Source organism: Castanea sativa, chromosome 1 (genome assembly GCF_040712315.1).
Source record: "Castanea sativa cultivar Marrone di Chiusa Pesio chromosome 1, ASM4071231v1".
In the NCBI taxonomy this organism is placed as follows: Eukaryota; Viridiplantae; Streptophyta; class Magnoliopsida; order Fagales; family Fagaceae; genus Castanea; species Castanea sativa.
The window spans coordinates 46,900,764-46,961,711 of record NC_134013.1 but is presented as its reverse complement, the minus strand read 5'-3'; the positions used below and the strand labels follow the sequence as shown (position 1 = coordinate 46,961,711).

Below are 60,948 nucleotides of genomic sequence, written 5' to 3'. Positions count from 1 at the left end.
CCTCATTAATTCACTTCTCCCTCCTATCACCTCCTCCCACCACCATCTTATCAGGCTTGCCTACCAGAAAAACTCCCACCTTAGCACCTGTGAGACTCCGATTCCCCTCCATCTTCTCCCCTCCTAAATGTGTCTTCTTCCCCTTGACAATGGAACCTACCTGCTTTGGCTGCTTTCTATCCTCTACTCTTCCATGACTGCCTTGCATAACTTCAGCAAAAGTTTTAGAGTGTTGAGTCTCCAAATATTACCTATGCACCTGAGGAATAAAAGTTGGAAGACCAGTTCCACCCACTGCATATTGGGAGGGAAACAACATCTTTCTTAGTTCAAGGCCAAAAGCCCTCCAACCATATCTCTCTTTGCCTTCAGGGATAATGATCGACCTCCTACAGCTTTTAGTTCAGTCAGAAGTAAAAACTGACCAAAAGAGTTAGTGCTACGCTGGAGAGTATAAGCAGTGTCACCGTCCCTGAAAGTAAAGAACTGTTTGGAGCTTGCCCCAACAACAGTGTCTTCAATATTCTTCATCAGCCATTGTGCTGCATTCTTACCCATGAAGACTGATCTCATAGAAAATTTGCCCCTCTCATAAATCTGTAACAAGAAATAACGTCCCCCTTCCTCTACAACTAATTGAAAAAACTTGGATTCAATGACAAAACTGTGAAAACCCCCCATCACAGTCAGCTAAGAAAGAAATCTTAAAAAAGTTTCGGAAAATTTTCACTCAGTTATTCACTACCAACGAGTCTCAATTAGTTAGGTCCTTCGATTGCTAGTTCTTCTTGGCGTTCTTCTTCCTAATCACTCCCAAATTTGATAATTGTTCTTTTTAGAGGTAGCAAACTATCATAATAGAGACAAATCCTATGGCGCCAACAATACTAGTTAAAACATCTGCATTTAAAGAGTGTAATTAAGAGCTATCAATTATAAATATGGCAAAACTTAAGCACAGTTTCTTAAGTTCGGTAGATGCAATGTATTAGATTCTCTAACTAAATTCAAACACATGGTTGCATTGACCAATAAAACAAAAATAGTATTATCTTTTTAAAGGACAATCAAACTCAACCCAACTATGTGTATAAATTTAATTGGGAAACCTAATCTGTTGTAAGTACCCAAGTTTTATTGTATAAATAACTCAAACAAAATATAGAAAAGATATTGGCTTCCCATTAAAGGATTCCTGGATCATCTACCTATTAGAATTTTAAATTGTCGATTCCACTCAGGGGAGTCTAAAAAACCAGCAAAATCTTAATGTCAGTTATTGTTAGGGATACAACATAAACAGATTTTCAAGCCACAAGACATGACCAAGAAAGCAAAGGAAGATAAAGAAAGAAACAAAAGTCAGATTTAAGCGTAATTTGTTATATGGAAGGAAAAAAAAATCCTAAGTTGAGATATAATTCATTATGAAACTTTTCAAAAGAATAACGAGGAAGATACCAAAAGGGTATTGAGGGACCAGCTTGCCTTTATTAAAGCTGTTTACTCATTTAGGTTACATATTTAAAGGTCAAATGAAAGCAAAAAAACCCTCCTCTTGGTACTTTTTGGCCCTCTATATTGCTTTAAAATTACTGTATCACCCATTTCATTTTCCTCCAAAAAACTTTCATGTCAGCACCAAGAACAGATTTCGAACTACCAAGGAAATAGAAGTTTCTTTTGGAGGGATTAAGAGAAATCTGTGTACGAATTTTGGTGTGGGCTTTAGGCCTAGGGATTACAAAACGATGTCGTTCAGGGATTACGTAAGGAATGAGGTTTGGAAAAGAAGATTTGGTATTTTTGAGGTTATTTCAAGGGCTTGTTTGGCGGGTTACAGTATGGAAAGTCAGAAGTTTATGGGCTCAAAATATTAAGCAGAAAGGTTGAGTACTTAAAATCAAAGGGTTGCAAGGAAGAAGAATCTTCAAAGCTGCGAACAGTACCGTGAACAATAAGATAAACAGTAACCAAGAAAAAGAGAAAAAATCACACTAAAGTACACAATACACATGCTTTCTATTAACCAAAATACTTAATTCTCATTAACAAATCTCTAATTGTTTGATTACAATAACACATGTATAGACTCTTGACTCTTGAACTTTCCAAATAAGACAAACACATACTTTGACCAGCTAAAAAACTCTTAATCGAACTGAACCAAACTCCACACATAACAATCAATAAACTAAATAGAGTCACCCATCAGTTCTTGGACCAAAATAGCTTTCTGCTTGGTTTCGCATCAGTCCTTGCCTTCCAAAGAAGATAGTCCTTCTCTAGCCACGTATTAATTACACCATGAAAGACTGATTTCATCTATATTTACATTCCAAATTTTATATACAACTCTATACAACTAAGCTCTGCAGAGCTACATGAGTCCTCCATTATATATCTCTACTCAACTAAGCCTTGCAGGATAAGCTACATTAGTCCTTTTACATGCTTGGGACTGGCTGAGGAAAAGAAACGAAAAAGAAAAATACTTAAGGATGACGTGCAAAAAGATATCAAAGTTATTGCACAACCATAGCTTGGTTAAATAAAGGATATCCTCTTTTGAATCCTAAGGTAAAGGCATAACCCAAGAATAAGTGTACATGATAATTAAATAAGTTTTTTTATAATTTTTTATATTTCATTTGGTTATTCTAGAGTTAAGGGTATCTTACTAATTCTATAATTGTTGGGTGTAGGCCATAGTTATGGACCATGGATTTTCTTTCATTAATAAGTAAGTCTTATTTAGTTTATAGATCATTATGACTTCTCCCAGACCCTGGAAAAAGTGGGAGCATTATGCCCCTTTTTTTTTTTTGGTAGAAGTCCTAGTTCTAATAAGAGAAGTTAAGACTAGGATCTATAAAAGTGTCTTATTGTGCTCAAACAAGCTAAACTTGATTTTTGAGTATTAAGGCAAGTTGGTCTTAGGGTTCTCTTTCCTCTATTTCTATTCTTTCTTTCATCCTTTCTTCAATTTTTCTTTCTCTTGGGTACTGTTCAGAAATACTGTTCATCGATACTCTTGAACAATAAATCAAATTTTCTCTTTCAAAAATACTCAAAATTAAAAAATCATTGATTCTTTTTTTTTTCTTCACTATCAACAATAAATCATTTTTTTTTCTCTCTTGAACCCTGATTTTTCTTCTAAAAAGGTTCTAAACCCCAAAATCTACAAGACCTCCTAAACCAGAGTCAACCATAACCACACGTAGTTTAATTCCCACAATTTTTCCATTGAAAATTTGGTTTCAAAGTCCAAATCCTACCACAAATCCATTGTTAGAATCTTCGTCTACCAACCCCTAGACAAAATTTCTCATCCAAGATAATGGTGACTAATGTGGAATTAGAATCCAATTTTAAGGCTTTTTCTCAAGATTACAAAGAAAACTTTAAACTAGTTATATGAGAAGGTGAATTGAATAGAAGAAAAGCTCAAAGAATTACCCGCCATGAAAGGAGCTTTCGATAGGCTGTCAGCAGTCGTTCTTGGCAAAATTTCTACTGAAACCACCATGATCAAGTCCCCAAATCCTTTAAATTAGGTCCAGGTGTAGCCCCTATACTTCCCTTAGGTTCAATAAATTTTTCTTCCATAAATTCCCATGCACCAAGTATTAGCCAGATGCCCCCACAGAAAACACAATCTCCATTGTGTTCAAAAATCAAGGTCTTGTTTTATGGAAGGAAATCAACCTTAGCATCCATCATTGGTGCTAAACTACAGCACAATCCAGAGGCATCCATTGATTAGTTGCACAGTATAGAAAGCTGTTTTAAATGGTATAGCTTAAGCAAAAAGCGAAAACTATTTTTTGCAGAGGCCAAATTCAAGGGGACAACTACAATTTGAAAGGAGAGTATTATCAAACTCATTATGTAGCCATTCAATTTTTGGAGGACATGTGTACTGCTTTGACTCATGACTTTGTACCTCCTAATTACAAGCAACGAGCTCACCTGCAATTTACACAGTTGGTGTAAGGGAGTTATTCGGTAACCAACAAGTTTTATAGTTTGGCTATGAGTTCAAATTTTTTTCTATGGAATAAAAATGTGATGATTTTTATGTATCGCCAAGAACTGAATCCTAATAGTTCTTCAGGTTTGCCTGCAAGTAGGCTTTATACTATGCTCGATCGAATTCAAGTTGCATATGAAATGGAAGATGAGACTAAAAAAAAAGCCTTAATGAGAGATCAAGTGTGAAGCAATATTAGAAGTGAGAGAAAAATTGTGGATGGTGCTTGGGAGAAGTGTGTTGATAAGTCTCAAGGTAATTCTTATCCTCCAAAAAAAATGTTTGTTCTAATACTTCTTCATCACAGAGAAGCAGTAGTTCAAATTCTAGACTAAAGTGTCATACTTTTCATGGATTTGCCCATATTTATTTTCAATGTCCTTCAAAACCAGTTGCTATGCTTGAAAAGGATAGTCCTAAAAGAAATCAAGAGGCAATCAAGGGATCTGAAAAACTTGAACTTGAAGAAAAGATTTGTGAACCCCTCAATGCTAACTTGAAGGTGAACTTTGATGACCTAGATCTAGATGATGAGGGTATGATAAGTGAACATTCGTTCGCTTTTCACAGCAATTAAACAAGAAGTTCAAGTGACTAAAGACCGCTATCATAGGGAAAATATTTTTCAAACTTGAGTTAGTTGCAAGGGACAAATGTGTTCCTTGGTAATTGACACTCGGAGTTGTACCAATGCAATATCTGAGGAAGCAGTGAATAATTGGGATTGAATGTAGAGTCCAATCTGGATCCTAATATTTTTTTTATATAAGTAAATAATTATTTTATCAATAAAGAATACTTCATTTAAATAATTAAACCCAAAGAAATCTAAAGAATTACAAAAATTATGTACAAAAGGATAGAGATTCCAAGAAATCAGCAATGGAGTTACTATTAGTAGTAGAAAACCCCTGCCGGAGACAAATCAAATAACAGTCCAACAAATAGTTCTATTAATTGTGCCCATCTTTTCATATCATCAAATGTGTGACTATTACATTCCTCCCATAATGTCTAGGAAAGATAATAGCACCCACTCAAAAATAATGGCCAGCTAGAAAAGATAATAGCACCCACTCAAAAATAATGCAGCAAGCTTGAGGGTGCACATGATGTGATATTGGAAGCTAATAAATCTACTTTTGATCAACCTTCCATGGTGCATGAAGACAAACAGTTTGCTAAAGTGGAGAAAGTGGATAATGTAGTGCCTCCAATGGTTCAAGATAAGATTGTGTTGATTCCACACATCGATTTTGCTATTCTAGAAGAGTTTGACATGGTGGAATTCAAGGTTTTTCTTTTCTCTATGCTCCCTAAGATGATTCCAGACTGGAAGCAAGTGTTACTTGTCAGCATTCTAACCCTTCAATGCTTTAGAACTTGAGGTCAAGTTTTCTCCAACCAGAGGAGAATGATGCGGGAGACGCAAGAAGATTATTATTAAGTATTATTTATGTTTACAAATCAATTGTATTTTTATGTTTTAGGTCCTAGTAGTTTATTGGGCTATTAGTATTTTAATTTGGAAGTAAGGTTATTTTTGTAATAAGACAATTAGGGTTTCCTAGCCAATTAGAACCAGGGTTTAGCAATCCTTTATAAGCAACTTATTGTACTCCTTGAAAGATAATTGATATTTTGATGAATGAAAAAAAAAAAATGGCCTTTTGGTCTCTTTTTGATTTGGTGCTGACTCCTAGTGGTTTCCCTGCTTGGTACTGACTCCAAGCCAAGCCTAGGTACTAACTCCTAAGTCATATTCCTTTATTTTCCTGTTGTTTTCATTTTGTTCTAATTGTCCTGTGTCAGGTAATAGAAGCTGGAATTTACAATTCCGTCAATATTTTCACGAGGGGGGTAGAGAGAGCATGTTCTCTGCTTAAGCAGCTTTACTCCAATATGCCAAGGTGTGAGGGAGATAATACTTTGACCTAGAAGTTATATCGTTCTAGTGTCTTTGATGTTCACTCTTATTATAATTTGTTAGCTTTTCCAGATGGCTCTCCTTCTATCTCTTTCCCCTCAAAGAGTATTTGGAATATAAAGGTACCTAAAAGGGTGTCTTTCTTTTTATGGATAGCAGTTAGGGGTAGTATTCTTACCATTGATAATCTGGTTCTTAGACATCTACCTCTGGTTAAATGGTGTTACATGTGCCGGTGTAAAGAGGAAACTGTGGATCATCTTCTACTCAATTGTAAGCAATTGTAAGTTTGCTTATGTCTTGTGGAGTGAAGTTTTTTTGATATTTGAGATCCAGTGAGTGATGCCAAGGACAGTAGCCTTTTTTGGTTGGTGGAATTGGTCGGGGAAGCATTCCTCAAATATTTGGATTATGGTTCCAGCTTGTTTGATGTGGTTAATTTGGCAAAAGCGTAATAATCGTACTTCTGAAGATATTGTGAGATCAGAAGATCTTTTGAATTTGGGGTTTTACACCATGTAATTCCATTTTTGAATTTCTTCATTCTGTTTGTATCTCTTCTTGAGTTACTTGTATTTGTTTTAAGTTCAAAGTGTTCACCATCATGAACATGATGTCCTTTTTTATGCAATAAATCTTTGATTACCTATCAAAAAAAATAAAATAAAGGCATGCCAACCATGAAGTTGAAGAAGAGTTCCTTTCTTATTTGGAAAATGTGCCCTTCAGATTGCATTCTTGGTCCAACTCTAACCTAACAGAGTCAAGTTCTTCTCAGAAGCCCAAGAATGAGTGTCCATGGTAGTTAATTAAGTTTTATATTTTATTTAGTTATTATAGAGTCAAAGATATTTAGTAATAATTCTACAATTGCTGGGTATGGGTCATAGTTATGGGCCATGTGTTTTCTTTTATTAATAAATAATTCTTGTTAAGCTTATGGGTCTTTATTTATAGGCTTTGGTCTAATTCAATTAGGGTTTGGCTAATTGGAAATCTTAGTACCACTGTTCTACTAGAAGAAGTTAAGAGAATAGTCTATATAATTGTCTTATTGTACTCAAATAAGTTAAAGGTTATTAATATAATTATTGAGTGTTTTGATTATTGAGGCACGTTGGCCTTAGGGTTCTTTTTCCTCCCTTTCTCTTTCTTTCTTTCCTCTTTTCTTCTTCTTTTCTTTCTCTCAGGTACCGTTCATCGATGCTTTGCACAACGCTGTTCATCAGCATTGCTCACCGCACTATTCACATTTAAATTTTTTTTTTTTTAAAAAAAAACCAAATTAAACTAAAAAAAAATCAATTTCTTTTTTTTCCCCTCTTTCAACCACGAATCAATATTATTCTCACTTGAACCCTAACCCTTCTTCTAAAGAGGTTTATACCCCAAATCCTCTCTCATTTCTTTTTTTTTCTTTTTTTTTTCCTCTTTCAACCACAAATCAATATTTTTCTCACTTAAACCCTAACCCTTCTTCTAAAGAGGTTTTATACCCAAAATCCTCCCAAACCTTAACCCATCACAACCACAAGGCATAAGTAGACAAATTCCCCCGATTTTCCTATGTTAAAAACTAAAGATATTAATAATATTATCATTTCAAATTTAATGATATTTGTACAAACAAAAATTCTGTTTTATGTACTAAAATTCCAAAAGACATTGTCCAAGAAAGCCATAATCCCTTTTCCTCTTTAAGAAGAATTTATCTCTGTCTCAATAATGCCACATAATTATGAAGCATTTTTATTTGACATAGGGAAATGATGCAAGTCGGGTATCCCTAGATGGAAAGAAACCAGTGCTAAGATATTAAAAAGGATAAATACAGACTGATATTATCTATGGAGATAATTATGGAAAGCACGACAGAACTGCACGACAGAACTGCAGTTCCATGGACACCAAGGAACAGAAAATCTCATTAAAATATAGAAAGAAGAAGATTTTTGGCACATTCTTATACGATTCAGTACCAGGATCAAAAGTAAAACTCTACAACTCCATGTGCTAACAAGGATACAAAATATGATATCAAATGACAAGGTGACGTACATGACATCCCTTGTATAACAGGTATCAAAAAAATTTCTTGCCAAAAGAAAAATTATAAAACCCAATGAGAGATCGATGTTCTAGACATACCAATGTAAACAAGCTTGTTCTAGCAAATACGATAAGAATCTAAACCAGATGATTGAGTGCAGAGCTTCATTCAGTTTCTGGATTCTAATGAAAGCAATAAAACGAGTGAAAGGACTACTTATGCACAAAGGTAGGTATACCCTAAATTGCACAGGTACGGGGTACATCAATTAATTAATTTATAAATATTTTTTTTAGGTATATTTTTAAATATTGCTTGACATGATATGTTTATTTTAGGTTTTAAAATTGAGTAACAACAATAAAATTCTTGAAAACATATCTAAAATTAATTTAAAGGCAATAATAAGTAGCAAAGAAGTACAATGACACCCATAAATGTTGTCTAAAGTACAAACCAAGAGTTCAAATAAACTAAACACCTAAGTTGCAAGGGTACCCACACAGGTACGGATACTTGACCGTGTTCATGCAACATAGGGTATATCAACAAGCTCTAGTTCAAATGGCACCTCCTCCCCTAGTAAGAACAAGTTAACGGATCAAGATCTATTTTTAACTAATCACGAATACTATAATAAATAGAAGTTTGATTTTTCAATATATGGGAATCAGAAAAATATCTCTATATGCCAGAATTTGACCACTCACTAAGACAGCCCCACTTACACCCCATGAAATTAAGCGGAGTAGTAGGATATTCAAATTAGTTCAAGTATACACTCTAAATCACTATATACATCCTTAGACACAAAGTCATGACTTATGACTAGTGTGTTAACCTGCATTAATCTTCACCTGCCGCCTAAGTACTACAAAAATTCTGTACTCAACTAAAATTTTGACATTTACAACAAAACAATATATACAATAGTTATGGGTTAATTATCAATAAATAAAAAATTATATAAACAATGTCCTACTCAAAAACCTAATAAAATTACTGCTCCTGGAAATACATATCCATCCTAAAAATCATTCACAGCCAAATAAAAAAAAGGCAATTTTCACAGGGGAAAAGGCTCGAATACCTGGCGTGCGACAAGGCTGAATGCCACAATCACTATAATTCACGTTGAAGCCTTCCATCAAAGCCTCCCTAAGCGTAATTCGGTTGCCGTTTGAAGGATCTTGAGTCTAACTCCGACGCTGCAGGTAGCAATATTCAGAATAGGACCGGTCAAGTAAGAGGCGGTGCTCGATGTCCCATTAACGCTACAATTAAACAGATTAGAAGGTTTCAACGTAAAGTTAGAGGCCAGAGGGACCGTAAAAGATAGTGAGATCCTCATTGTCGGGACTGTAATTGAGAAGAGTGGAGCTTACTAGAAGTGGTATTAGTGAATTCCGTAAGGCAAGTAGTACGTGTTGTTCCGATCCAGAGGTCTGAACGGGCAAGGGTCATGGTTCGGTCGGTCTGGCTGAGTCGGAACTCGAGTGGGCCGCAGTAGGATTCGGAGGTGAAGGGGTGAGAGAGAGGTGCTTGAAGGGCCCACAGTCAAAGGGCTGATGATCACAGTTGGTATCATTGGAGGCAAACGACGTCGTGGCGACGGAGAAGAGTAAAGCGGAGAGGAAGATTTATCAGTCGGAGAGAAAGTGATTTGGTACATTGGCATTGGGGGTGGAGTAAGGAGGGATGAAGATTGAAGAGTGAGATGTATAAAAGATTTCCTCCGCCTCCGCTCCTCCTATTTAATAAATCTTCTGATTTTAAGCCCAATGTAATTAATGTAAAATAAGACCCCTTTACAATTTTTGATCTTTTTGTCACTTGAACGTAATTGGCTATCCTACATTCCTAGAATTATTGTTTGCCGTCGCACTTTGAGACTCTGTTTCACACCTTTCTTTCCCGTTAGCAGTGTAAAAATAAAAATAAAAATAAAAAATTGGCGGGCTTTGACTTGCGCAAATGACTGAAATACCCAAAAAATAATAATAAGTAATGGTTCAACGAAAAATCAATGAAAATTTGCTAATTCAACAACTGTAAAAAAATAAAATAAAAAAGATGTATATTTATGTATAGAGAGAAGGAGAGAGAATGTGTAAGTACACCACCTATTTGGGTACTCTTCATTGCATGACATGGGCTTCTAAGATAGAAAAAAAAAAAAAAAAAATCCCTAACCCACCAAAAATTCCACATTCGCTTTAGCTTAGAGCATTTGTAGCAGTGGAGCTAAATAGCTATATAGCTATTTTATCTCCACTCAAATCCAAAAAACCCTCCTGCAGCAGTGGAGGCAAAGCTAAAAAATTTTAGCTTTGTGCTACAGTGCTCATGTATCAATACATGAGCACTGTAGCTGAGAGCTATAAAAAAAAAAAGATTTTTTTATTCAAGTTTGGGATTAAAAAATAATAGGCGCTCTCTTTTTCACGCTCCCCTCTCTCTTTCACGCTCACAGTCACTGATCAGAACTCTCAAGTCTCTTTCTCTCTCACAGTTCACTCTCTCAACCCTCTCAAAGCTCTCAACTCTCTCAAGCTCACCGCCGATCAAGCCTCAGCCCATGCCGTCCAAGCTCTCAACTCTCTCAAAACTCTCTCAAGCTCACCCCCGGTCAAGCCTCAGCCCATGTCGTCCAAGCTCTCAACTCTCTCAAAACTCTCTCAAGCTCACCGCCGCCGGCCCTCTCCGCTCAGACCCACGCCGATCAACCCTCTCAACTCAGACCCACCGCTGATTAACTCAAACCCACCTCTCTGTTTCACTTCAGGTCAGTTGTCTCTGTATTTGTATTGACAGAATGTATTTGTATTGGACAGAATGTATTGGGAATTTTCTGTGTGCAGGAAACTTTACATTTCTTTTTGGCTTTTGATTCAGACCATCCATGAATGGACTGAATGTATTTGCGATGGAATGTATTGGGATTTTTCTGTTTGCAGGAATTTGTTGTGTGGTTTTCTTTATCAGTGGGATTAAGCTACTGTCAAATTAAGCATTTATGTTCTATTGTTATAATTCTAAGTATTTTAAGTTTTGATATAAATATTAGATTGGGAATTTTCTGTGTGCAGGGAACTTTACATTTTTTTTTGGCTTTTGATTCAGAGCATCCATGAATGGACAAAATATATTTGTATTGGAATGTAGTGGGATTTTTCTGTTTGCGGGAATTTGTGGTGTGGTTTTCTTTATCAGTGGGATTAAGCTACTGTCAAATTAAGTATTTATGCATAATCATGTTCTATTGTTATGATTCTAAGTATTTTAAGTTTTGATATAAATATTCGATTGGGAAATTTCTGTGTGTAGGGAACTTTACAATTTTTTTTTTGTCTAATTTTATGTAGTCACGTAGAGACATGGAGTCATGTAGGGACCTACCATATTACACGGGTATCATGAATGGGGATATAGAAATTGACTCACAAATTTTAGGAACATCTCAAAATACTCCTGTGTCAGTTTCTGATTCTCCACCTGAAGTTGAGAATGCCTCTTCTACAAAAGGAAAATGGGGCGCTAACTTTAGTGTAGAGGAAGATCAACTCCTAGTGTCAGCATGGCTTAATACTAGTGTTGATCCCATAAACAGTAATGAACAAACACAAGCTACATTTCGTCAAAAAGTTCGGGAATACTTCACGCAGTACAATAAATCCGGTAGCACACGTACTATTACCTCCTTGTTAAGTCGTTGGGGATTGATCAGTGAAAGGACAAATAAGTTTGCAGGGTGCATGGCTAAAGTTAACGCACTTCATAAAAGTGGTATAACCGAACAAGATCAGGTATAAATTATATTGCATTAGTGTTAACATACCCATTTATCAATATTTTGAAGATTCTAATCATGTTATTTTTTTTTTTTTTAGATTACCAATGCGAAGGCTTTGTTTTTGGAGATACACCAAAAACCCTTTCTTCTTGAGCATTGTTGGCTCATGTTAAAGGACCAACCAAAGTTTGCCAATCTTAATGGAAGATCAAGAGCATCCGTGCCTCCAACTCCAGAGTCAACATCTATTGGCGAAGGGGGCGAAGGGGATTGTGGGTCCGAACTTGGTGACGATTGCAATCTTGAGAGGCCAATTGGTAAGAAGGCCGAAAAAGCCAACCGAAAGAACAAATCCACCGGAAAAGATGTAGGGTAATATTTGACCAAGAAAATGAAATTTATTGAGGAGGTAACTCGATTGGAAGAGGAAAAAATGTTTATTGAGAAGGAAAAACTTACAATTGAGAAGGAAAGAAGTGAAGAAAAACTTAAGATTGAGAAGGAAAAAGTCATGATTGAGAAGAAAAAATTTGAGATGCAATATATGATAGAGGAGGAGAGAATCATGATGAAAGATACAAGCGGCTTGACCGGAACACAAAAAGCTTTTTATGAACAACTCCAAGAGGAAATCATGGCAAAATGAAGTTCACATAATTAATGGGTTTGATTGTATTTTGGATGTAGCTTAGGCCTTTATGTATTTTGTAGTGGCTTATGTAAGCCTTTAAGTATTTTGGTTGTAGGCCTTTAAGTATTTTGGTAGTAAACTTTTAAATTTATGGTATTTTGGTAGTATTTTGTAGTGCCTTAAAATTTATAGTATAAACCTTTAAATTTATTGTTTATCTTGTTTGTGTTGTTTTGCTTTGATAGAAATGAGAGCAAGTTGTTGTTGTTTTGCTGAGTTGTTGTTGTTGTTGCTGATGCTTTGATAGAAATTAGAGCAAGTAAAATTTAAAGTATTTTATAGTATTTTGGTTATATTCAATTTGTTGTGGCTTATGCATAAATTGGTTATATTCAATTTGTTGTGGCTTATGTCACTTGACTTTAATCTTGCATCTATAGTAATAATTGTTTTCCAATTGTCTTGAAGGTTGCATCCATGAATCGCTCTTTGTTGTACAAGTTGCTTCTTGATGACTCAGATGAGGATGAGATAATCGAAGAACTTGTTATGGAAACATCACAACCTAAACGTCGTCTCTCTATTTGACGTAATCATTTGGCAGGCCATGAGAGGCTTTTTCTTGATTACTTTGCTCCCACGCCAATATATCCACCCGCTTTATTTCGTAGGAGATTTCGGATGAAGCGTTCTCTTTTTCTCCGTATTCAATCTAAGGTAGAAGTTCATGGCTCTTACTTTGTCCAAAAAAGAAATAGTGCCAACAAACTTGGTTTATCTTCATTACAAAAGATAACTGCTGCACTTAGAATGCTTGCGTATGGAGTATTGGGGTATTTGCTAGATGAATATGTGCGGATTGGAGAAACTACTGCATTAGAAAGTTTGAAAAAAATTGTTACTGCGGTAATTGATGTTTTCTCTGAGGAATACTTGAGAAAGCCAAACAATGAAGACATTGCTAGACTGTTAGCTCATGGCGAACGCCGAGGTTTTCTAGGTATGTTAGGTTCAATTGATTGCATGCATTGGAAGTGGAAAAATTGTCCATCTGCATGGAAAGGTCAATATTGTGGTCATATTCGTGAGCCTACTATCATTTTGGAGGCAGTAGCATCCTTTGATCTTTGGATATGGCATGCATTTTTTGGGTTACCTGGGTCAAATAATGATATTAATGTGTTAGAGCAGTCTCATGTATTTAATAAACTTGCTGAAGGACGTGGTCTTGCAGTACATTACTTAATCAATGGTCATGACTACACAATGAGATATTACCTTGCTGATGGTATATATCCAAAGTGGGCAACATTTGTGAAAACAATCCCATCTCCACAAGGACCTAAGCGAAAATTATTTGCAGCAACCCAAGAGGCGTATAGGAAGGATGTTGAGCGTGCATTTGGAGTGCTTCAAGCACGTTTCGCAATTGTCCGTGGACCTGCACGCTTTTTCCATCTTGAAACACTCCAAAAGATCATGAAAGCGTGCATAATTCTCCATAACATGATTGTTGAAGATGAGCGGGATGATAATGAAGTGGTAAACTTGGATTATGAACAAATTGATGGAGTGGATAATCCTCCTATGCAAGTGTTACATGAACAAAATGATGAATTTTTGTCATACATTGAGAGGTATGGACACATTAGAGACCGAGACATTCATTTTCAACTCTAGAAGGACCTTGTTGAACATTTATGGCAATTGCATGGCGAGTCGTAGGAACTTGTGCAAGTGTGTGAGTTTTATTGTAATTTAGTTTGAGTTATGTATGTGAGTAATCTATGGACTACATTGTTCCAGCTATAATATGTGTTTTATTTTATATGTTTTCTTATAAAGTTCCTTTATTTCATAATTTAGTTTGAGTTTTGTATATATATAATTTGGAGTTAAAATAAAATATTATTGTTACGCTATCATGATGATTGAGAAATTGTTTTAGTAAAAAAATATATATATAAGTATAATTTGGCTGGTGGTGGAAGAGTTGGTGGCGGCAGCAGCCGCGGTGGTGGAAGAATCGGTGGTGGTGGTAGTGGTGGCGGTGGCTACAGCGGTAGTGGCGGCGGTAGTGACTGCGGTGGCGGTGGTGGAAGAGTTGGTGGCGGTGGCAGTCACGGTGGTGGAAGAATCGGCGGCGGCAGCGGTGGCGGCGGCGGCGGTGGCGGTGGTGGCAGCGGTAGCGGTGGTGGTAGCGATTGCGGTGGCGGTGGAAGAATCGATGGTAGCGGTTGCGGGTAGTTCTGATTGTTGTTTATTGTAATGGATATATTATTTTATTGTAGTGGATATATTATTTTATTGTGATGTTTATATTATTTTATTGTGTTGAAAGCTAAAATAGATCCACTGCTGCAGCATGTTTTGTAAAGTGAGTAGGTAAAATAGATAAAGTAACTTTTTGTAGAGCTAAAAAGCTAAATTTTTAGCTCCACTGTTGTGGATGCTCTTACATAGAACTTTTTCACTCACCTTCCGCAGTAATACAAATGTAAAGGAATTCCAATAAAAAAAAAATGTAAAGGAGTTTGACTAATTAGTGTGTGTTTCATTCTAAATTAAAAAGCTAGCTTATTTTACTATTTAGTTTATTATTGCAACTATTTATGTGTCTCACTGCACTTTTTAGTACTATTCATGGGTCCTACTATACTATTTCAACTAATTTTTACCTTTATCTAAAGTACTTTAAAAAAAAAAAAATCAATTTCAGCAAAATAAGCAAATCTCAAACAGACCTTTAACGTACGCTCCGTTTGTTTCAATGGAAAACCTTGTGTAAAGATAGTTTTCTTTATTTTCCAATGTTTAGTAGCATAAAAAAATATGAGTCAAAGGAAAACTATCTTTGGTCAATATAAAAAGTATGGTTTATTTTTAGAGATTGTTTTCTATTAAATTTTTTTGGAAAACAACTCTATCTCACAGCAAGCTAAATAAGGGAAGTTAAGAGGTTGTTTTTCAACTTATTTAAAGTTGCTACCAAATATTGGAAAATGAGATAGTTTTATAGAAAATGCTTTTTAGAAAATGACTCATTTTCTAGAAAATATCATTATTGAAACAAACAGAGCGTACATGTGGACGCAGTCTCCTCCGCGTAAAAAAAAAAGTAAAATACTATTTTTTTTTTCTTTGCTTTTCCTTTCCTTTTGGTACTGGTGTAAAAAAGAAGTTAGCTCTAAGTTAAGAGCATTCACATTGATAGAGCCATAAATTTAGCAATTTGGCTCCACAAAAAGCTACTTTATCTATTTTACCACTTCACTTTACAAAACACCCAACATTAGTGATTTTATTTTAGTTTTCAACACAATAAAATAAAATAAATAACACAATAAAATAATATATCTACTATAATAAATAATTCATTTATTTTTTATTATTATTTTATCTATTCTTCTCTATCTCTCTTTTTTCCTCTTTTCAATCCCCAACCAATCCTCACATCAGATTGGAAAACACTACCCACAACAACCACAAACACAAGTATTGGATACATATGATTACTTAGCCATAATAGACACAACAACCACAAACACTGCCCACAACAGCTACAACCACTAAGCACAAGAACAGAGGAAGCATAATCAGTGGGCTTGACAAACAAAATCTAATGGGGAACTAAAATTAAGACCATCTCCAGTTCGTCCATAAGAGTCATCCGTAGCCAAAGGTGGCCCGAGATGATATGCTCATCCATGGACGTAATAAGGTCGTCCATAGACATAAGGGTCATCCAAGGAAAAACACCTAGATGACCCCCAATACTTGTGATATTTCCCAAAATTGGCCTATCGACAAAAGTTTGTAACTCAAACTACATGCTATCAAATCTTTGATCATCGTTATTAAATACTTAACTTCCAACGACAGTTGTAGAGGATGAGTTGAATGTTCTAACTGCAGTAATGGTTGTAGAGGTTAAGTCTGAACCTTCAAACTTCCACAAATATTAGGGAAGTTACCATGCAAGTAACCACTCCAAAAACTCACTATATAAAGACTCATCAACATCAAACAAAAAGTAAGTTTTTACTACTCCAACAAAAATTGGAATTCTTGAGTTTTAGAAAAAAACTAACTTAAGCATCAGAGGGTTCTTGGCCGGTTCACCCCGGTCTCCTTTGATTCTTGTGTCTTTTTCTTTTCAGGCCTTCCAAGCATTCACAAGCCCATTGAAGTCTGGAGCATTCAGTTTATTGATTTTCTATGCATCATTAGTTGGCGCCGTCTGCAAGAAGATAAGTTTGTGTTTTGCAATTTATTTTTCTCCATCAAAAGGCTACATGGTTCGGACAAGATCAATGACCACTAGTCCAAGCCACCAGGAGAGTGGGAATGCTTCTAGTAATCCCCACCGTGATCACCAGTCAACACCTGTCATGCAATCGCCTTCCATCCAACATATATAGTCCATGGCAGCCGCCATAGCGAAATTAACCTGTCAAACCCACGAGTTGACTAGGGAGATTGGTTTAAGGAGGCAACGCCATGAAAAATACGTGGAAGGACAAGCCCAGAGTCAAGAAGTTAGAGAATGAGAAAATGCTGAACCCGAGAACTAGTCAAAGGGTACCGCTTCACGAAGGGTGCCATACTCGGAGAGGGAGATGGATCAGATAAGGAAAGCCATGGACGAGATGAGAGAGAATATGAGAAGATAATCCTATAGATGACTTAGTTCATCAAACTGACTCACCCTTCATAGCTTCCATCAACAGGCATCCCTTGTCTCCAACGTTCAAGATGCCTTCCTTGGACTCATATGATGGAATGCACGACCCGTGTGATCATATCGCCACCTTCAAGACTACCATGCACCTTCAAGGGGTTCCGGACGAGATTATGTGTAGGGCTTTCCTTACCACCCTTAAGGGGCTAGCGCGAGTATGGTTCAGCAAGATACCTCCAAACACTGTAGGCTCATTCGAAGAATTGAGTAAGTTGTTCATCAACAACATTATCGGAGGACAAAGGCACAAGCGTTCCTCATTCAACCTGTTAACCATAAAGCAAGGGGAAAATGAAAGCTTGCGATCCTTCATTACCTAGTTCAACAGGGAAGCCTTGACGGTGGACAAGATGAACGACAAGTTGTTATTGGCAGCCTTCCATAATGGAGTTAATTCCGATTTATTCATCCATAAGCTTTATGAGCAAGAGCCACAAACCATGGCTGAACTCGTTCATTCAGCCCAAAGCTTTATGAATGCGGATGATGCAATCATAGCCAAGAAGAGGAAGAGAGCCGAGTTTATGGAAGCAGATCTCCCGCGCCATCCTGAGCAGGGTCCTCATCCAAAGAAGGCCCGGGCAGTTTAGAAGAAAGACAGAGATAACAAAAAGGCAAGTTCTTCAGCAAGGAGTCAGCAATATACGCTCTTGAACATGCCACTTGAACAAGTGTTTATGCAAATTAAGGACGACCTATCCTTAAAGTGGCCGGAAAAAATGAAAGGAGATCCCAACAAGCACAATAGGAACAAGTATTGTCGCTTCCATAGAGACCATAGGCATGACACAGATGAGTGTTTTGATTTGAAGCAACAGATAAATAACCTCATCAGGCAAGGAAAATTGAGAAATTTTCTTGGACGAGACCACAAGGATGAGAAGTTGAAGGGAAAGGTAGAAGAGTCGTCATGACCCCCACTTGGAGAAATAAGAGTTATTATCGGAGGAACCTCAACAGGGCAGTCTTCCAAGTCAAGGAAGACGTACCTAAAGGTAGTGTAAAATGTTTAACTTTCTGGACGATCTCTAAGGACGAGAGGAGCAGACGAGCAAATCATTATGTTCATAGACGAGGATGCTAAAAGGGTTCACCACCCACATGATGACGTGATCATCATCACCTTGCTCATTGCTGATTATACAACTAGAAGGGTGTTGGTAGACAATGGAAGTTCGGCGAACATCTTATATTACCCTGCCTTCCAACAAATAACACTTGGATGAGATCAATTTCGTCCAGTAAACTCACCCTTGGTAGGATTTGGAGGGATGAAAGTGCAACCCATAGGTACCATTACGTTACATGTGGTGGTAGGAGCATATCTGTAACAGATAACCAAAGAAGTAAACTTCCTTGTTGTTGACTGTTCATTGTCATACAATGATATCATTGGAAGATCGACTTTAAACAGTTGGAAGGCGGTAACGTCTACCTACCATTTGTCTATTAAGTTCCCAACAAAATATGGAGTAGTTCAGGTGCAAGGAGACCAATTAACCACCAGAGAATGATATCTAGCCATGTTGGCTATGGACGAGCATATGCAGACAATAAGCATGGATGAGAGAAGGGTTACTGTGGAGCCCACAGATGTGCTAGAAGACGTTCCTTTGGACGAGCTAACCCTGAAAAGTTTACAAGAATTAGAGCAAGCATGGAAAAGAAGACAAAGCAAGACCTTGTCCAATTTTTAAAGAAGAGAATTGATGTGTTCGCATGGAGTCATGAGGACATGCCAAGTATTGACCCAAGCGTCAATACCCATCGCTTGAACGTATATCCTTTTTCCACCCCGTACGTTAGAAGAAAATAATTTTTTCTTCTAAACGAGACAATGCCATTAAAGATGAAGTCCAAAAGTTAACCACGACAAAATTTATCTGGGAAGTTTATTACTCGGACTAGTTGGCTAATGTGGTATTGGTCAAGAAGGCTAATGGTAAATGGAGGATGTGAGTGGACTTTACTGATTTGAACAAGACTTGCCCCAAGGATAGCTATCCATTGCCACGCATTGACCAGCTGGTGGACTTAACTGCGAGTCATAAATTGCTAAGTTTCATGGACGTTTTTTCAGGCCACAACCAAATAAGAATGGACGAGGGGGATCAAGAGAAAACATCCTTCATCACTAGCCAAGGCTTGTTTTGCTATAAGGTGATGCCATTCGGTTTGAAGAACGCTGGGGCAACTTATCAAAGGCTGGTTAATCATATGTTTCGTTCACAGATTGGATGAAATGTGGAAGTTTATGTAGATGATATGCAGCTAAAGAGTTTGGATGAGGAAAAGCATCTGGATGACCTTCAGGAGACCTTTGATACGCTTAGACGGTATAACATGAAGTTAAATCCGAGCAAGTGTGCTTTTGGAGTTTTGTCAGGTAAGTTTCTTGGATTCATGGTTTCACATTGGGGAATTAAAGCAAAATCCCAATAAAATTCAAGCAATACTTAATATGGAGCCACCAAGGAATATTAAAGAAGTCCAATCTCTCACTGGATGAGTTGCCACCCTTAACAGGTTTGTTTCAAAAGCTACTGACAAGTGTTTACCATTCTTTAAAGTTCTCAAGAAGGCATTTGAATGGATGGACGAGTGTCAGAAGGCCTTCCAAGACCCCAAGACCTACCTTACCACAGCTCCTCTACTAAGCCCTTCCATACCAGATGAAGAATTATATTTGTATTTAGTGGTGTCCCCACATGCAGTGAGCTCGGCGTTGATTAGAGAAGAAAGGAGGATACAAAAGCTGGTTTACTATACAAGCCGAGCACTAAGAGGGGCATAAGGACGATATCCAATGATGGAAAAGCTAGCCTTTGCTTTGGTCACGGCATCTAGGAAGTTAAGGCATTACTTTCAGGCTCATGTCATCAATATCTTGACAGATCATCCACTAAAGAAAGCAATAAACAAGTTGGAAGTCGCAGGACGACTAATCCAATGGGTCGTAGAACTTAGTGAGTTTAATGTCAGGTACCAACCAAGAAGCGTGATAAAAGCACAAGCATTGGCAGATTTCATTGCGGAGTTCACTCCTAGCCAGGACGAGCTAGACGAGGTGGACAGAGTTTAGAAGTGGGTCATCAATGTAGATGGCTCATCCACGTTATATGCAAGAGGGATTGGAGTTATACTCAAGTCCCTGAAAGGAGATAAGTTGAAATACGCAGCCTTTCTATAATACCAAACTACCAACAATGAAGTTGAATACGAAGCTCTCCTCAAAATATTAGAATTGGCTAAGTCCTTAAGGGCAGAGTTAGTAGTCGTCCAAGAAGATTCTTAGTTGATCATCAATCAAGTGAATGGAATGTGTAAAGCCAAGGAAGATCAGATCAAGAAGTACCTCAACAAGGTAAAAAGACTTGTTAAAAATTCAAAGAAGCCATTTTGTTCAACTCCTAAGGGAGGAAAACATGGAAGCAGATGCTTTGGCAAAAGCAATTTCAGTAGGGGGAGCAATAGACGACTATGAACAAGTCCCATATATGCCAAGCATAGATCTTCCAGAGGTACAACAAATTGAAGGAGAAGGAAATTGGACGACGCCAATAATAGTTTATCTCAACGATGGAAAGCTTCCAGAAGATAAGGACGAGGCTAGGAAATTAAGGATTAGAGCTGCCAAGTATGTCCTCATAGACAAGGTGATGTATAAGCGAGGCTTCTCTCAGCCTTACTTAAGGTGCTTAGCTCCGGATGAGTTGAACTATGTGTTGAGGGAAGTTCATGAAGGAGCATGCGAAAATCACTTGGGAGCAAGAGCACTAGTCCATAAGGTCGTCTGTGCAAGCTACTACTGGCCAACTATTCAAGCAGATGCTAAGGCTTATGTCAAAGTGTGTGACCAGTGCCAGCGCTTCAGCAATGTCCCTATACAACCGTCGGAGTATCCAACTCCGATGATGGCCCAATGGCCCTTTATGCAATGGGGATTGGACATCTTAGGTCCCTTCCCACTTGGAACCAGGCATATGAAATTTTTGGTAGTAAGGATCGATTACTTTACTAAGTGGGTGGAAGCCGAACCCTTATCAAAAATTACTCAACAAAATGTCAAAAACTTCATCTAAAAGAACATTGTATGCAGGTTCAAGGTACCTAGGGTACTAGTGTCCAACAACGGACGACAGTTTGACAAATCACTTTTAGAGACTTTTGCGCGCAATTTGGAATCAAGAATCATTATTCCTCACCCTCCTACCCACAGGCGAACGGGCAAGTAGAAGTTGCAAATCGATCCTTATTGAAGATCATCGAGACTCAGCTTGAGGGGGCAAAGGGAGTATGGCCAGATGAGCTACCAGGTGTTCTATGGGTTTATAGGACAACTGTGAGGACCCCCACAAGGGAAACTCCTTTCAAATTAGCCTATGGAAGTAAAGCAGTGATACCTGCAGAAGTGCACATGGCAAACCACAGGGTGATGAAGTATTAGGATGAGGATAATGAAGAGTAACTTCGTCTCTAACCTTGATCTGATAGACAAGGTAAGGATGGACGCGAAGCAAAGGATAGCAAGGTATAAAAGCCTCATGGCCAGACAATGTGATGCAATGGTGAAACCCAGGCGCTTCAACATTGGGGACCTCGTCCTAAAAAATGTCTCTTTGGCAACAAGAAACCCAGCCCATGGGAAACTATGACCTAATTAGGAAGGACCCTATAGGGTTATTAATTGCAAGAGACAAGGATTATATTACTTAGAAGCCCTGGACGGGAGAAAGCTAGAGCACCCTTGGAATGTTGAGCATTTAAGAAAATATTACCAGTAAAATATCTCCCTGGACAACCATCATCCTGGACGAGATCCTCCTAGATGTTGTCACCCTGGACGAGCCAAAGTTGTGTGTTGGTTTTTGTTACTTGTATTTACTCAATTTTATTATTAGCATTATATGTTTTATTTTAATTCCCTAAAAGTGCATCAGTTCTAAACTATGCACTGTCTCTAAACTATGGACAAAGTCATAGACTTAGTTTATCTGTTTGTGTGTAAGCATTTTCAATTCCCTAAAAGGCACTAGCTTTTAAGCATGTGCCATGCTTGTGGACGATGTTTATGTTATGTATACAGTTTGGATTTCCAATTTATATAGTTTATGAATTCCTAATCTTCATAACTTCGTCCACAAGAAGGCTAAAGGCCCAAGACAAGAAAAATCTCTGGATGCAGGGATGTAACATCTGCAAGCTTTCCTTGAAATAAGGATAAAGCAAAGAAAACTAAGCTTAAGGCGTACTTGTCTAATAAATGGATAGGAAAATGTATATTTGTCCAATGGACGAGATAAAACCTTAAGCATATGCGTCCAAGAAATGGACAAGAAAATGCATGCGTGTAAGAATATTTAAAATCCATGGATAAATATAACCAGCCAAAACAATCCAATCTTTGGACGAGTAAATGCTGGAAGCGTTTTACCTAAAGACGAAAGTAAACTGTCTAGCCTATGGATGAGAAAAAGAACTAGCTAAGTCAAATTTCTAGACAAATAAAGCTAGTAAAAGCAACGCCATTCATAAGATGAGTTATACTGGTAAAACTTAAGGAATGGTAAAAGTATTGAATGTGAGGAAATGGTCCTAACATGGACAAGCTAAATGCCTTCATGATTGGATGAGCTAAAGAAAATTCGTCCATACCATAACATGTTCAATAATAAGTAAAGGTGATGGAAATAAACATTCATTCGTAAAGTTTAGAAAAGGGTAGACGACCATCGTCCAAAAACCCTTATAAAGTAAAGCCTACAAAGGCAATTTTTTGGAAGCTCATCCCAAAGATGATGGACGAGTAAAATGTACCTAAATAAAACTAAATAGGTCCAAAACAACAAGCCTCACAAAAAAAAAGAAGAAAAGAGAGAAAAGAAAACTAAGATGGTTAAACTCCATGTTTTGCTAAGGGGGGCCATCTCCAACTTTAGACTCATCTTGGTTAGGCTGGATGGTAGCATCATCTTCAATATTCACGTCTTCAAAACTCGTATGGAGGAGAGATCTTGTAGCACCGAGATTGAGCTTGATGGAGCTGAAGTTAACTTTAGGGAAGCGTTCTACATCGTCCATCCGAAAATCTTCAAAACCAGCAGCGTAATTGGTATCCAAAAGACTAGTAAACTGGCTGGAAGATTTGAACTCATCAACGGCGTCCTTTTTGGCATCTTTCAGAAGAGTGCTCAACTCCTCATTCCTCGTCTGAAGGTGGTCAAGATGATTATCTTTTTCGACGACATCAGCCTTGAGTTCCTCGACGAGATTTTTCAGCTCCTTAAACTCGTCCATAGCCTTGACTTCCTTTTTAGGCCAACTCCTACATTCATCCTTAACCTGCTGGATCCTCGTCTCAATCTTGATTCTCTCCTTGTCCGTTTTTGTGGCCTGCCTAGATGCTATAATGAACTTGGACATACCCTACACAAAAAGTTAAAAATTCCATTAAAAAGTCAAGAATTCCATTAAACGAGAAGGATGTGAATTGAAAAGACGAGGTTGAAGTGCTTACATACCTTGAAAAGATCATGAACAGCAGAACCTTTAAACTTTTTCAAAGACATGTCATAGCATGCAGCTATGTCCTCGTTAGTCACAGTCTTTTGAAACCTTTCCCAAGCCAAATTCTCATTTTCAATGAGATTCATAGGAGTTCTTAGACGAGGCAGGCGCAACAGTAATGGATGGGGTGGCTCCAGCAGGTTTAGACGAATCCACGTCATGAATTTGGATGGACGGCTGTTAAGTGGAAGGAGGGACAGTGAAGCCTGGCTGAACGACCCCAGTCTTAGACAACTTGTGCTTCGCCCTTTTTTCCTTTTGACGATTGGGGAGGTTTTCTAGGTCCACTGTCTTGGATAACTTTTTCCTTTTATCTCCCATAGCAGGACGAGGCTGAGACTCCATCTCTAGTAAGGCACCCTCATTTACGACCACCCATTTCCCTTTGTTTTCTTTCATAGTGGCCATCCCTGAAAAGATTTGGGGTTGATTAAAAGGTGACATTCAAACAATTTCTTTTTAAAAAAAGAAGAAGGGAAAAAGAAACTCACGTCTACGAACAGTAAGCTCGTGGGCTATAACTTCAGCGGAAGGCTTAGGACCAAGTCGCTAGACGATCAAGGGTGACCAACGAGTGGAAACTCTTGTCAGCGTATAGACGAGCCTTCTGGACGCATTCAAGATAGAATTTGTTCAGGGGTGGACGTCTAATAGCTGCAAAAAGAAAAGGAGGATCAAACGATTAAAAAGAAAGAAAAAATATTGAATAAGGAAAAAACATACCTTCTGGACAAAGGTTCCCTATTTCTCTAGTGTATGGGGCAAATGGATCCCTGCCAACCTCAACAGGGTGTCCAGCTCAGAAACCAGAGAAAAAGAAAAACTCCGCCTTCCAATTCCTATCAGACGTTAGGAGGGATTTTATTAATCTTCAATCTCTACCCCTAGCTGTGAACTGATAAAAGCCAAGGGACTGACTAATTTCTAAAGGTTTGTAGCAGTAGAGAAACTCGCCCACAGTGAGAGGACGGTCCCCTTCAAACACTTCCCTCCACAAAACTTGCATAGAGATGACTAATCTCCATGCGTTGGGATTAAATTGGCACACTCCTAAGCCTAGCCTGATAAGCAACTCTCTAGCAAAGGCATTAAGAGGCAACCTGAGTCCTCCTCGAAAGTAGGCCTCATAAATGCCAATTCCAAGACAAAGGTCACAACACCACTCCCCACGAACAGCTAACCTAAGGTTAAAGTCATCTAGAATTTGATACCAAGTCCTAAGGGAAGTAAGTCTCTTCTCGTCCATCTTGGAATGGGCGCCTACAGCACAACTATATACCGTTTCTACCTCATCTATAGGAGTGGACGGAGAAGCACTTGTCGAGGTTCCAGGCTGTGACCCAGAGGCTGCCCTAATCCTAAGCTGCTCCTGGAGAACCTGTAAAGGAACTCTAGGGATGCCAGACGTATACTGCGTGTCTGTGGTGCTTCCCCCACTACTGCTATTGCTACTACTACCGCTACTAGAACTACTATAGCTAGTTGTATCATGATACTCATCTATAGCCTTATCGATGCTGTTACTAGACGATGAAACAACAATCTCAGACATCTCAAAGAAACTAGGAAAACCTAAAGATGAAGATGAGGGGAATACTTGGCTCTAGATGAAGGAGAACTAAGGATGCAGAAAGACTCCTAGACGAGGCGTTGGACGATGAATGCCAAGGAAGAAAATTTACGAAATGCGAGGGGTAGGAGAGGAATCCTACTATTTATAGGTAGTAAAAATTGGGCATATGAAACGACGCGACCAACCAGAGAGTGCCACGTGATGTTTTTCACGAAAAATTAAATTGACGCGACAAGTCTCCAATGAGATTGTGACACGTGGCACAATTTAGAACTAGTAAAATTGAACCAAAGAGATTATGACACGCAACACGATGTCTAACTTGTAACATGAAGGCACGTGTCAAACACAATAGTAAATCCTATAGTACTCTGGACGACCCTCCGGACAAGGGGCAACTGATGGGGAACTAAAATTAAGACTATATCTAGTTCGTCCATAAGAGTCGTCCATAGTCAAAGGTGGCTCGAGATGATATGCTTGTCCATGGACGTAATAAGGTCGTCCATAGAGATAAGGGTTGTCCAAGGAAAAACACCTGGATGACCCCCAACACTTGTTATATTTCCCGAAATTTGCCTATCCACAAGAGTTTGTAACTCAAACTACGTGCTATCAAATCCTTGATCATTGCTATTAAATACTTAACTTCCAACGGCAGTTGTAAATGATGAGATCGAATGTTCTAACTGCAGTAGCGGCTGTAGAGGTTAAGTCTGAACCTTCAAACTTCCACAAATATTGGGGAAGTTACCGTGCAAGTAACTACTCCAAAAACTCATTATATAAAGACTCATCGACATTAAACAAAAAGTAAGTTTTTACTACTCCAACAAAAATTGGAATTCCTAACTTAAGCATCAGAGGGTTCTTGGCCGGTTCACCCCAATCTCCTTTGATTCTTGTGTCTTTTTCTTTTCAGGCCTTTTAAGTGTTCACTAGCCCATTGAAGCCCGGAGCATTTAGCTACTGATTTTCTGTGCATTATCAAAATCCATTATGAACACAACCATTCCTAACCAATACTTCACTTAAATGCCACAAACACATACATAAAACACCAAAGACACAAGAACCCACAACTCTTAAAGTAACCTTCTAAACAAAATACCTCTGAAAATTTCATCAATTGCACCAAAATGCCCACAAATTGGAAAACACAAGCCCATTGCCACAAGCACAAACATAAGTCCACTGGCCACAATAGATCGGAAAACACAAACACAAAACCACATCGGCGTTAGGCATGAGATAGCAGAGAGAGGGTGGAGATCGGAGGTTCGGCCTTTGAGGTGGAGATCTAGAGAGAGAAAATGCGAGATAGACACCCACATCAGCGCTGGGCATGAGATAGCAGAGAGAGAGAGAGAGACAGAGTCATAAAGAACGAAGAAAGTAGTTAGTGTTGGGCTGCTGCTTTGGTCGGCGCTGGGTAAGGGCTTCGTTGGCGGCAATGAGCAGAAACGAATAGTGTGAGGACTGAGTAGAGAGGAGCAAAGGGCAAAAATGGAAAAGGATGAGAAAAAAAGAAAAGAAAAAAAAATGATATTAAAATATTTTGACCAGTGTGAATGCAACATAAAATGGTTTTTTATTTTTATTTTATTTTTTATTATTACCTTTGAGCTACAGTATACTACCATCTTTGGCTGTGCACTGTAGCTGAGAAGGCAAAATTTTTGGTTTTGACTCCACCAATGTAGCCTCATTTTTGTAGTTGGTGGTGCTGAAAATAACAATATAGCTTTTTAGCACCACCAATAATAATGCTTTAAGATAATGAAATTCTGTGTGGACAGCCAAGGGCCTGTTTGGTAACTCATGATTTGAAAACAATTTTCAAGGATTTAAGGGCTTGTTTGGTTAGCTGAAAAAAGCACTATTTTTTGTTTTAATTTTCAATTTTTAGTGGGTTCCACGATGGATTTGCATTAAGCTTGTTTGGTTTTAACATTTGTATTCAATTTTAATTTTCAATATCCTAAAAGTTAGATTTGAATACAAAAAATTAATACAACTTTTTTTTACATATTTGTAAATATTGTGGAAACACAAAATTAGTCTATGTTTGGTAATAGTTTTTGTTTTCTATTTTCAAAAACTTGTTTTTGGAAATATAAAGAAAAAAACAACTTTCTTGTATTTTTGAAATAAAAAACATGTTTGGTTAGTTGAAATTAAAAAAAAAAATTTGAATAAAAAAATAGACAATGCTAAAATATGTTGTTATTAGGATTTGTATTCTAATGTTAACTCATTAAATGAGACAGATTTATTAAATTAAATGTGTATTTTCATTGACTTTTAAAAATTATAAACTGAAAACAACCTTTTGCATGTTTTCAGTTTCCTTCACAAATTGAGTTTTAAAAACAGTTTTTGTTTTTTTGTCTATTTTGAGTTGCCAAACAAATTTTTTAATCTCAAAAATAGAAAATTGTTTTTGAAAATAGAAAATAATGAGGAAAAACAATTACCAAACATACCCTTACTTCTTTTTTTTTAGTGATGTGGTGTGTGAGAGTGAGAAAAGTTAGGTTATGTTTGGTAACAGTTTTTGTTTTCTATTTTCAAAAACTTGGTTTTGGGAATATAATGAAAAAACAATTTTCTTGTATTTTTTAAATCAAAAACATGTTTGGTTAGTTGAAATTAAAAAGATAGTTTTTTTTTTATATAAAAAAAATAGAAAATACTAAAATATGTTGTTACTAGGATTTGAATTCTTATGCTAACTCATTAAATTAGACAAATTCATTAAATTAAATGTTTGTTTTCAATGACTTTTGAAAATTAGAAACTGAAAGCAGCATTTTGCATGTTTTCAATTTCCTTCACAAATTGAGTTTTGAGAACAGATTTTGTTTTCTGTCCATTTTGGGTTGCCAAACAAGTTTTTTAGTTTCAAAAATAGAAAATTGCTTTTGGAAATTGAAAATAAGGGGAAAATAACAGTTATCAAACATACCCTTACTTTTTTTTAATAGAAAATAATGACCAAACTCGAGTATGATGTATTTTATACCCTAATTATGTTTCAAAACAACTTACCAAACACTACCAAATGTGAAAATAAGTGTTTATTTCTACATTCAAATTCAGGTTTTAATTTAGAATAAAGAAAATGAAAAATGGATACAGTACTTTTTGAAACCAAATAGACCCTAAATCTTTAAACATGTTTCGTGATTTGAAAACAATTTTCAAGGATTTAAATCTTCAAACATGGTTTTTTTTTTTTTTTTTAGATTTTCAACTTATAGCATCCGCTCCAATCTCTTATTCAACCATTAAAAACTTTACCAGTTGAGTTAACTGAAACTCACCATCCAATTTTAAAATGACGTATTTGGTAAGAAAACTAACTTTGAGCAAGTAAAAGGGTGTTTTGAGATGTTTTAAAAAAAGTCAATGATAACACACACCAAATAGGCATGTCTCACTGCACAATCACAGGGCGGATGACCAAATCTTTTTTTTGGTTCCCTTGACAAATTATAATAAAATAAAAAAAATTTGTGCCCAAGTATATGGGTTCAAATTTTAAAATATTATGTATACATAATTAAATACTATTTAATTTTTTTTTTAATCTTGAGAATGGCCCTCTTCATCAAATGTTTTTTTTTTTAGAGAGAAAATTTCAACCTATAGCGTCTGCTCTTGATGATAGCTCTTTATCATTAGACATCAATCGTTTTGGGTGTACGTTAGAATTGAACCCAAGATCTTTTATTCAACCATCAGATAGTTGACAAGTTGAGCTTACTGGAACCCACTCGTCTAATATTAGTTTCATCGTTAATTGAGGGGGTCTATAGATACTAGCATTCCATGCATGAATTAGTTGATTATTGATAGTATCTCTTAAGGTGGCTCTTGCTTTTAATAAAGCATCACCATTTTTTTTTATTTTTGGGATTAAAAAGCAGCACCATTTGAGTTTAGGTATTAAAAACTAAAATTTTCCTCTTGTATATATTAGGAGGGGACCATAGGTGCTGTCAGCTATTATGTGCAACTTAATTCTTAGGAGCATTTGCATCAAAGATTGTAAAAAAAAAAAAAAAATTTATTTTCACACATCAAAATTTATTTTTTATACTTTAATATAGCATTTGACAATACATCTTACATCACATATTCTACTTTCATGTTTTATTTCTTTATTTAGTTATTTCTCTCTCTTGCTTTCTGTCGGTGTCTCTAAAACTCACCACGTCTAAAGCTTTTTCTTCTCTCTCCTCTCCACTGATTTTCCTCCTCTATGTAACTCACCACCACCCAAAAAAAAAAAAAAAGAAAGAAAGAAAGAAAGAAAAGAACACCACCACCACCTCAAACTCACTATCCACTACCACCAATAACTAATCATAACTCACAATCTTTGTCTAAAACTCACTAGTGACCACCATGGGAAGAAAAAAAAATCAGATTACAAATAAAACTCCTCCTACGGCAACGGCCGATCTTAGTAAAAAGCAACCTTGAGCTCTTGATTGTAAGGTATTGCAATGGATTTGAATGGTTGTGAGGGGGAAGTGATCTGGGACGAGGAGAGAGGGTGGGATTTGGCTTTGCATGTTTTGACGATGATTTGTTTAGTGTGATCAGTGGGTTTGGCCGATGATTGGCTATCCTATGATCAGTGGTTTTGGCCAGTGGTTGGGTGATTTAAGGTGGGGCTTGGTGGGTTTTGTTGGTAATTTTTTTTTTTTTAGTGGTGATTGGCAGAGGTGTTGAAAGTGGGTCTGTGATCTTTGTTGCTATGGAGGTGGGTTATGAGAGAGAAAAAGAAGACAGAGGTGGGTTGTGAAAGAGAGAAAGAGAAGAGAGAGAGAGAGTATATATTTTAGAATATATGTTCAGACCGTTTCAAATTTAGAACAATACTGTAACTCATTGCTAATTTTTTTTAAAGAGATTTTCAACTTACGATATCTACTTTTGATGATAGTTCTTTATCATCAGACTAAGACACCAATTGGTTTTTGGTGTAAGCAAAAAATTGAACTCCAAATCTCTTATTCAACTATCAGAAACTTTATCAATTGGGCTTATTGGAACCCATATTACTAAATTTTTTGAGATTTGAAATATATGATAAGTGTGGATTTTGGTGTTTGATGTGCCAAATTCTAAAAATATAGCATTTGACACACCTGATGCCAATACTCTAAAAGGGAGCCAAATGTAACTTTTGAAAATCCAAACTTCATTTTAATTACATATATTATAAAAAAATTTCTATATATATAAAGCCTTGGGCCAATGGGACCATGGCTCCCATAGTCTCAAGGTACATCTATCCCCATACTTGGGACTTCCATCCAAACTATTATTTAGCATTAAGTGGGCAAGATTGCATTTGCTATATGACAAAGTGATGCCTAATTTTCGCCGCGAAAGTAAGGTGACATGTCGTCGGATTTTTGCCATGGAAATCTGGAACTTTGCCCAAATGCCTTAGGAAAACATAGATTGAGACCACACCCATTCAAAAGCCAAACCTCAAAACCCCCATGCATGCAAAGCCCCGAAAGCCAATTCCAAAATCATGTTTTTTACTGTCAATCTCTGAAAATTAAGATTTTTATCAAACAAAGGATTGTCCTTGAACAGGCGTTGTGGGGTGCCTAACACCTTCCCCACACGTAACCAAACTTCCAGACTCAAGGATCAAGATTTTTTACCATCCACATTAGATTAGGAAAAATTCCATTTTTCTTAGCCTAAGATTGGTAATAAATCAATTAGAAACAAGTGACCAATCACACCTTAGAAAAACCCAATGATTGGTGGTGACTTCACTTACCTTTGGTAATTCCCTTAAAATTTGGCTAAGATTCCTACCACACCCCCAAAGGTAGACCTACCTTCCTCCACCGAAAGAGAGAGAGCACCTGAAACTCCGCGTGCATGGGAGCGTCGCCACGGCGGGTGGTCGAATGAAGGCCCGACAATTCTCTGTTCTAGGCCAAGCGTCAACAGCTTCCCATAGAAGGTTCCCTCAATATTACAGTACCTATTAGACTTTTATACCATCAATTTCGGGCAAAAATGGCCAAATAGCACTAATTAGCGAAATATTTAGCGTTATAGCTATATGTTCAAATTTAACTGGAGAATCTAATGTACCATACTTAAGAAATTGTACCAAAGTTTGACTTTTATAAAATACTCTAACGAAAGGTATAAAAAGATATTTGCTTCCCATAGAGGGTTCCCTCAAATATTATAATACCTATTAGACTTGTATACCATCAATTTTGGGGAAAAAATGGCCAAATAGCAATAATTAGCGAAAATATTTAGCATTGTACCATTGTTCGCGAAATATTTAGCAATCTACCACTGTTTTGTAACTTGATATCATGTAGCTCGAGTTCTACATGTAACTCGAGTTTATGTACATTGAGTTCCATAAAAATGTGTCGCGGTGGCACAAGTTGATCTAGATTTAAAAATTTTAAAAAGCCACGTGGAACTCAAGTTTTACAATGTAAGACAGAACTTGATTTCCATAAAAGCGATTTTTGTTTAAATTGTAACAAAGAACTCGAGTTTAAAAATCTCTGAGTTCCATGTAATACAGAACTCAATTTTATTGAAATTGAGTTCCGCGTACAATTCTTTCAAACAATGGCAATAATTCTTCCTTCTTTCTTAATGACAAGCAGGAACTTAAGCTCAAGCAATTTGACAGGGGAGATTGCAACTTCGTTCTCCAATCTCAAGGCAATGCAGTCCTTGTGAGTCTTAATTTGAATTGTGATTGGTGTTTAACATTCACGCTCCATTTGTTTCGAAGTCAAATATTTTCAAATGTAAAATATTTTATTAAAAACATTTTTATTTTACGGTGTTTGGTTGTCTACATGAAAATGGAAAGAAATGTAAAATGAAACAAATTTCCTATTGTCACAACCTATCAAATCCAAGCAACCACCGCCAAATCAGTAAAAACCAATCCACCACCAATACATGAATCACTAGAGAATAGGTACGCTCCAATTACTTTCAATTTGCAAACAAATTTACCAAAACATCAAGCATAATAAAGATGACATTATAACCACTAGTAATTAGTTAGTACATCGACTTGGTACTCCCTCAAATTTTAAAATTAAGTAGACTATCTCACACTATTTCATTGTCACTTGCAGATGGTCTACAATTGCTTCTCAACTGCCAAGAAGAACAAATAATGAGATAAAAAACCACTAGCACGCCAACCTCAAAAAACGCTTGAAACAAAACTCAATCACACAAGAAGAGAACCACCCAAACCACCACCATAGTGGCTTGAACCCAACACCTGACCACTTATTTCCATCTATTGGAGAGGAAAAAGATTAAAAAAAAAAAAAAAAAAAGATGGTCAAACATTCACTGCAACACACAATAGAGTCACCACCACTATCCATTTCAGCTACCTACAAACCATTACAACTACCCACCCAAAACCCACAACTCAGCCACCACCAAGACCCACAAAACATCCCAGCCATCCACCACAACCCACAAACCCAACCACCCATGACCCATAAACCATCCAAAAACCCAAATCGATAAAGCCACACAGCAATAAAGGAAAAAAAAATCCAAAATTGAGATTAAAAGAATGAATCAACGACGGTGGAGGTGGCCAAGAAACAGTGGGGCCAATGATGATGGAGGATAACAGAAAGAAAAAAGAAAAAAGAAAAAACCCAGGGAGGTCAATCAGTGGGTGGTGCTGATGGCGGTGGAGATGCAATCAGTGATGAGTGGCTCCAATGAGTGGATTATTGGCTGATGATGAGTGGCATCTGGGAGTGGATCAGAGGCTAGAGGTTTGGTTTGTGGAAGGGAAACTTTGATATTAAGAAAGCATAGTGTCGAGAGAGTAGGGAGAGATGACTGAGTGACTTTTGTAAAATATTTTACACTTGTTTTAAGTGTAAAATATTTTACAGTTGATTGGCCTAATTTTCCACTTTGACTGGAAAATATTTTATAGTTGACCATATTTTACATCAAAACAAACACAGTAAAATGAGTAAAATGTTTTCTTCAAAATATTTTACTTCAAGACAAACGAAGCGTCAATTACTATAAAATAGTCCCAGCGAGACACCAGCAGGTCAAGCAACTCTATCTGCTAGGTTGAGATTACCAATCGGCAGATGGATGATGGTCTCTTAGTTGCTGAAGGTGTCAATGCTTGGAGAGTGTACTTGTGGAATTTAATGCCATGAATTTTTAATTGAAAAATTCCATATGCAAGTCTTGCAGTTTCATATCAAGTTTTCAAAAAGAAAACAATTTTTTATCTCAACATATGTGGATATGTTATTCTCAAAATCTTGCTAACTCCTGTTTCAGGGATTTATCATACAATGACTTAACCGAGCCACTGTTAGAATTCTTTTTAGAACAGCCAAATTTGAACTCAAGTCGTTAAGCTTTGATCTGGGTATTGAAAACATAACTTTTGGGGAAGGAAATTGAGGTGATCTGCATAACAATATCTTTGCAGTAATATAAAGGCCAAAATGGTCAAATAGCATCTTTGGCCAAAATAATTAGTGTTCTACCACTGTTTTGGAAATAACTAGTGATCTACCACTCTTTTGGAACTCAAGTTTCTAAAACTCGATTTTGACACATTACTCAAGTTCCAAAAACTCAAGTTCAATAAAAATGAGCCATGGTGGGACTCGTTGATCTAGAATATTTTAATTTAAAAAGTCCACCTGGAATTCGAGTTTAGAAAGATTAACATCTTTAGAAAGATTCTCCACTTCAGTAATGTTGGCTTGAGAGCCTTTCTTGGTCCTTTAATCTTCACACACATAGCATTTTCCATTGAACCTTGTAAAGTCACCCCCTCTGGTTCCTTGATTCGAGCTTTCACTATAGTACTTCCTCTTATTCTTATTTTGCTCCACAATGTTTGCTTTAGATTCCATGTAGTGATTTCCTATGGCTTTTTCTGAAGACCGATTTTCCTCCTCATTTCTCAATCTTACGATCAAGTCTTTTAGCCGCATCTTCTTGCGCTTATGCTTCAAGTAATTTTTGAAATCTTTCCAAGATGAAGGCAGTTTCTCAATAATAGTAACCACTTGAAATGATTCACTTACAGACATACCTTCAGCAAGAATTTCATGCATGATCAACTATATATCTTCCACTTGACTAAGTGTCGACGCCTGGCCTCAATCGAAGCAAAAAATCGCTGTCGTTGGGCCATCATTCGACCACCTATTGGAGGCCCCTCTCGATTGGTTGGTGCACTTAGTGTGGTTCGCGCGGAGCTTCGGGTGCTCTCTCTCTTGGTGGAGGAAGGTAGGTCTACCTTGGGTAGTGTGGCAAGATTTTGGCCAAATTTTAGGTGATTACCAAAGGTAAGTGAAGTTGCCACCAATCATTAAGTTTTTCTAAGGTGTGATTGGTCACCTGTTTCTAGTTGATTTTATTACCAATCCCAGGCTAAGGAAAATGACATTTTTCCTAATCTAATGTGGATTGCAAAAAATCTTGATTCTTCAGTCCGGAAATTTGGTTACATGTGAGGAAGGTGTTAGGCACCCCACAACGCCTGTCCAAGGACAGTCATTTATTTTGATAAAATCTTAATTTTCGGAGATTGGTAGTAAAAAACATGATTTTGGTATTGGCTTTCAGGGCTTTCCATGCATGGGGGGCTTTGAGGTTTGACTGGGTGTGGTCCCAATCTATGCTTTCCTAAGGCATTTGGGCAAAGTACTAGATTTCCACAGAGAAAATCCGGTGACATGTCACCTTACTTTCGCGGTGGAAATTAGGCATCGCTTTGACTTAGGTGACATGGACTGTGACAATCACACTTGTGAGAGATTGGGAAAATTAGGTGCTCTCAAAAAAGAGATTTGGGAACTTTTTTAGGGCACCTCTCTTTTTGGGTAAGTGATGTGGAGTCCCCACTTATTTTTTATACAAAAAAATAAGAAAAAATTAAGTGCAATTTACATGACTGAATTGTTCATTTCTCACTGATTGAATAAAAAAGAATACATATTTGATAAATTAAGTATTACATGGCTTTGGGTCCTAGTTACAAACTACCAAAGATACATGGCTTTTTGTCCTAGTTACAATCTACCCAAAATAAAAAAAAAAAAAAAAAAAACAACGAGAAAGCCTACCTATCCAAAGACACTAAATTCGGAGGCTAGGTGATGAAATGAAAATGTGTTAGCCACCCATTCCGCCCAGACAGAGTCCGTTCTTCTAGGCTCTCATGACCAATGTACCCCTTTTATGCATGACATGAATGATATGTTGCACATATGAAAAAACTAAATCACATAAGTCTATTTATGAATGCATCCTCTTCTTTGTTAAAAAAAATTCAGATTTGTGTTGTGATAAATTTTTTTTTTTGATTTGGTTTAGAAAAATCATATCTATTTTTTTGTATATGTAAAAAAAATAGTCTTTGGCATAGAAAAGTCAGATCTGTGTTTATTAAATAAAACAAAGTATTTTGGCCTTAAAAAAAATATATTAGATCTGTTTTTGACAACTAGAAAAATTGGTTTTTGGTTTGTATTAAAAAGAATAAGATCCGTTATATAACAAAAAAATTTAGATTTGTATATAGGAAAAATCCGATCTATTTTTATATGCGTAAAAAAACAAGAAAAATATTTTTTGAGAAGAAGACTTTATTCATGAAATAAACCTATGCTACATGCACTAAACAAACAAACAAAACTACTCATGACTTTTTTTTTTTAATTTCAAAATCTGCTTTGTTAAAAAAATCAGATCTATATCTAAAGAAGATGTAGATCAATTTTTTGGATTTAAAAAAAAAAATAGATTTGTATCTAAGGAAGATACAAATCTGTCTTTATGTTGAAAAAATTCAGATTTGCATCTAATGAAGATGCAAATCAGTTTTTTATTGAGAAAAATTCGGATTTGCATCTAATGAAGATGCAAATCAGTTTTTTTTTTTTTTTAATTGAGAAAAATTCAAATCTGTATCTAATGAAGATGCAAATTAATGTTTGATTTTGAAATTTTCAAATTTGCATCTAATGAAGATGCAAATCAGTTTTTTTTATTTAAAAAAACTCAGATCTACATTTAATGAAGATCAAATCATTTTTTTTTATTGAGAAAAATTTGGATCTGCATCTAATGAAGATGCAAATCAATTTTTGATTTGAGAAAAATTCAAATTTGCATCTAATGAAGATGCAAATCAGTTTTTGATTTGAGAAAATATATGATAACAAGTAGATTTTTGAAATAAAAAATAGATTTTTAACAATAAAAACATCATAAAAACATTCTAATAAAGAAAATATCGACAACATATGAGATGAGCATTGCAAAATCAAAACTAAACACATATTTATTCATGCATCACAAAAAAGAGATAGAAGAAGAAGAAGTAAACAAAAGCTACCTCTTGCATGGACGTACTCTTTTTCTCGAGAGAATATTTTAGGGTTCAAAGAAATTTATGCAATTGTCTTTGAAACCTAAAAATCCTTGCTTACAAAAAAGAAATTCTTAAGACTAAAGCCTCTAGAACCTCTTTAACGTAAGAGGGAGAGAATATCTGAAAGGGGAGCTAGAAAGAGAGGAAATCTGAGAGCATGAAAAAGTGTGTTAAATTTTGAGATTCAGTCTCTATTTATAGAGGCTGGGAGACTAAAAAACATAGCTTAGACAATCAGAATATGAACCGGGACGCGTCCTTATGGCTAAAAAATCGAAAAGGATGTGTTTTAACGTCACCCTAATGCTGTCAGGCCAAAACGCTAATGTGTGCCATTCGGCACTTTGAAAGTCCTGATCGGCACTCCAAAAGTGCTGAATGGCACTTTTGGGTGCCTATCCCGCTTTCGAGTTCGAGTGCGTTTTGGACTCCTTTTTAGGTTTTCTTGAGCCGGGACTTGCACTTAGACGCGCTTTTAATCAGTATTCTAAAATTTAAACTCTTTTCTGGATAATTCAGGTCTTTTAAGCAACAATTATCTTGTAGATAAATACTCTAAAATAGATCTTGATAAAGTCTTGATTATCCACAATTTTATCGTTATCCAATTACCCATTTATTCCCATGCAAGCAATCCTATTTTTGACACTAACTATCAACCAATCACAAAATTATTTAATTAATTTTAATTGTTTAACCAATCAGAATTAATTTAAATTAATCATGCGTGGTCGACTCTACCTAGACACAACGCATGCTGACCGTGCAAACTTGATCATGCGATATTTTTCAATCCGACGGTCCAATTTGGAAACCGGGCATACCGTCGTGACTGTTAGAACCTCAAGATCATTTTTATGATCAATGCATGTAATGCAATCATGAATTTTGGGTATATGATTGGTCATTTCAGGCATCTTTCATGATTAAATCATGAGTGCAAAATCGAGTGTCTACAACACCGGAATGGGCGAGTAGGTATATATATACATACATCATGCATAATGCAAGCACACAGAGCTAAGGAGAAGTAAATGCCTACATCCCTAGAGCATGACCCAAAATATAGGTGCAGGAAAGTAAATAGGGGTCGCCATACTCTAGAGATGAGGACGAATGGTACATGGCATGATATACCTAATACAACCCATCTAGGAGAGAAATGAGGGAGGAAGGAAGGGGATTTAAAAGTGTACATAACCAAATGGGAGAGGCTAGACCCCTAAATCTACTGAGCATTGCCGCTTGGCTTATATCTACATGATTGCGTCTTCGCCCTTTTTGCTTGCGCATAGGAGACCGTGCCCTAGCTCCATGTTTCCTCGCTCCATATGAGTACATGCAAAGGCAAAGACAAAAAACCAGCAAACATGCAATGGAAGGAAAAGATGCAAAAGGCATATGAAAGAGGTATAAAGTAGATAAGCATGATAGACATGACAAGCATAGCATATGGCAGGATACATGACAAGCCCTAAGATAAAAAAATAGATAAGAAAGCAAGAAGGAAAATAGGGAAGCAAGCAAACAAGAAAGAAGACAAACAAATAAAAAGGCAAACAAAAGGTGGTGTCCACGGGGGAAAAATGTAGGTTTGGATCAAATGTTCATAACTTCATTGTGTTGAAGCATGGACGACACACTAGCAAGAAAGACTCATGCATGAACATGTGAGCAAGCGTGTAAAGATGCATAGAAAGCCAATGGGTGGCACAAACAAGCATGGGAAGCATAGCATCGCGTGGAGCAAAAAAGGGAAAAAGTATGCATGAAGCAACCTACATCATGGTGATGCATCCAAAGTGGTTGCATCCAAACAGGGCCTCATGGGCATTGGGTGTAACCACACAACCACAAACCCGCTAAGGGCGTCAAGCGTGGCAAAGCCTAGAACAAGAGAGGCTAGCACAAGCATAAAGCATAGAAGCAAGCAAGCATAGACATGCAAATAGAATGATCCAAACCCTTTGATGTGGGCCTTGGTGTATGGACGATGACAAAGACCATAGTGTCTAGATCAGATCCTAACCATTAGGCCAAAACACAAGAAAATGCAATAAAAATGAACAAAAGGGCTACAATAGCACATGGCATGACAAACAAGGTCTAGACCTAAGCACATAAACAAGGCGTGAAGCACGTAAGCACATAGATGGCATAAAGCATGTAGAGAACATCAATCTAAGCATGTAAACACACCAATCTACACATATAAGCATGGAAATATGTATATAGGCATGTAAAAGCCTAGCACATAGACATGGAAGAACATGGATCCAAGCATATAAGCATGTGAAGACAAGGATCTAACCATATAGCATGGAAATAAACACATAGATACATAGATCCAAGCAAGGCATAGCCCACAACATCATACAAGCATGTGAGCATGTAATCCTAACATCAACCTAGAACAAAAAGAGGAACAAAGCAAAGGAAAACATGGCATTGGGTATAAAGCATGTAGAGAGCATGTAAGGATGTAGTTCTAAGCATGAAACATGGCAAAAAGCATAAAAGCAAGGAGATTTAGGCTGGAAACACAAATAAGGCAAGAAACATGCTAGGGAAAGCAATAAATCATGTTATTCAAGCAAAAAGAGCAAGATAAGAGCTAGAAAAAGATTTAGAAGGTTAGGGCTGTGGATAGTAGCTAGAAAGTTACATCCACACCTCTAAGCCCCAAATCAAAGATGTAGAACCAAGGAGAAGAAGATTGGGTATAAAAATAATACCTTGTGTTTTTGGTGAAGAGAGAAGAATCAAAAAGCGTTGATGTGTTTTTGTGTTTGAGAGAGAGGAGAAAGGTGTAGAAAACGTCTAGGTAGAGCACAGGAACCAGGGAGACCTCCTTTTTTTTTTTTTTTTTTGGTCTGAAGGGTGCCTAGGGCCTTTTATAGCCCTGTCATGCTTTTTAAGGTGGCAGCCATTCTAGGGCCGCCACCTCCAAAAGGCCATGGATTGGGTTGATCTCAACACCCCTAGAAAGATTATGACTTCTTATTTCTAAAAAGGTATGGATCTTGAAAATCCAACGGTCGGATCAGAAGTTATGGCTCTCGGAAGTTAGTGGTACATTAATTGGTGTGTTATACCGGTTTCCGCTATATCTCGGCCGTTCTAACTCCAATATCGACCCGTGAATAGTCGTTGGAATGAGAATTTTATAATCTTCGCAATGGTGTTAGTTCCATCTTGTTCTGACGGTCAGATCAAAATTAGGGTTTTTCGGCCCACTCGGGATCAACTTCGGGTCAAACTTAGCCAAACTTTGTCAAAGTAGCCAAAAATCTCCGAGAAGCTCGAGTTTGATGAAAAACCATGAAAAGTGTTGTTTTGTGAGGATTTTGACCTTGTTTGATGCTTGGTCAACCCAATGTTGACTAGGGCCATTTTGGTCATTTTAGTTGAAAAGACACTTTGGGTGCTCCGATGTTTGAATGGATTGCGCCAGGTCATTTTGGATGTTTTTGTGGCCCCATGGAGAGAAAATAATATTTTTGGATTTTTTAGGATTTGGCACGCAAATCGAGGGCTGGCAAAATATGGTATCAACACTAAGCACAGTTTTGGAATCCACCATTTTGTAATCCAGAAGTCTGCCCACAATGAACTTTTTAGTTTCAACATCTTCTGTCTTGTATTTCTTGTCCAAGGAATTCCACAACTCTTTTGCGGTCTTGATTGAACTATACACATTGTACAATATGTTGTCCAATCCATTGAGAATATAGTTCTTGCACAGAAAGTCAGCATGTTTCCATGCTTCCACAACAACAACAACAACAACAACAACTTGCCAATCCGTCTCATTCTCCTTTAGATTTGGAGCATTCTCATATAAGAATTTAGCCAAATTCCGTGTAGTGGGATAGAATAGCATCTTTTATTGCCATCTCGTAAACTCAATTCCATTGAATTTTTCTGGCTTTTCTCCATGGTTAATAGGAACAATAATAGGGGCAGTAACAGGCACTGCAACGGGATTCACAGCAGTTTCATTCGACATTTCTGTCAAACAAAATTCAACCAAAGTGTGTGTGTGTGTATATATATATATATATGTATAAAACAATCTGAAATATATAACACAGTACAAACAAGTCCAAGTATAACTCTATGGCTAATTAACAAACGTTATATTATAAGCTAATTAAACAATAAACTTCAAAGCACGTCACTGTAAAATATCAGAAGACACATAATGGTAGGTTTTTTTTTTTTTGAGAGACACATAATGGTAGTTTACAATGTATGTATACCACACACACACGCTACCACTACAAAAAATGCGCGCTACAGCCACGTTTATAAAAAACGCGGCTATACCTGACCTATAGCCGTGTTTATTTTAAACGCGGCTATAGACCAAACCTATAGCGCCGTTTCCTAGAGACGCGGCTTCAGACCCAACCTATAGCTGCGTTTTGTTAAACGCGACCATAGGTTAGGTCTAAAGCCGCGTTTCTAGTGCCTTGAGCTGCGTTTTACGTCCGGACTATAGCCGCGTTTATCAAAACGCGGCTATTGGTCCAGACAAAAATTTTTAATTTTTTTAAGGGTGCTACGTACAGTAGAACAAATTTTTTTTTTAAGGGAGGGTTATAGCCGCGTTTCACAAAAACGCGGCTATAGGTCCATATATATATTTTTACAATGATAACCTGTGCATCCGAATAAATTATTTTTTTATATAAAGGCGGGGCTATAGCCGCGTTTTCAAAAACGCGGCTATAGGTCCAGTCAAATAATATATATTTTTTAAAAAGATTACCTGTGCATCCGAATAAATTTTTTTTTTATAAGGGTGGGGCTATAGCCGCGTTTTCAAAAACGCGGCTATAGGTCCAGTGAAATAATATATATATTTTTTAAAAGGATGAGCTGTACGTGCATCCGAATAAATTATTTTTTTAAAATAAGGGAGGGGCTATAGCCGCGTTTTTGAAAATGCGGCTATAGATAACACCATTAAAAAAACCCAGAACCCCACTTTCCCACCTACCTCCACTCTTATCTTTTCTTTCTTATATTTTCTTTCTTGGTCATTGTTGTCTGCTTTCTTGAGTTCTTTCTTTCTTTCTTCTCTGCAAGTCACGCCCAGCTCTCCTTTCTTTCTCTTTTTTTTTTTTTTTTTTTCCTTCTTCGCTCCAACACTGCTCTTTTTTTTTTTCTTTGTTTCTTTGCTGCTGCTTCTTCTTTTCTTTTTTTCTCTCTTTCCTTCTTTTTTTTCTCTCGTTCCTTCTTTTTTTCTTTCAACACAACGCACACACCGGTACACTCCACACCACTATATACTTCATTTTTCAAGCAAGGGTCACTGGAAAACTTCATAAGAAAAGCTAAAGGCTCACTCATCTCTACTATTTGAGGTAAAAATTCTCTAATTTTTTTTATGGGTATTATACTTTTGCTAGAAGTTATTTTTGCTATTATGTTGTTGATATTGTGCTTATGTTTAAATAGGTTTGTGTTCTTGAGCTTTTGTGTTCTTTGAATGGATTTAGTGTTAAATTTGGGTTGGTTTTGTTGAATGAGAGGAGATTCATGGTTTGTATTGTTATATTTTGGAGCACGTTGCATTTGTATTGTCAGTATATTGTGTTTGATTTTGAATTTTCTAGGTGTGTTTGATTTTAAACTTTTTGGGTTTGTGTTTGATTTTGAATTTTTTGGGTTTGTGTTTAATTTTAAAAAAATTTTTGTTTGAATTTTGAATTTTTTGGGGAAAAAAAACCCAGAAATTTTTTTTTGTTTTAAAAAAAAGCTGAATTTTTGAATTTTTTGGGGGAAAAAAAACCCCAGTAAATTTTTTTTGGTTTTTAAAAAGACCTATAGCCGCGGTTTAAACGCAGCTCAAAGCAGGTTTGTAGCCGCGTTTTTTAAAAACGCGGCTATAGGTTGCTGACTATAGCCGCGTTTTTTAAAAAACGCGGCTATAGACCTGAAGCCTATAGCCGTGGTTCAAAAACACGGCTTTAGGTCTGGTCTGTAGCCGCTACAGACCCGCAGGGTCTGTTGCTGCGCCGCTTAGGCCGGGGTTGTAAACGCGGCCATAGAAAACGCGGCTTCAGGTCTATAGCTGCGTTTTCGGGGTCTATAGCCGCGTTTTTGAAACGCGGCTATAGACCCCGTATTTTGTAGTGTACCAACGAAACAGTATCTAAAAGATTATATATAAATAACACAATATATGAAAGATTCACTCCGATACATTCAAGTACTACAATCACAGAGATTTAAAATGTTGTTTATATATCAATAGCCAATAATATGATAAAATATTATGCTATTTAAATCAAAGAATCAAAAGGAACAGCATCAACAAAACCCTTTAAGATTTTCAACGCCCAGTAAAAGTATAATCAACTTTTTGCAAACAACCTTATATATATAAAAGGCACTAGAAAAATATATGCAATATAGGCAACAAAATTATATTGAACTCAATCAAAAATGCTTTTGAAACTAGAGCCAAACGGATAAGTTTGGAAAAAGTTCTACAAGGATAGTTATAAATTAACAACGTCCAGGAGTCTGGCCAAACGAAAATTCTATTGAAACCGTAAGTCAATATTAAAAGAAATTCATTTTATAGCAACACAAACTCTATCACAAAAATAAATTATGAAATCAAAAATCTGCTTTAAGATAATCTTCTTAAGATTGTTGGATGTATTTCAACAATTTACTTTTGTAACTAAGCAAAAACATACAACATATAGATCTATATATAAGCAAAAACTCAAAAAGAAGTGACAGGAAAAAAACAATAAATATATTGTATATACAAGAAGAAATCTGCATGATAATTGGAAAAACTCACAGACCAAACATATGAAGGATGAATGAAACAGATCAAGTCTTGTGTTTGACACAATCTCCTTAAAGCAGATTTTGCCATTCACACAATATGTGGTGTTTTGAGACTCTCGGACGTTTGACTCTTAGAATAAAATGATCTACAGCACAGAGAAGAAGCACACAAGGTCCATGCTATGCGAACTAATCTATGTCTCTTTCCCTCTCTGTCTCAAATGAATGCACAAAATAATTTTTCTCTGGAAGAGTTTCAAAAAATGTAGTTTTTTATGAATAAGGGACTATGAATATATATACGTTAGTGAACAGACATATTGTTCAAGAAAAAACTGTTGTGCATAGTCTAATTGAATTAAAAAATAAAATAATAAAATATTATTATTTGGACAGGAAGACCCAGTCTACATATGCCAACGCCTAACTAAATGTCCAGCCCATAAACATATAAACTTATATACTATTTCTTTCCTTTCCTATGTGGGACTCAAGAGTTTTCTCCAGTTTTAATAACATCTTCAAGTGAACATATTAGAAGTCAATTTCTTATTACTCCATACCATTTTTCCAACATTCATAAGCTCTTGGGCACCCTCTTCTTGCAAGCCAGTTTTCAAGGGTAAGTTCTACCCATGAATTTGTACAGGTATAGTGTATATATCCAAATTTACTATAGCTTTTGTATCATTTTACACAATTTTACATTGGTTGATGCAGGAGAATTTTGGGGTTGGTCGGCCAAAATATTGGGTTTTTTTCTATTTTACACAATCTAATCTTATTGGCAAATTCCACCTCCCCTCCTCTCATTCTCTTGCTTGTTTTCACGTTGTTTAAAAGAATATGTTCGGTATAGTATAATTTATTCCACACCATCTTTTAAAAGTAATAATGTTTTTAGTAGAATTTACGGTGCTCCTTTGTGTTAGAAATTCATTCTTTCCTTTTGTGTGTATTTTTGTTTCTTAAAATTAAAAATTAAAAGAAAAAAAAAAAAACTTTTGCTTGTTTTGGCCACATAAACTCAGAAATAGGGGTGTTTAGGCCTAATTGAATCTTAGCAACCTTTACATAGAGAAAACCATAAAGGAAAAAGCAATTTAATTAAAAGGAGCGGAAGTAATTATTTGTACAGAAATTATGCTTTTGGTTCATTTTTCAATTCACAGAGCAAAAGAAAAAAAAAATAACAATCTTTTTCTCTTCTTGAAAGAGACAGAAGAAGCAACTGCAACTCCATCAACCATGAATCATGTGAGTCCTAAAGCTAGTGGATCATCTTTTTCGAAAAGCAAGACACACAATAGCTGGGATGGGAAAAAGATCATGAACCAAGGTCACTGACAATGCAACTTAGCTTTCTTTCCAACACTTCTGAACATATGTTCCCCATCATATGGTAGAAAGACATGAGATCAGACAGCTGTTCTACTGTCATTTTCCCCATCACACTTCTTGCTAACTTTTCTTTCTCCTCATTCAACTTCAATCTCTCAATGTAGGAACCTGCATTCCTTACTGTTGCACCCATTTGCTTCAACCTATTCTCTTGTTGAAAACTTAGTGCTGTGTTTGACTGCAATGAAATAACATACCCAATTCATACCAAAACATACAAAAAATAATAGGCAAAGATTGTATACTTGTATAACATCTAATTAAGAAGGAAAGCCCTAATAAATAAATAAATCAAGCACTCTTCTGATCTATATCTATATAATACCTCAAGAAATTCTGCTCCAGCTTCAAGTTCAGATTCTTTCCAGGGATGTCTCACACGGCCAGTAGTGTATAAGTTTCTTGCAAGTGAGAAACTCCGAATGATGATTTTTCGTTGCTTCTCCTGTTCTTGATCCAACTTTAGGGGCTTTGGCACAGATATTGTGCTATTAAGCTTTTTCTGATAAGCAATAACTGCCTTTACAAATTCCTGCACAATTTCCATGCTAATTAGAAAAGCTTTAAAATGAAGGAAAAAAAAAACTATTTCATTGCATCTCTTAACATTTATCTTAAATAAGAGATCATAATAAACCTGATAAGCAGATGGGCATCCTGGATAATCAAATTCCTCAGAATCTGACCGCCTCATTCGCTCGGGATGAAATTGGAGTCCCATTATAAATTTACCCTCTTCAGGATTATAAGCATCGGGATCATAAAACCCTTCAATTAGACCATCGGGTGCAAATGCCATTGGAACGAACCGCTGAGCCAATCTCTTAACTCCTTGATGATGATAACTATTCACCAAAATCTCCATTTTCCCTTCTTCCAAAGAATCCTTAAACCAGTGATCCAATGGTGTGTTCTCCACAACCTTAGCCACATGCCTATGCCCATCATAATTGTCATAGTCAATGTGCTGGACTCTCTGGCTTTCTGGGCACTTCCTTGATATTTCTTTCTCTAGATCTTGGTAAAGAGTACCTCCACATGCAACATTTAGTACTTGCGAGCCCCTGCAGATCCCCAAGTAGGGTATGTTCCTCTCTAGGCAAAGCTTTGCTAGCCTTAACTCGATCGTATCCTTTTCTCTATCAATAGATGTATCACTAGAATGAAGCCTCCTGATTTCTTCCAATTCTTCTGGAGAAAGACCTGAGGCCTCTTCATATAGAGAAGGATCAATGTCCTCTCCTTCACAAAGAAGAACGCCATGAATTGGCTCAAAGCTATCTAATAGCATATGAACCCCATTAACACGGGGAACAATTACCGGTACTGCACCATAGCCTACTATAAGATCGAGATGATATTCACCTGATAAATTACATATAAAGTTTTAGTTGGCCATACAAGAATAAAATAATTATAAAAAATAAAATGAATTTTTTTTTTTTTGAGTTTTTGATAAACCAGGAGTGCCTACAAGTTCTTAACCCAAACTATTCCACTCCCTACCCTTAAAACACCCAAAAATCGTGTTAGATGAAAATTAGGATCCTTGGATTTACAGCAAGTTATTCAAATCCATTAAATCCACCCGTGAGATGCCCCCGAATATACTTAAATATGTTGTAAAAATTGATTTGCGCAAGAACTTAGATACGTGGAATAAGAGAACGTACCCACAAAATCTACGAACTTGTTTTTGCGAACGGTACGTCTAGAGACAATGACAACACGAGGGAGGATCACAGAGAGATCGGAGGCCATGGCAGTCAGATGAGTGTATTTGGCAAGTCTTTTCACAAGTTAAGCTTTTTGGGAGACTAATTTCTAGGCTATATATAACAATTGGAAGAAGAAAGCAACAACTTGGGTCGATTTTACTATAAATTGAAATATATATTTTTGTTAGGTACAGAGAAGGAGTCAGAAACCGGTGCAAAGTCGTGGCGCCGCGTATATTCAATAGTTCCAAGGATTAGGGTGGGTAATTGTGTATATCTTATCTGATATATATATATACACGTGGGCGTATTTAAGGCATGTTTAATTACATTGTTTAAACAACACAACACGTATTTTTATAAAAATTTTTTACTTACGCATATTTTCATATCACTTAAATAATGTTTTTACCAAACGGACTTTTGGATTAGAAAAAATTCTTAAGTACTCCCGGAGTATGGTGAAATTGTGCTCTCTCCTCTCACATTCATGGTAGACCCCACCATGAATTTAATGAGCGGACCCCATCATGAATGTGAGAGGAGGGAGCACCATTCTTCGTGCTCCGAGAGTACCTAAGAATTACTCATTGGATTAGGATTTAGTTTCTCATGATATATGTCAGCACAAATTAATAGAGATTTTTTTTGGTAATTTTTTAATTTATATTTGGAAAATATTAACGAATGTTTTTAGAGCAGTGTTTAATAATTCATTTAAAGAAAGTTTTTATGAGAAAAAAAACAATTAATATTTTGACAATTTTTTTCATTTCCTATAAAAGTAGTGTCAAAATTTTCCTAAAATAGATTGTTAACTAATAGAGCACTCGTTAGCATGACCCTTTATATTTTTAGAAAGTATTACATTTTAACACATTAATTTAAATTTCTCAAACTTTGACTCCATCCTTCCCCATTATATCATCATCATATAATAATTGTTAAATTTTTTTTATTAAGATCTTAAAATCCATTATAAAGATTAGAGCTCGTGATTGGAAGGATTTTGATTTGAATAAAATCTATTATAAAGATTTTGTGAATAAAAGTATATTTTCCTGGATTTTGATTTGAAATAAAAATGCTATATTCAATATAGCCAATAGTCGGGCAGCATGATACTGAATTCGGGCCTGACATGCCATAAACTACTGTTAGTTTAAAAGTGTTTATCAGAAAATGGGGGGAGTTGGTTATTGATTATCCAAAAATAATTTAGAATCACAATTTTTTTTTTGCCACAGCTATGAGGTGGTAGGATGTGAGTAATGAAAAGAAGAAATTTGCTAATTCATTTAAAAGTGCTATGTAACAATTCATAGTTTGCCACATGAAAATTATACTAAAATTGTGAAAAAGAAAAAAGAAGTTATGATTTTAAAACAGTTGATGTTTGTGGGCTTTAGACTTCCAGTTAGCTCAACTAATAAAGTTTCTAAGGGTTATATAAGAGATTTAGAGTTCAATTCCTACATGTATCAAAAACTGATTGATGTCTTAGTTTGATAATAAAAAACTATTATCAGGAACAAATGTCATAAGTTGAAACTTTCTTAAAATTTTATTATTTTTTAAATGGTTGATGTTTATCCTGGGTAGGTACATTTTAGGACGGTGTCAAAGCTGAGGTGAGTTTGACCTGGTGCAGGTTTTGGATTGGATTAGCATATGTAGCGGAGTAGTAGCGGCCCTCTTTGTGTATAAATAATATTGGCGGTTTGGAAGCAACTATGGAAAGTGTAACTAGCCTTGGCTGAGGATAAATTAGGATGGATACCATATTAGCACCATACAATGCATGACAACCTGTCTTCACTCTACAGCACCGTGATGTATTAAAGAAATTAATGAAACATTGTCACATTTCAGGAAAATTATTGTGTACTTCCGGAATACCATAAATGCATACTCTTTCCTCTTACATGAATAATTGGTCTCACTAATTAAATTCATGATAGGACTCACTATTCATGTGAGAGGGAGAAATACACATTTATGGTACTCCGGGAGTACCTAATAATTTTCCCACATTTCGACACAAGTATATGTTTGTATCTATTATTTCTTTCTTTGAATTTTAGGGTGTGTTTGTTTGGAGGTAAAATAGGATGGATGAAAAACTTTGAAGAGAAAATGGAAAGGAAAACTTTTTTAAATTGTGTTTAGTTGGCTGGGGAGGAAGGAAAATAAATAGTAGAGCCCAAGTGTTTTCTCCCTAGATCCACTAAAATATTCTCTTCCCAAAATGAAGAGAAAACTTAGGAGAGGAGTTATGATGGCTGAATGACAAAAAACTTGCACATGGGCTCAACGTTTTTTTTTAAAATTTTTTTTTAGCCTTTGGCATTACGTTGCTCTTCTTTACTTCACTGGGCGTTTGCCCTTTTTTTTTTGTGAGTGTGTGCGATTTCCTGGATTTGGTGCTTTGTTTTGTTTTTTAATTAGACATGATTATTTTTTTCTGGACATGATTTTTATTTTATAATATAATTTGGGTCATTGCTTTTTTTTTTTTCGTTGCTTGTCACTTTTTTGTTTTAATTGTACATTATTTTTTAACAAAGGTATATGAGTAAATTTATGCAAACTCATTTTTTCCATCCTTCCACTTTTTCACTCTCAACCAAACAAAAAGGAGGGAAACTAAAATTTTTCTATCCTCCCGTCATTTTCTATCATCCCACTTTTCCACTTTTCCTACCAAACAGACCCTTAAAGAGATGTGCTTATTATCCAAAAAAAATAATAATAATAAAGAAGAATTTTGAACTTCATATATATATATATATATATGTATATATATATGTATGTATAAGCTAGGATATCCTTCATTTAGTCATTTACTTCGAAATATAGAGAATTTATTTTATAGTGTAGTTTTATTTATATTTTAAAAGTTTAATATTATATAGTGTGACATTATTTAAAACAAAAATGATAATTAATTTTATGGCTATTTAAAATTAATAGTCTTCTCAAAAATAAAAAATAAAAGTTAAAGTCATATTAAAAATCACCATAAATTATTAACATATAGTTTATAAATTTTTTATAGTAAAATTGATAATAGTTCAATAAGTTTAATTAATGTGTTAAGTTGTCAGTAATAAATTCATGTGTTCTAATTATAAATTGATAACTCAGAAAGCAAGAAATGAAATATAACGTATCAGTAGAAATGTTGAGAATTATTTTTAACATTTTCGTAAACTATAATTAGCATATCTAGGAAAGTTTACATTTGTTGAATTGGAAGGTGGAAAGACCAGAGTCCTGACACGTGGCTCATGGTTATCCTGGGATGTTACATTTAAGACGGGTCAAAGCTGAGGAAATGGTGACCTGGTGCAAATACAATAACGTTTTGGATGGGATTAGCACAAATAGCGGCATTAATTGTTTTGTTTTGCACTTATCTAGTTGCCCGAGTCTTCTACGAAGAAAAGGGTTTGAAAATGATACCACCTCTGTTCCCCTTTATTTATCCAGTTTAAAAAGTAAATTTAAATATTATTTATTATTTTGTCTACCTTATAAAAATGTATAAATTTTTAAAACTATCCTTAAATAAATTTATCAAAAAATAGTTTTGAAAATAAAATAAGGGTATAATAGAAACATTAGTAAATTAATGACTTTTATTTTTAAAAATAAGATAATATTTTGAGATATTTCAAAATAGAATAGAAGATAAACAAAGTGAGAGAAAGGGAGTGAAAGAGATTTGCTGATTTTTGCATGCAAATACTACTCCACTAAACACTAACTAGCTCTGGTCTGCTTATTACTCCCATTAGCTAATAGCTACGCATGTGCTTGCGTCACCTCAGCTCTCTCTACGAAAGCTACTAATTCGGGTCAATTTAGGCACATAATCTTTTTCACGTGAAGGTCATGGAGAGAGTTGCTACTTGCGACCTCCAAATAAAGGTGTTTGTATTTTATTTATGAAAAAAACTAATGAATATTTTAAGTGCATTGATTTAGAGAATATTTTTTAATACATTTTATATGAAAAGTAGAAAAGTAATTACATTTTTTGATAAAGGGAAAGACTTAAGTATGTAGATTTCCCTTTTAAGATTCTGTCTGTGTATCTTCTTTTTATGGGATGTAAGTGTATTTTTTAATTAAGTAGCCATATGACTGAATCTTAAAAGGGAGACCTAAGAAATAACACCTAAAGTACTGTACTTAAGTTTTGTCATTTAATAAATTTTTAGGGTTTGGCTTACCTCCAATACTTAATGAGACACTTGATGAAGCCGGATTTCACATTGTCAATATGTTCCTCGTCAGTATAATGGACGACTTGTGATCCTATGTGAAAGAAAGCACCAAATAGATAGTTGCACCGCTTTGGGGCTTGCCCAGGACCCTCCGATGCTTAAGCTAGCTTATACTCTTTAGAATTTTATAATATGTAGAGCAATTTTTGTGTGTTCCTCCCCTTTTACCTGTCTATCTAGGCTTTATATAGCCTTATGCTGAGTTAATGTGCAGTATAACGTTACACTGCAACTGGAGGATTTAATGCTCAATGATGGTCATTTAATCCCAACGTTTGCTGCTTGTAACGAGCCTTTAACTGCACATTATTGGACAGAGATAACGGTTCCGTGCTTATTTATCACTCAATCATTGAATGCCGTCTGGAATTAATGCACTTACGCTCGTCCCTACTCTTACTTGTCATTATTATGGACAGTTTGCGAGTGACAGACGACCATTTATATGCTTATTCATCAGTTGCCCCCTTTATTCCTTTGTTGTCGTTTGTTTGGACAAGCAAAGGAATATGGAATGTCTTTTTTGGCGAGTCAACTTGTTGGTGCCCTGAGATTCTCATCTCATCACATTTATTGTGAGGCGATATTCCTGTCAGGTGATTGCCATGTTTCCCTCTTGAATTGGTCGCACGCGTGTGTTTCCTTGTGTTTCCCGCGCATTGATTTTGCTTCCCTTTTTCAACAAAAACTTCTCATATTCTCCTTTTTCTTCAACGTGGGCTATATTTGAAGTCTGAAACTTTCAAACAAAGAGAGCCTCTGCAAACTCAGTACGGTAAGAGTCTTTTCTTCAAAACTCCATTAATGGTTGATTTTGGTTTTATTAGGAAGGAAGCTCCTTCTATTTCATTCTTCTTCGCTAGATGAGGGGTGTTTTTAGAGCTCTCTGGTAGGCATCGTCCTCAAGTAGGTTTATTTCTAACTCAAGATAGTGGAGCTTTTAGACCTGTTTCGACTACCCTTTATCCTCTAATTCATCATTCCTTGCTTGCTCATCACTTAAATATGACTGCTGTAGAGTACAGAGACACCGATGTTAGGTTTAGTGAACTCGAGACTGGTTTGTCTTCGAGTAGTGAATCTACAGACAAAGATTTTGAGATCGTAGTGTTGAAACCCTTGCCATCTTCTAAACCTTCCTCTTCTTCGTCTTCAATTCCCTTCCATGCTCTCTTTGAATCTTACTCTTTATAGCAGAGGCACATGAAATCTATAAGAAAAAGATTTCAATTCCCTGGAGGGGTTGTAGCAAGATTACCTTGTCCGAATGAAAAAGTCTCCTCCTTTGCCCATGGTGAGGTGAGTTGTTACGAGGCTACTTTTTCTTGTGGCCTTCATTTTCCTGTTCACCCTTTCATCATGCAACTCCTCGCTACTCTTAACGTCGGTCGAGGACAGCTCGTCCCTAATGCTTAGAGGGCAATTATTGGCTATATGTCAGTTTGGGTATCTGCCCATGATGGGGACATGATAACCTTGAATGAATTTCTTCACTTATACCATTTGAAAACTTCTACCCATTATGGGTATTTTGAACTTTTGCCTTGGAGTAGGGAGTCTAGGATTGTTCATAGTTTTCCTACTTCTTTTCATGACTAGAAATCACAATATTTCTTTGTTTATGGATCTGAATGGGAAACCATGACTGACGACCTGTGGGGTGAGGTCCCGTGGTTGCTACGGAAACGGGAAATCCCCTTTCTTGGTGCGTTCCTCTACCTTTCCATTTAACCAACTGTTTTAACTTATCATTTTTTGATTCTCCAAATTGTTTTGTAGTTTCTGATCATCCTAAGTTGGAAGATCGTTATCAAGGATGATTTCAAATTGCTCTTGAGTTTGCCCTTACAATCGAAGATTTTGACGACTTGGTAGATCCTTGTCATTTGTACGACTGTTGTCTAGGACCTGAACCCTCAGCATTCATGTTAAAGAAGATTGCTCAAGAAGAGAAGAGTATGTTTAAATTCACTTTTTCTTCTCTTATTCCTCTTTTCTTTATAGGAATTCAGTTTTCTAACTTTCTGTTTTGTAGAAATGGCTACCAGGTACAGCAAAGATAAATATGCCCATGTGAAGAGCTTCAAGAACGAGCCTTTATCTCTGCTTACTCCTAGGTCGAAGAAATGCAAGCTTGATGAAGGGAAAGACGAAACTCCTGCCCCCTTGTCTCTTTTTGGCACCCCATCTTCTTTGCAAACATTGATTTCGAAGGTATTGATACCGAGATCCTTGCCAACGAGACTAAAGAGAAAGAAGGCGAAACTGTTGTTGACATAGGTGGAGTTATGGACAAGGGTCATGTTGAGGAGGTTAGCACTACTCCTTAAAAGAAGATTTTAAATAACCTTTTTTTTTTTAAGACTCTGGTTGCCTTGTGTTTTGAGGCTTTAACTCAAAGAGAATAGATGCCTCTTATTTTGAGGTTTTAATGTAGAAACACTGAATATCTTGGATGCCTCCTATTTTGAGGCTTTTTTATTTATTTATTTATTTTATAAACAATGCCCCTTTACTGATTCAGCTTTTACTAGTGTTATGGCTTAAACCTCAAAGTTCTTCGTCATAATATCGGACTTCGTTGTTTTGAGGTTCTTTTCACCATACATGATATTCCTTTGGTAATATATGATTTGAACTTAAAGTTGTTCGTTGTTGACAACGAACTTCTATGGTTCTTATTCTTCTGAATTCCTGTTATGTTTATGGTTTGAACTCATTGTTAGAGCTTTTACCATATTTATGATATAGACTCGTTTATTTGAGCCTTTACCATGTCTAAGGTTTTAAACTCGTCATTTGAGTTTTTACCCTGTCTGTGATTTAAACTCGACATTTGAGTTTTTACCATGTTTATGATTTAAACTCGTCATTTGAGTTTTTTTTTACCATATTTATGATTTAAACTCATCATTTGAGTTTTTACCACTTTTATGATTTAAACTCATCATTTGAGTCTTTACCATTTGGTCATGGATATCTCCTTCTCGTCTATGAACTTAACGGACAACCTTTTATGGACCCTCCCAAGTAGGGCCTAAATTTCCCTCAGCTAGGTCCTTAGTAGCTTGTAAGACTTTTCACAGTACCATGTCGTCGGGGATGAATCTTCTAAGCTTCACCCTTTGATTGTGGTACTTTGCCATCCTCTGTTGATATTGAGCCATTCTTAGGGCTGCCTCATCTTTGACTTCAGGCAAACAATCCAAGTTAAGTCTCAGCTTATCATTGCTTGTACCTTCGTCATAGCGGGCTCACCTAAGACTAGATACTCCCACTTCAACGGGAATGATTGCTTTTGTATCAAAAGCTAACTTGAATGGAATTTCTCCCGTTGGTATTCTCATAGTCGTCCGATAAGCCCGTAGTACCCCAAGTAGCTCTTCTGGCCATGCACCCTTTGCCCTCACAAGTCGTGCTTTGATGAGTTTGAGCGAAGTACAATTTGTTACCTCTGTTCGCCCATTTGCTTGCGAGTGCTCAAGTGATGAATAGTGGTTTTTTATCCTTAGTTCTTCACAGAATTCCCTGAACTTTCGGCTATTGAACTGTCGACCATTATCAGAGATGATCGTTCTTGGGATTCCAAACCTGCAGACAATGTTCTTCTAAACAAAGCTTTGTATTTTGCCTTCTGTGATTATTGCTAGTGGTTCTGCTTCAACCCATTTGGTGAAGTAATCAGTGGCAATAAGTAGGAATTTCACTTGCTTCTTCCCTCGAGGGAGTGGGCCGACAATGTCGATCCCCCATGTGAAGAATGGCCAAGGTGAGGAGATGCTCATCAGTAATTCCCCAGGTATATGCTGCACATTTTCGAACAGTTGACACTTATCATATTTCTTGATAAGTTCAACTGTGTCTTTTTGCATAATTGGCCAAAAGTAGCCTGCCCTGACCGTCTTTCCCACCAAAGATCGAGGTCTTGAATGGTTAACACATATGCCTTCGTGGATTTCTCGCAATGCATATGCTGCTTCTTCAAGATTCAGGCATTTCAAGTATGGCATCGAGAACCTTCTCTTCTAAAGTTCACCATTCAAAACAGTGAACCTGGCTACTCTAACTCTAACCTTCTTTTCTTCTGACAAGTTAGATGGGAGTTGGTAATCTCTGATGTAAGAAAGGATCGAGTCCATCCAGGTGCTTGGTTGCTAGACTGAAAGGGTCTGTAGTCCGTCAATACTAGGGATTGTCTAGACTTCCATGAGCAATTCTGTTGTTGCTGAGGCATCTTCAGTTGACACTAGTTTAGCGACCTCATCAGCAGCTAAGTTGTTCTCCCTTGGGATTTGCTGGAACTTGATGTCATCAAATTCATCAATGAGTTAAGTAGTCAACTTGAGGTATCTTTTCATTCTCTCTTCCTTTGCTTCGTATTCGTTGGTTATTTACCCAACAATCAGCTTAGAATCAGTCCTCAATCTTAAATTCTTGATCTACAAGGCTCTTGCAATTCTTAGGCTAGCAAGGACTGCTTCATATTCTGCCTCGTTGTTTGTTGCTAGAAACTGGAGTTAAACTCCATACTTAGGGACGTCCTTCTCGGGCGACGTCATAATGATACCAAAACCTCCAAGCCCCACAATAGATGAGCCATCTGTGTAGATCATCCAATACTCTGCTTCCCGATCAGGGTCTAGAAGAGTGAATTCTACAATAAAATTCGCTAAAGCTTGAGCTTTGATTGCTGTTCTTGGCTTGTACTCAAAATCAAACTGGCTTAGCTCAACAGCCCATTGGACCATGCGCCCTGCAACATCTGGTTTGCTCATTGCTTTTCAGATTGGTTGATCTGTCATAACTATGATGGCATGGGCTTGGTAGTATGGACAAATCTTCCTTGAAGCCACAATTAATGAGAAGGCCATCTTCTCTATGTGTGGGTACTTTGCTTTGGCACCTTGGAAAGTCGAACTTGTACAATACATGAGCCGATGTATCTTGGATTCTTCTCGGATCAAGGCTGAACTGATGGCTGTTTGTGATACAACTAGGTACAAAAACAGATCTTCTCCTTCTACTAACGGGCTCAGTAATAGAGGCTTGGCTAGATACTCCTTGGGGTTCTGAAAGGCTGCCTCACACTCGTCCTTCCAATGAAAAGCCTGCTTGAGAGTTTTAAAGTAAGGGAGACACTTGTTAGTGGCCTTCGAGACAAACCCGTTTTATGCTGCCACCTGCCCTGTTAGCCTTTACACCTTCTTGCTTGTCTTGAGAGAAGTCATGTCTAGTATGGCTCTAACCTTCTCTGGATTTGCCTCAATTCCTTGTTGAGATACCATGAAGCCTAGGAATTTCCCTAATGAGGCCCCAAACACACACTTCGTAGGGTTGGGCTTCATTCTGTACCTTTTCAAAGTATCGAACATCTCTTGGAGGTCTTCAAGGTGGGTTTTGGCTTCCTTACTTTTTACGAGCATATCGTCCACATAGACTTCCATATTCCTTCCTATTTGCTTGCTGAACATCTGGTTTATCAACCTTTGGTAGGTGGCACTTGCATTCTTCAGTTTGAACAACATGACTTTATAGCAATATAGGCCATAACTAATGACAAACGCAGTTTTCTCTAGATCTTCTTTCTTCATTAGGATCTGGTTATAACTTGAAAAAGCATCCGTGAAGGTTAGCAGTTCATGATCAGATGTCGAATCAACGAGCTGGTCAATACTAGGAAGGGGAAAATTGTCTTTAGGGCATGCATTGTTTAGGTCGGTGAAATCCACACACATTCTCCATTTTTTGTTGGATTTTTTTTTACCATGACAACATTAGTAAGTCATTTGGGATAGTAGACTTCTTGAATAAATCCAACAGCTAAAAGCTTTTCCACCTCTTCCATAATTGCTTTATTCAGCTCTGGAGCAAATACTTGTCTCTTCTATTGAACAGGCTTCTTTGTTGGGTCGACATTGATACTATGCTCTATCACTTGTTTGTAAATCCCTGGGATATCTTCATGGCTCCATGCAAAGACGTCCAAGTTCTTTTTCAGAGACGTCACTAGCTCATCCTCTATGGATTGTTAAAGCTCCTTTCCTATCTTGGTGGTTTTTGATGGTTCTCCTTCCACTAGCTTGATGTTTTTTGCTTCCTCCATGGGCTTGGGTGGTTCCTCCTTTACCATCTAAGTGTGATTCTCTCTGGACGCTAGGATTGTTTGGTAACATTCCCTTGCTAAAAGCTAGTCTCCAGTGATTTCTCCAATCCCGTGGGGGGTTGGAAATTTTACTTTCAAGCAATATGTGGAAGTTGCAGCCTTTAGGCAGTTAACGGTTGGTCGTCCAAGAATGACCTTATAAAATGAAGGGCAATCGACGATCAAAAAGTCTACCACCCTTGTCACCTGCGGGGTAAGTCCCTGTTGTTACCTGCAATGAAATGATGCCCTTTGGATATACACGGTCTCCACTGAACTGACCAATGGGGATCCGAAGGGTCTGAGGCATTTTGGATCCAAATTCATTTGCTGGAATGCCGTCAAGTACATTACATCAAGCGAGCTTCCATTATCCACCAGCACTCTTTGAGTGTTGTAGCCCTTAATGGTTAGTGTAATGACAAGGGGGTCATCATGTGGCTGCTTGATCCCCTTTACGTCTTGCTCGGAGAAAGCAATGTCATCATTCCCCATACGATGATGTTTTGCTATTGGGTGTTTGATATGAATACTATTTACTTGCCTTAGGACTTCCTTCTTCAGGGACTTATATGATCACCCAATGATCGATCATCCGGGATCGTCCTTATTTCTCCCACTATCGGCTTAAGATTGTCTCGGTCTTCTTCCTTATGGTCGTCAGTAGGCTTCTCCTCCATCCACTGGCGGGCCCGATAATCTTTCTTAACAAACTTTTGAAGTTTTCCCCTCTGGATAAACTCCTCTATCTATTCTTTCAAGTCTCGGCACTCATCAGTATAATGACCATGGTCCTTGTGGAAGCGGTAGTATTTCTTCTTATCTCTCCATCTTGAGGATGAGCTCATGGTTTAGGTCATTTAAGTGCATGATCGTCCTTTATCTGCATGAGAATCTTGTCCATGGGCATCAGCAAGGGAGTGAAATTCAGCTTTTTCTTTGATGATGTCTCTAGACCGGCTTTTCTGTCTTGGCCTCTGTGGGATTATCTTTACTATCCCTTTTCTTGCTCTGGGACTTAGTGTTTTCCTCCTTTTTTCACTTACCCGTCAGCCCCTTTGCGGTTAGTGCATCTTCCCTATTCATGTATTTTTGTGCTTTAAACAACAGATCCGTCATTAACGTTGGAGGAGTCTTCCCTAGAGAGAAGACGAGGTCAGGATTGTTCAACCCGGCCTGGAAGGTCGTCATTATCACCTGATTATCTACTTTGTTAATTTCTAGAACTGCTTTGTTGAAACGCTTCACATATTGTTTCAGTGTTTCTCTTTCCTGCTACTTCACAGTTAGCAGATAGGAGGTGGGCCTCTTATAGTGTTGGCCCCCAATGAAGTGATGGACAAAGGAGTCACTCAGCTGGTCAAAATTTTCAATAGACGCCGTGGGCAATTTACTGAACCACACCCTTGCTGCTCCCCTAAGGGTTGCTAGGAATGTCCTGCAAATGACTTCATCTAGGGTTTGTTAGAGGCTTAGAATTGTTTTGAATGCCCCAAAACACTAGCAGTGAAGGGTGAGTCTATCCTCTTGATCATGCCATCGAGGTTTACTACTGTCTTATCCTGCATGGAGTTTTTGACCTCATCTAATTCCTTCCTCATGTTCTTCATCATTCGATCATTGCCGTGAGTTGACTATGCGGTGTGTTCTGAAGTTTCCCTTCTGCCATTCTCTGGACTCTGGGGTTCATTGTCATTGTCATTGCGGTTGCGTCGAGACTGCAATATACTCGTGCCCTCGGGACACGCCTTCCATTTCAACTCTTCATTCTATTTCATCAATTCTTGCACATTAGCTGTTAGTGCTTGAATTTGTTGGGCCAGTACCACCGGATCCGGTGGTGCAGTCGTAGTTGAGTCCATCGGTTCTGAGGAACTTAATCAATAGAGAATTCAACGGCTTGTGGTCAACTTCCCATAGACGGCACCAAACTGATGAAGCTAGATTTTGCCTCGTCAATATGCTCCTCGTCAATACGATGGAAGACCTGTGTTCCTGTGTGAAAGAAAGCACCAAATAGATAGTGGCACTAGTTTGGGGCATGCCAAGGACCCTCCGATGCTTAAGTTGGCTTATACTCTTTAGAACTCTATAATCTGTAGAGCAATTTTTTATGTTCCTCCCCTTTTACCTGTATTTCCTTGCTTTATATAGCCTAATGTTGAGTTAATGCTCAGTGATAGGCCAAGAATGTATTGACCCCTTTGGCAAATTAATTAATTAAAAATCTAAGTTAATCAATTAAGTCAATTTAACATGCAATAAGCGTGGTAGCACAAACAAATCACCAACTAAGTTTAATGCAGCGAAAAATAAATTTGACATAGGTGATTTGTTTGCGAATGGGCAAAACCCCACCAGGTGAATTTAAGGTCACCACTCCCGAGAATCAACTATTATCAAAACAAGTGGTTACAAGTAAAAGGAATCTCAATACTTAATACCAACCTACAGTTGAACCCTTACCCCAATACCCAATTGGACTTGTATTGTAGTGGTAACCTCTCCATTCAATGCACGATCCCAGTACGTGACTAACCAATGATGCACGGATCCCATTACGTGACTAACACACCAACTTAAAGAAGATGTTGGCTGCAAAGTTCTTCTGTTCATCAACATGAAGATTAAGAAGCTCCTTGGTCATAAAGAGAAAGATGAACCAGAGCAATTTCTGTTTCCGGTCACAATATGTGTGTAACAACAAGTGCAACAACCTTGAAACGGCCCTTAAAATAATCCTTATATATTTCTAGGATTGTGACAAAAGAAACCTTACATAAATACTCAAGGATATGCGTGTAATCAGATCTGGAAATTCTAATTTTGTAATTCTCGACAAATACAGCTTCTATCGAGCTTCAACATTAATCCTCAATAGAAATGATTCTGTCGAGACATTTGTCGAGTTTTAATGAATAACACTTCTTCACTTGTTTCTTGATCAGATTGCATGGCTTCAATACTAAACTTGAACATTTGTTTCTTGAAGCACTAAACCCCTTCTAGATCTACCTAATTACAAGTAACATGCATTTTGTCAAAGGATTAGCCAATTACATCAAATATGTCCCTAATAATCTCCCCATTTGGCAATCCGTGACAAAACCACAACAAACAGATGAATCATAAGAGAAGTCTTAAATCACTAAACTTATAACCACTTGTTGAATTACAAAACAAATCTAACCCTAACACAAACTCTTGAAAAACTTTGCAAGAAGAGAGTTCGTGGCATGGTAGACTTTAATAACTTGTCTTTCTGAAACACTTAAACAAAATTCATCAAGGCCTCTTGTGTGAAACAGAAATAAAAGATTGCATACATAAAAAAATATGTATATAAAGAGTGAAAAGAAACAACATATGGAGAGATAAGTGAAAAAACATACATCATATATATATATATATATATATATATCAAAAGATAAGTACAATGTATGTCAATAGATAAATGGTCACAAGACCTATATACATGAGGTGGAGGAAGGAGCAAAGGTGGAAGGAACAGTAGAAGCTGCAGGACCAGTAGACTCCACATGTGGCCGCTTCGGTCGAAGCTAAGCCTCACTCCGTCGAACAGAATCGGCATCGATGGCACCCATGGTGGTGTAGTAAAGAGAATCAGGAATGGGAATGGAAAAGTGGTGAAGGATCCGCGTGATAGCCGAAGGAAAGATGAGCTTATCAGGGGTTGCCGTATCTTGATAGACATCAAGAATAGATGTGATGAAGTGAGAGGGGAAGTCTATAGAGAGGTCCTCAAGAAGGGACAAAAG

At 36.9% G+C, this 60,948-nt stretch overlaps 2 protein-coding genes and 1 long non-coding RNA gene across 4 annotated transcripts; 1 reads left to right on the top strand and 2 right to left on the bottom strand.

The window, feature by feature from the left end:
• Window positions 1-2,949: 2,949 nt before the first annotated feature.
• Window positions 2,950-9,864, bottom strand: LOC142641616 (uncharacterized). Of its 2 annotated transcripts, XR_012845431.1 has the most exons (3): window positions 9,399-9,864; window positions 9,104-9,287; window positions 2,950-3,975 (listed from the first exon to the last, which is right to left on the bottom strand). It is a non-coding gene; the product is annotated as an uncharacterized LOC142641616 (long non-coding RNA). The 2 variants fall into 2 exon arrangements; XR_012845430.1 differs by lacking the exon at window positions 2,950-3,975 and having other exon boundaries at window positions 7,139-9,287.
• Window positions 9,865-20,603: 10,739 nt separating this feature from the next.
• LOC142628387 (uncharacterized) lies at window positions 20,604-21,625 on the top strand. The gene is made up of 3 exons (XM_075802501.1): window positions 20,604-21,157; window positions 21,278-21,284; window positions 21,398-21,625. Exons 1-3 carry the CDS (start codon window positions 20,604-20,606, stop codon window positions 21,623-21,625), a joined length of 789 nt encoding a protein of 262 aa, XP_075658616.1.
• Window positions 21,626-44,691: 23,066 nt separating this feature from the next.
• LOC142621898 (putative glutamine amidotransferase GAT1_2.1) lies at window positions 44,692-46,877 on the bottom strand. The gene is made up of 4 exons (XM_075795271.1): window positions 46,691-46,877; window positions 45,655-46,382; window positions 45,343-45,549; window positions 44,692-45,195 (listed from the first exon to the last, which is right to left on the bottom strand). Exons 1-4 carry the CDS (start codon window positions 46,776-46,778, stop codon window positions 44,944-44,946), a joined length of 1,275 nt encoding a protein of 424 aa, XP_075651386.1. The 5' UTR covers window positions 46,779-46,877; the 3' UTR covers window positions 44,692-44,943.
• Window positions 46,878-60,948: the final 14,071 nt, after the last annotated feature.

Bases quoted from the DNA above. Each gene is read 5' to 3' on its own strand.
- LOC142628387 (XM_075802501.1), top strand. From the start codon at position 20,604: ATGGAAGCAGATGCTTTGGCAAAAGCAATTTCAGTAGGGGGAGCAATA.
- LOC142621898 (XM_075795271.1), bottom strand. From the start codon at position 46,778: ATGGCCTCCGATCTCTCTGTGATCCTCCCTCGTGTTGTCATTGTCTCT. The intron at 45,550-45,654 runs GTTTATTATGAT...GAAATTGTGCAG, and splicing joins GATGCCCATCTGCTTATCAG to GAATTTGTAAAGGCAGTTAT. The intron at 45,196-45,342 runs GTATTATATAGA...ATTTCATTGCAG, and splicing joins CTGGAGCAGAATTTCTTGAG to TCAAACACAGCACTAAGTTT.